Source organism: Juglans microcarpa x Juglans regia, chromosome 4D, assembly GCF_004785595.1.
Source record: "Juglans microcarpa x Juglans regia isolate MS1-56 chromosome 4D, Jm3101_v1.0, whole genome shotgun sequence".
Classification (NCBI taxonomy): Eukaryota; Viridiplantae; Streptophyta; class Magnoliopsida; order Fagales; family Juglandaceae; genus Juglans; species Juglans microcarpa x Juglans regia.
The window spans coordinates 23,347,939-23,408,886 of NC_054600.1; the positions used below are offsets into that span (position 1 = coordinate 23,347,939).

The 60,948-nt window shown below is 35.9% G+C and overlaps 6 protein-coding genes and 1 pseudogene across 11 annotated transcripts; 3 read left to right on the forward strand and 4 right to left on the reverse strand.

Moving 5' to 3' along the window:
* The first annotated feature begins 7,351 nt into the window (after positions 1–7,351).
* On the forward strand, positions 7,352–11,489 carry LOC121259863 (UDP-glucuronic acid decarboxylase 2-like). Its single transcript, XM_041161659.1, has 7 exons — positions 7,352–8,157; positions 8,268–8,415; positions 8,916–8,995; positions 9,163–9,246; positions 9,350–9,424; positions 10,697–10,789; positions 11,019–11,489. Exons 1-7 carry the CDS (start codon positions 7,534–7,536, stop codon positions 11,235–11,237), a joined length of 1,323 nt encoding a protein of 440 aa, XP_041017593.1. The 5' UTR covers positions 7,352–7,533; the 3' UTR covers positions 11,238–11,489.
* Positions 11,490–13,995: 2,506 nt separating this feature from the next.
* Positions 13,996–20,230, reverse strand: LOC121261424 (caffeoylshikimate esterase-like). Of its 2 annotated transcripts, XM_041163777.1 has the most exons (8): positions 19,833–20,230; positions 19,627–19,717; positions 19,513–19,545; positions 15,406–15,552; positions 15,151–15,281; positions 14,876–15,013; positions 14,663–14,761; positions 13,996–14,521 (listed from the first exon to the last, which is right to left on the reverse strand). In XM_041163777.1, exons 1-8 carry the CDS (start codon positions 19,866–19,868, stop codon positions 14,141–14,143), a joined length of 1,056 nt encoding a protein of 351 aa, XP_041019711.1. In that variant the 5' UTR covers positions 19,869–20,230; the 3' UTR covers positions 13,996–14,140. The 2 variants fall into 2 exon arrangements, with proteins under 2 accessions (XP_041019711.1, XP_041019712.1); XM_041163778.1 differs by lacking the exons at positions 19,513–19,545; positions 19,627–19,717; positions 19,833–20,230 and having other exon boundaries at positions 15,151–15,276; positions 15,406–15,540.
* Positions 20,231–24,463: 4,233 nt separating this feature from the next.
* Positions 24,464–27,708, reverse strand: LOC121260397 (outer envelope pore protein 16-4, chloroplastic). Its single transcript, XM_041162260.1, has 6 exons — positions 27,548–27,708; positions 27,361–27,412; positions 27,148–27,179; positions 26,968–27,001; positions 26,797–26,864; positions 24,464–24,819 (listed from the first exon to the last, which is right to left on the reverse strand). Exons 1-6 carry the CDS (start codon positions 27,617–27,619, stop codon positions 24,685–24,687), a joined length of 393 nt encoding a protein of 130 aa, XP_041018194.1. The 5' UTR covers positions 27,620–27,708; the 3' UTR covers positions 24,464–24,684.
* A 193-nt stretch (positions 27,709–27,901) lies between these two features.
* LOC121260398 (60S ribosomal protein L22-2-like) lies at positions 27,902–29,990 on the forward strand. Its single transcript, XM_041162261.1, has 2 exons — positions 27,902–28,249; positions 29,648–29,990. Exons 1-2 carry the CDS (start codon positions 28,017–28,019, stop codon positions 29,790–29,792), a joined length of 378 nt encoding a protein of 125 aa, XP_041018195.1. The 5' UTR covers positions 27,902–28,016; the 3' UTR covers positions 29,793–29,990.
* Positions 29,991–41,577: 11,587 nt separating this feature from the next.
* Positions 41,578–44,587, reverse strand: LOC121260394 (annotated as a pseudogene).
* Positions 44,577–49,711, forward strand: LOC121260395 (O-methyltransferase 1, chloroplastic). 5 transcript variants are annotated; one of them, XM_041162256.1, is made up of 8 exons: positions 44,577–44,712; positions 46,214–46,514; positions 47,167–47,318; positions 47,404–47,524; positions 47,797–47,921; positions 48,033–48,161; positions 48,250–48,414; positions 49,412–49,711. In XM_041162256.1, exons 2-8 carry the CDS (start codon positions 46,334–46,336, stop codon positions 49,481–49,483), a joined length of 945 nt encoding a protein of 314 aa, XP_041018190.1. In that variant the 5' UTR covers positions 44,577–44,712; positions 46,214–46,333; the 3' UTR covers positions 49,484–49,711. The 5 variants fall into 5 exon arrangements, with proteins under 5 accessions (XP_041018190.1, XP_041018191.1, XP_041018189.1 ...); XM_041162257.1 differs by having other exon boundaries at positions 44,584–44,716; XM_041162255.1 differs by having other exon boundaries at positions 44,609–44,745.
* Positions 49,712–51,724: 2,013 nt separating this feature from the next.
* On the reverse strand, positions 51,725–58,581 carry LOC121260399 (U3 small nucleolar RNA-associated protein 14 homolog A). The gene is given in 12 exon segments (XM_041162262.1): positions 51,725–52,095; positions 52,338–52,469; positions 52,911–53,294; positions 53,615–53,695; positions 53,823–53,903; positions 54,031–54,390; positions 54,884–55,219; positions 55,334–55,555; positions 56,221–56,696; positions 57,024–57,195; positions 58,123–58,196; positions 58,199–58,581. Coding segments are annotated over 12 exon segments (2,781 nt in total). The 5' UTR covers positions 58,479–58,581; the 3' UTR covers positions 51,725–51,912.
* Positions 58,582–60,948: the final 2,367 nt, after the last annotated feature.

A 60,948-nucleotide genomic window follows, 5' to 3' on the forward strand; every position in this document is an offset into this window, starting at 1 on the left:
TATAAACGACATCTGACTTCCACAATCAATTGCATTCTCTCTCCCTCTCTCTCAACCCTCCACGTACTTTGTCGAATGCTCACCTTGCCTTTGAACCATCATCATCACCGTTGTGTTACTGCCACCGTCAATTACCACTTCTAGTCAAAAAGTTTACAACTTAGGACCGTTTAATGGATTGATTTCGTGTTATTTTCAATACTTTTTTTTGTAGAAAATAGAAAAATTAATAGCTTTCATCGATGGACACCATAGGTGGCTAGAAAACACTAGGTCGGGGTGTCCTTATGCACATCTCTGTCTTGTATGTGTATTATTAGTGGAAGAAACGAAAGGAATCGGTGGGTTCCTTTCGTTTCAATGGCCACCCAGTCAACTCAGCCATGGCTGAGCTCGATCCATAAACTGTTTGAATGATAGTTAATTCGTTTGAACGTTATGGAAATGATTGAGAAACCATTCGACCATCTGTTAATATGGTGTTCGAACATAAATGTTTAACGTTCGAACGATGGTTAATTCGTTTGTACGTTATGGACTCAAGTCTCAGACTCTCAAACGGTTGGGAAACCATTCGAACATCTGTTAATATGGCGTTCTAATGGGTTAGTCCTTTCAATAGTGTTTGAACAGTTATGTAACCGTTTGAATTACTATTGTGACATTCGAATACCTAGCGGTTCAATCGAACAGCATAACACAAAACAATTTTAAATTATATTAATTATCAACATATAATTTCATGAAGGTTTATGTATCATATTTTATAACTAATTTTCTTAATTTTATTTTTTAAATTTCAGGTTGACAATATCTTGTAGGGGAAAGAAACGTGGCAGACTAGGGCAACCCTTCAGCGAATCATATCCAAAGAGGATGATTTTATTAGAGCATCAAGTGAAGATCTCTAACTTCACCTGGGAGGGTTGTTCCTTGACATCCGTCTTCACCGAGTGTGGTTGGACACCAATACTCGACCAGAAGGATGAAGCATGAGACCTCGTTTCCTATATTGACATCGCCTCTGAGTTTTATAGAGAGTTCGGTGGTTGCAGCCGAAATGACGATTAGGCATACACGATCTCCTTACAGGGATCTTCATATACATTTTTAGCGGATAGACTTGCTGATTTCATTGGTATTCCACGTTTGCACACTGCATATCCAAACGTGGTACCCAGAGAGTCTACAGCTAATGGGGCGATGGCTGAGGATAGGGGCTCTGATAGAGATGGACTTAATGACCTCACTGATCATGAGGTGAGGCAGTTAGTTGTTAGCCCAGATGCACCTCTTTATGATGAGATGAAGAGTATCAAATAGGTTGATTTATCTAGACTTTTCAAGATCATGAACTTAATCATTGCCAACAATATTGATCATCAGCAGCACAAGACAGAGGTTGGCATGGATCGGGCGAAATTTATGATATGCACCGCTCGTGGGATGCTTATCGACCTAGTGGGTTATATATTCAATAGAATTCGATCAGAGGCTTCCAACATTATGACGGATATATTGTCTTTTGGGATCTTGATCACATGATTTCTGCAATATGCTGGGGTCTTGCCAGATATTGCTGAGCGGGACCAGGAGTCGGTTGGACCGATCGATCAACTCATCCACCTTGTCACGAAGCATGGGACACTCGAGACCTCGTCTTCATGCTCATATGTTAGAGCCAGTCGATACTTAGGGAGATGCACACCGATAGGTCGTGGAGTATCGGTCGGTGAAACATCCACGCTGGCCGAGGCTTCACACACTGCTACTTGTGATGAGATTGTAGATATAGTGCGTGCAGAGATTCGTGCACATACATGAAAGGCGATTGATGCATTGCGTATGTAGATCCGTAGTGTCATCTCTAACTTACGTACAGAGATTAATGCTAACATATATAAGTTGTGTACAAAGATTGATGTCATATCTGTGACTTAGGTCACAATCAGTACTCGACTAACACAGCTAGAGACACGCCCATCTCTATATCTTTTATTTGTACTTTTTTGTATAAATAATATTTTGTATTTTGTAAAATTAATTTAATTATGAATGATTTTTTTTTTCTAAATTAATTATTGATTTCTATTATATATATTTTTAAATTGAAATTTTCTATAAAATTAATGTCACCGTTCGAACAGAATATATACCATTCGAACGTTTTTCCATTCTTGCCAGATATATTTCTGCAATAAATTATTGTTCAAACTCTGTATTTTACATTCGAACATCGATTAACTTATTAGTTCGAATGGTACAGTAATATGTTTGAATTGTAACTCAATTTCCCTCTGAATTTAGTGACTTAATCCACCAATTCTCCGTTCGATCAAATATAATATATGTTCGAACATTGATTAATGTTGACGTTTGAACATTGTTGTATGTTCACTAAGTTAATGTCTCCCTAAATTTTTTCATTTAAATGCGTCAAATTGTCATTCGAATATATGTAATATATGTCCGAATGTTTATTTTATTTTGTTTTAACCTTTTTTTTTTTATGATCGAACGGTTATTTTATTTTTCATCCCTACATATTGATGCAGGGGGATCTGAGTTTGAATCTGAGGCTGATGAGGCTTAGCTGACAGATGTGACATTAAAAGCACTGGACTACCTCGAGAAGAGATAAAGAATTGGGCGAGGAGCAGCAAATTTGGGTAAGGAGACTTATCCCTCGGATGAATAAAGAGAGTTATCCCTTGGTTGGGCGAGGAAACTTATATCTTGGTTGGACGAGGATAGGTATGACATCCGTATTTTAACTGTAGCTTTGGTTATAGGTGTTAGAATTGCACATATGACTCCAATCTGGAAAACTCACTGCGGTGCTCACATTGTGGTTACCATGCTCCACCTAGTGGGCCCCTTGTCAACTCCGAAATCAGTCATTTTTACCTCCGAAACGTCAACTTTAGTCAACTTTTTCATTTTTGGTTAATTTTCTTTTATGGTAATATTTATCTATAGTAACGATTTTATTTTGGATTCTTAGACTAGATCTTAGTCATAATTATCTTATTTCGTATTTTATTGTTTGGTCTTAATTATTGATTTGCCATTTTTCGTTAGCTATTTAAGCCCGGCTTGTTGGCTTCAAAAAGGAGGATTGATTTATTTAATATTAAAATCTTAATCTCAGAGTTTCTCTCTATTTGAGATTTTCTCAATCTCAATATCTAGCTTTCCTTGCTTAGCTAGTCATCAAAATAATTTTCTATTCTGATCCGATGTCACATATACCGTTCAAACATGTTTAAACGATAAACACCTTTCGTCATTTTTCTAGAACGAAATTTGAATTTCATCCCTACATCTTAGTTTTTGGGACGATTTTCATTTTGTCCCAAAAACGAATTTTTGTTGTAGTGATACAAAGAAGGCAAACAGGCATAAGTTGGCACTATAATATATATGAAATGTAATTCAGCATAAATGATCTGATGATCCATACGACATATCAAAGTTAGTTGAAATTGTAGTTAAAGTTTATATAACGAGCTTAATTTGATCTTCATCTCATTTCTTCATTGTAATATAAAACAGATGGACAGTAGAAAAGGTACATAGTTGTAACTTGCAAATGGCAAATTAAATATCCTTCCATACTGTACTCAGAGGGTTTCGAAAAGCTGGGGAAGATGAACACCAAAAAAAATTGGTATTGGTCAAAAGATATGCCTCTTAAAATAGAGCAATTATTAGGTATTCTTAAGAGTATGAATAAATGACACCATATCATCTGTAATTATGATAGGATATGCAAGTTTTATTACATTACACGTTATGATAGGATGAGAGTATAATGTCATCCGTACTTTAGAAATACCTAATAATATTTTATTAGCCTACATGGATGACACCCATGACCTGATTAATACAAAACCAACCGCCATCTAATCTAGCTAGGAGTTTTTCCGAGTGTACAAAAAGTGCCCCCACCAATATATTCGTGGGTGTGGTGCGAGGTCTTGATCATCGCCAGCTAACCCTGAAAGGAAAAATACTCCATGGGGAGGGGGGGTTTCTTTCTGCAGGCTGGACGACTTTCCCAACCAAAAGATAGAATAAACAATGCATGATAAGTGAATTTGATGATTATAATAGCATCGTGAATCATGGAGAACAAGAAGAAAAGGGTTTCCTCAGAAGTGGCCGTTTCTTTGCAAGGATTGAAATACATGTGCAACTTCTGTCGCTCTCCCAACGTGCAAAGCTGTTGTCCCTTGAGCTAGCTCGCTTTCTTTTCCCCAAGCAAGCAGCACGTACGTTAATAAAAACATCAGATGTATAAAAGGAGGGGTGACCACACACGCGGTACAGCAAACACTTTTAACTGTAAAATGGTCCCCATCCCATCCAATGATTCTTGTTCAAAACTTATAAGATGAGGAACTATCTTCGAATGGCGATTATGATTCAGCCTGCGCAGATCATAAACTGAAATGTCAGAGTGGAGACTGGCATGAGTTTGCATCCACTGCACTTCATTGTTTGAGAATGATCAATTAAGGGAAAAACATGGGACTATTTTAATATTTTTCGAAGAGGGAACTGATCAACGACGTCGACTTGGGCGGTTTGTCTTTGTGGGCTACAAGCAGATCATGGTTTTGTTGATCTTTTTGACTGGCGTGACAAATCGACACATGTTGAGGTTGTTCGGGTGCCACGTGGACGTTGTTTATGGGCGGATATATATCACCATATCTTACCTCTTTAATCAATCTGCCAAGAAAATAAAAGAAAAAATAGGAGAAAAGAGTTTTCCAGGGACCGAAAATAAGGTTATGTTTGAAATTTGGATTGAATTGAAATCAATTAAGTTTAGGTTAATTTTAATTTTAGTCTAACATTTAAAATTTTAATTCTTAAATTACTAAATTTATTTCAATTCAAAATTTTTTTACACGTGGGACCACAACTTTATTTTTAACTCAACACCTCTTTACATACGGGATTCATGACTTTTTTAACTTCTCATAAATATATTTAAATTTTTCTTAACATCCGAACACATCTTAGATAGACTCTACAAAACTTACTCAACCATCTCAATTCACTAATATTCATAAAGAATTCAGTTCATCTCAACTCAGTTCAACATCCAATCCTGAAAAATCGGTATGTACATAAACAATTAAGATAAAAGATCTGGGCAAGTTTGGCAAGTGGGATGAGATACAAAGTTTCGTCTCATCTCATCTCATCATTATAATTTTTTTAAATTTTTACATAAAATATAATAAATAATTTAACTTTTTTAAATCTTAAAATAATAATTATATTAAAAATAATATTTTTAATTTTCATCTAAAACCAAAATTTCATCTAACTATCCACTTTCCGGCAATGAGAACGGGGGTTACTTCCACTTTCCACTTTCCACTTTCCTTGTGTAAGATAAAGTGAAGAACGATAAAATATTTGTATCCATCAAAAGTAATGAACTATTATTCCCTTTACGTTACGAGGTTTTTGCTTTAAATGACTTTAATCCCTTCAAAAAAGATAGAAAGATCTAAACCAAAAATGGAAAGAGAAATCATCTTTGCACTATTTTTAAAAAAATAAATAAATTTAAAATTCACATAAAAAAATTATTTTTTAATAATAAATTTTACTATTTTTTAAAATAAATACGCGACTTACATTATAGGCTATATATCTAGCTAGCATTAACCCACAACCAACATCATAAAATAGAAAGGGAAATATGGGGAAAAAAAAAAAAATAGTGTTTAGGTGTAACCAGCAAATATTCTATTGGTGCAAGTTTGGTTACGTTAACCAATGAACTGCTTCCAAATCACTCCAAAGTTTCCACCAAATTTCCTATAAATTAATTAGGAAGGATGTAACATAGCTAGGGAGGGGCTGCGCGCTATTGACTATTGAGCCACTCAAAGTCAAGACTTGAGGGCGGTTTCTTCTGGGGCCATATTCCTCGATCGATTGGCTATCTATTAATTGATGAAGACTATAAGATCCCTTCTTGTTTGAGAATATTACACAGTTTAGTGAACATATTATATATGCATTAAATCGTATGTTTGTCAGGTGTATCATCTTTTAACCACGTTAGAAGAATTGCACTCACTTGATACGTACGTTATTAGCTGTAACGCAATTAATTTGTTGCATATTCATAAATATGTCTTTGCACGAGAAATTAATGGGTGACACGAGGGGTTTGGTTTTGATCTAGTCCTAATGGGTGGCGACTCATCCATTACTAATTAATGGCTAATGTTGGGACCAAATGGCCCAAAAAAGAGCACTTACGAGCCCTTATACATTTTTTTTAATGACCTCTTTAAGACTTATTCAATGTCAAACTATTTATTAACTTTACTATATATGACTCTAAATATATATATATATATATATATATATTTATATATTGACCTTAAATTGCTAACATTATATTAAAAAAAAAATGTTGTAGTTTCAAAAAGATTTTATAAAAGTAGACATATAAACTAATATAATTTTATATAATATATTAGATCAATTTTACAATAAAAATAATTCTATAATTTAATATATTATGTCAAATCACATCCGTTTATGAAATTACTTTTATAGAATCAATTTTTTTATGGTTAAAAAACATTTCTCCTATAATAATAGACATCAAATTACATAATCGTCAACTCCAATTAACACCAACCCCATTTAATATATATATATATATATATATATATATATTTATATAATTAAGTTATAGGTTTCCAAATGTTGCCTAAACAGTCATTTGGATTAAGAAACACTCAATTCATTTTATTTGATCTAATCTCATTATTATAATTTTTTAAAATTTTCACATAAAATATAATAAATAATTTAATTTTTTTAAATCTTAAAATAATAATAATATTAAAAAATAATATTTTATTTAATTTTTAACTTTTATCTAAAAATATCTCATCCTATCTCACTATCTAAACAGCTCCTAAATATTTTGTTACAGGTATACATGTTACATATATGTGCACTCTATTTGATTTCGTAAAATCATTTCCGAGGGGATTAGAAATACTTTGCTGGTGGTAGGTGCGCGCACGATCTTTCGTTTGAACTTTCTATACGATTCAAATGAGCTTATTAGCTTTGGCGATTGTCCTATTTTTCAGGCACGTCTACCTTGGTCTCGTCTAACCTTAGGGGCCCGACTCCCAAGTCCCAACCCCATTCACCTATTCCAAAATTTATGTTATTCCATTTTTCCAACGTTTAAAAGTCAAAATATACAACACTTTTAACCAAGACAGGGGTAGTTCCGTAATACCACCAAAATCCAGGCGTAGTTTAACATTCTCTCAAAGCATAAATACCAAACCCCGACCCCGAACCCCCAAACGCTGCACCAGAGACCCTCGAGAGGGAAAGGAAAAATCTCACACCCACCGGAGCCACTCTGTTCCCCGGTGAGTTAACTCGTTACTCACTCAGATACCGATACTTCCCTATATCGAGAGAGAGGCCCGCACACGGAATTTTGATTTGTAGAAGAGCGAGGAGATGGGCTCGGAGCTGATTTTCAGAGGCCATGAGAGCCAACCCGTGTCGGACACGTACTCGCCGAAGCGACCGAAGCCGTGGCTCTCCGTAACGCGTCCGATTCGGTACATGCTGCGGGAGCAACGGCTCGTCTTCGTCCTCGTTGGCATTGCTATAGCGACCCTCGTTTTTAGTCTCCTCCCCTCCTCCTCTCCGTCCAGCGTCTCGTACGGGCACGGATATGTCCCGATCCACGAGACCAACTTCGACTCCGACGCGAACCGGATGGTCCACGACAGGCCCGCCCTTTACGAGGACCGTTCCGCCTTCCCGATGTACAATTCGGGCGGGAAGGTACCACTGGGGCTGAAACGCAAGGGGCTCCGGATCGTGGTAACGGGTGGGGCCGGGTTCGTCGGGTCCCATCTAGTGGACCGTCTGATGGAGCGAGGAGATAGCGTGATCGTCGTCGATAACTTCTTCACGGGGAGGAAAGAGAACGTGATGCACCACTTCGGGAACCCCAGGTTCGAGCTCATCCGGCACGATGTCGTCGAGCCTCTCCTGCTCGAAGTCGACCAGATCTACCACCTCGCTTGCCCCGCCTCTCCCGTCCACTATAAGTTCAACCCCGTCAAGACCATCATATCCTTTTCAATCAATCAACGTGTTTTTCATAGACGCTCCTCTTATTTATTTTTCTTTTCTCCTCTTTTTTATCATCTGTGTTTCCTTAATTGCGAGTTTTTTCTCACAAGACCAATGTGGTGGGAACCCTGAACATGCTGGGGCTGGCAAAGAGGGTCGGTGCGCGGTTTTTGCTAACGAGCACCAGTGAGGTGTACGGAGATCCCCTGCAGCACCCCCAGGTCGAAACCTACTGGGGAAACGTCAATCCCATCGGTGAGTTCACGTTGTTTCATTGTCTATTTTCTCTTTTGCGGCATTCTATTTCGCCGGCGCCAACTTGATTTAGACATCACGCGTTTCGTTTCTGTCCGGTGGACGGCGTTTCGTTTTTGTCGAGACGGTGCACCTTAGCATGGTTTCAAGGTGCTGGTCTAATTAGCGCTGGAACAGGGAGTAAGTGTAGTAGGATTCCAGTTGTCGTTTGTTTGAAAGTCGGGCCACGTGGCCATGGTAGTGGGTCCCGCGACTTCAAAAAAGGAGTAGTCCGTGATTGACGGGTCTACTAATCGAACGGTGTAGATTGCGTCTTGAATTTGATTTTTTCTCCCTCTCCCGATCAATGGCTTAGAACAGTAAAAAGGGGGAGAGTTGGAGGGCATTGGTGTAATCTCGGATAGAAAAGAAACTAATAGTTTTCTTTTTCTGTTTTTTTTTTTTTTTTCAAAAAAGAAGTAGATCTGACAGTTTCGTTTGGGATCCTGTCTGTTCGACAGGTGTTAGAAGTTGTTACGACGAGGGAAAGCGTACGGCTGAAACGTTGACCATGGACTACCATAGAGGTGCAGAAGTTGAGGTCAGTAGCTATATAACATTTTTAATTGAGAAATAAAGTGGTCCCCACTGTTGTTCTTCTTCTTTTTTTTTTTTTTTTTTTTTTTTTTTTTGTTATGTCTGCAGTATCATGAATGGATGGATGTATGTAACTATGTATGTACATGGGCTTGTTTTGTTGCGTTGCAGGTTAGGATTGCGAGAATATTCAACACCTACGGGCCTAGAATGTGCATCGATGATGGTCGTGTCGTGAGCAACTTTGTTGCCCAGGTTGGTAGATCTTTGAGGATATTCTCGCAAAATGAGCTGTCTTTTTCTTTTTTTAAATTAATTAATTAGTTTCTTAATGATTATTAATGGTGATGTTGTGTAGGCATTAAGAAAGGAGCCTTTGACTGTTTATGGTGACGGGAAGCAGACTAGGAGCTTCCAATATGTATCTGACCTGGTACGTTAATAGTACTGGTTTCTTTGCCAAGTTCGAAATGGGTGTTTCTACTTTATTTATTCTGTTTGATGATGCCAAAATAATAATTTTAGGCCTTTTTTCTTTCTATTACAAGTTGGTTTTGATACGCTTTTTAAATCTCCAATTGCTTCTTATACCATATTACTTGAACTTTCAATGGTTAAAGATTTAAGGCCAAGATTACGATACTTTGATTGGAAGTTCCTAACCGGATGCAATTGCTTTAGGCTTGTTTGTATATGGTTACTTGATAGAAAGCTTGGCATTATGCATAGCTTAGCCTAAAATACATAATTATTTACCCCGTGTGCGTGATGATGCATATAAAATAACACAATTTGTGGAAATTTGGTGCCTAATTTGGAAGTTATATATAGTTGGTGTGCTGGTAGAGTAATTTCCATCATGAAGCATACATCATTTTTTTTTAACGAGCAGCATACATCCTTTTTGTTAAAGAAAATTATTGTATATGCCTCAGAAAGTACACTGAATTTGTTTATATGTGCATGTGTGTGTTGGGCGCCGAATCAGTTTTCAGACTACTTAAAATGGTAAATGTCTTGCCTTGTGGTATATAGGTCCAAATGGGTTTCCTTGTCTTTATGTCTATTCATAAGTTTGTTACCTCTATTTCTCATGAGGCATACATCAATTTCCGAAAAGAGCCAATTTGATAGCCTAAGGCAGGCCTGTCATTTTAATTGCCCGGCCACCTTGATATAAAACTTGGTCCAGATTGCAGAGCCAATTGGAATTCTTTCAGAACTGTAAAAGTTGAAAGCAGGATTCCTATGTTCATTTCAGCATTTAATTGATCATACTTATATGAAAATTTACATTTGATGCCAATTTTGGTAAACCATGGAAAGGGAGATGCCTTCTGGGGTAGTTGGGTATCTGTGGTAGGCTGGCATTCCATTGACTAAAATACCTATTTAATTGATTTCTTAAAATAGGTATCTGGGGTAGGCTTTTCGCTAGAACAAAATGGGTAGGTTCTATTTCATACCATGAATGGTTGCCTCCACAACGCATTATCAGAAGGTTTGTCTCATTATTGGTCCCAACTGTGAGAGGGATTGATGTGGAACAGTCGATGTTGTAAAAAAAGTCCAAAATGAAATTGGTTATATGATTTTTTCCATTTGATTAGTGTTTTTTATGGTAAACTTGCAATTACGGTTAGTAGCTACTGCTCAGGGTTATGGAGATTGTTTAGTTTGATGTGTACTATGTGTGCTACTATAGGTGGAGGGTCTGATGCGCCTTATGGAAGGAGAACATGTGGGACCTTTCAATCTTGGAAATCCGGGTGAATTCACCATGCTTGAGCTTGCTCATGTAAGTTTATTGCTCTTCCTATGGAATGCATCCCTTTTCTTTGGAGTTTCCTGTTCCATGCCATTTCTTTTAGGATAGAATTAATTTTTGTTGTCCTTTATGATTCTTAATGTTTAGATTTTCTAGTTTTAGAGAAGACAAAGTGGCCCTGCCCAACAGAGCTCTGTTGTAGCAAATATACAATTATATGATACGAATAATTTATTTTTGCGCTCTATTATTGATGCAGGTGGTCCAGGAAACAATTGACCCAGATGCAAAGATAGAGTACAAACCCAACACAGAGGATGACCCACACAAAAGGAAGCCTGATATCACCAAGGCTAAAGAGCTACTTGGTTGGGAACCAAAGGTGGAACTTCGCAAGGGCCTTCCTCTAATGGTCTCGGACTTCCGAAAACGCATCTTTGGAGACCACAAGGAAGGCGTTTCCACAACCACCATGTAATTCTAAGCCACAATATATAGTTTTTAAGAGTGACAGAGGGAAATTAAGGATCATTGTCTGGGGAAATAGGTTTACCCCCTCCCGACAATACAGCAACAACACCAGAAACAGCAGAGCAGCATGTGAGCTCGTTTATCCGTCTTTACAATAGGTACTTAAGAGGTGTACCTTGTGGCACTTTATTTTTATCTGAGGTTTGTAATTTCTGGGTTACTGCCCCTTTGCCGTTTAAATAGATTGGTGATTCCCAAAGTTCTTTTTAAGTCCTATTTGTTACGAGGCCTGCAGCAATTGCTTATATCTTCTGCATCTATCTTATTCCTGTTTAAATTGGACTAGCTTGCAGAGGAACCATGGATTTCTTGCTCAAAATATAATTTTTCCAATTAATATCTGCATTTGTATACGTGGAAACTTGATAGTTTTTCACTTTTTTCTTTCCCATAATCAATTAAAGCAGATTCTGTCTTTTAAAGTGTTTCATTTTAGATTTGAGAAATTATTAAGTTCTAATAAAAAAAATTACTATAATTTGAGATTGAATTAGGAAATGATAAAAAAAAAAAATGAAATACTTTCGAAGAGCAAGTCAAAAGACATGATATTCCGCTGAGAGTTCCATGGAGTAGATTGTCACCCTCGAGCCTTGTCATAAGAATAACGACTACCATTTCACAGGCAGGATTCAAAGGCTTTTCAGTGTTGGGTGGGGGTGTGGGTGGCTTTGTTAGGTTCACAAGTTCCCCTTTTTGACAGCTAAAAGGCTTTCAACTACCATCGTGTAAAGAGAAGTCAAGGAAAATTCTTCTGATGCCTGATGGGTCCCTCTGGCCCTTGGTGAGCAGAGTAACTCGGAATACGTGCCCTATCATCTTCGAGCAATTCTAACAGTAGTTCGATATAAACAAAATGGGAGAATGCTGGGGCTACTATCAAAAGTGTACATTAGTACAAATAATTTCTTTTATTATTATTTTTAATATGTTTTAAACATTTTTAACTATTAAAAAAATTAAAAAATATAATTTTATTAGTAATTATTTTCTTAATTATTAAAAAATAAAAATAAAAATAAAAATATATGATTAGGCATATTTAGTGAGCATATTTGGTGGGCATACTCTTATTTTCCAAACAAATAAATGACAAATCACGAACTAGTCTTATTTGGTTTGGTAGATGAAAACTCATCTAATTTTTATAATTTTTTTAAATTTTTATATAAAATATAATAAATAATTTAATTTTTTTAAATTTTTAAATAAAAATTATATTAAAAAATTAAATTTTAATAATATTTTATTCAATTTTTTTTTTTATCATCTTACCCACGTAAACAAACCAGTCCAAAACAATCCACAACAAAACTGCCAGGTGATGCAGAACTTGAACAACATGTAATCATCATAGAGCTCAATTCAAGGCTGCCTGACATCTTTTTTTTTTTTTTTTCCTTGGAGATTGCAAAAGCGACTATAATTATTATAAGACTGAAAACATTGTGTCATCAATTTCTGTCCAGTTTTAATTTTTAGAGTTTGAATACTCTACAAACCTAAACCGGTTGTCACAGCTATTTCATTGAAGACAAGCTATGAATTTTTGTAACGGTTTTATAGTGATTGATATTTAATTCTATATCCCAACATCTTCAATTCTTACGCTTTCAAATTGATATGCAACACACATGGAAATATTTGGGTGTGGTCGATGCAAGTGATTAGATGGTTGATAGATAGTGAAAGTATTTTATTTTTTTATTATAAATATTTTAAATTTTTACACAAATTATAATAAACAATTTAATTTTTTCAAATTTTAAAATAATAATAGTATTAAAAAAATAATATTTTAATAATATTTTCTTCAACTTTTAACTCTCATTTCAACTCATTATCCAAATTGCACGTAAGGCTATGTTTGGATTTCAAGATCACCTCAACTCATTTCAAACTAATAATTGATGGGATCAATTATTTTTTTAAACTTTTCATAAAAAGTTAAATCCATTTCAATCTATTTTATATATTCAAACACATATTTTAATATATTTACATTCAAACACATCTCAATAGAACTCACAAAATATTATTATTCATAAATGAACTCAGATCATTTGAAATCACCTTAACATGCAAATGCAACGACTTTGTTTGGTTGTTGAGATAGTCTCAACCTATCTCATTTCATCTCAACATCCAAATATTACTCAAGTACAAACACTTTTCAGTTTCAAACTTTTAACTTTTCACTTAATTATTATAAATTTCTTAAACTTTCAAAAAAAAAAAAAAAAAAAAAAAGATCAATTTTTTTCAAATCTTAAAATATATATAATATTAATAAATAATATTCTAACTTTATAATTTTTTTATTTAATCTTTTCTCTCATTTTTCAAAATCTTATAAAATATATCAACTCAAACTATTTCAATACTATTCACATGCTATTTAATTATTATTTTCAAATTTCTTATCTCAAGTCCAAATCTGGACAGACTCATTTAGTTACATAGATGAGATGAAAGTTTAATAAAATATTGTTAAAATGTAATTTTTTAATATTATTTTTTTTTAAATTTATAAAAGTTAAATTATTTATTATATTTTGTGTACGAGTTTTAAAAAAATTATAATAATTAGATAAGACGAGATGAGTTGAAATAGTTTCTCTAATCAAACGTGTAAATTTTTGGCATAATTATAGTTAGTGTGTAGTATATGCTCTACGTAATGCAATCACCGGAGACGTACGCAGGAGAAAACAGGCCACTTATTTCAATTCCTTTTCAAAATTCACTTCAAATTTTGGGAGGAAACGAAGACCGCTATAGATCGTACTCGTCATACCGAAAAAGATTATTTAGGAGCAGACACAAGCACTCGATCGGTTAAAGAGTGGGCTACATAGCAGAGCGATGGAACATCCGGCGCCGTCCCCTCAATCCACAAAGATAGCTGCTGCTTTGCCTTCGTCTGTTTATTGTGGCAGGTGATGCGGCGGAGGCGACGGCTATCTCAATGCCATTGTTAAATGGGTGGTGAGTTGGTCGAACGGTGACAGCGCTGTTATCGCTCGTGTGCTTGCCAAGCCAAGCTATGATGTCCGCAAACACAATCTCGACGTTCTCGTCGGGCTCTCCAGACGTTAAACCGTGCCACATTCCTGGGTACAATTTTATGGTCTTGTCTAAGCTGCTGGCTTGCTCGTACAATGCCCTGCTTACTTCTGGGTCTGTCACTGTATCTGCTTCCCCATGCAACACAAAGAATGGAAGGGTCACCTGCACAAATACCAGCCAGCCATAATTAATGCAAAAAAAAAAAAAAAAAAAAAAATGAAAGACGTCTGCTCTGATTGTCACTAATAAATTAATAATAATAATAAAAAAAAAAGAACAGTAGTTTGAAAGCAAAACGACAACCTCGTTTAAACTTTCTTCAAGGCTCATGCTTGTTCTCAGCATCTCGAGTGCAGTTTTCAGCCTAGGCTTGTCTTGGTAAATCAACTTGTTGCTCCTTATCTGTGTCCATCATGGAAAGAAAATAGATACGCAGCTTGACTTAGATCTTCAGAGAATGGCTAATGTATCCTAATGATCTTATTGATTACAATTGCAGATAAGTAATAATCTTACTTCTTCGCGCTTGATAGGGTCTTTGAAGGCCGCATCGATCACATCCTTTGTGGGAACTATCTTCCATTTTGGAATAATATCTTCAACTCGCGTCAAGATATTCACAATCACAGGGTGTGGCTTCACCTTCTCGGAGATCTACCAATGTATCACATAATCTCACGTCAACTTTTTTGGGGGATGGAGAGTACTAATTAAACAATATATAGTTATTGGCATTTAATCAAACAATTAGCTAAGTTCGATTTTATCTCATGGAAAGTATACATATATACCTTACACATGGGTGCAACAAGAACAGCACCATTCCAAAAAGAAGGGTCCTTTTTATGCAAAAGTAGGGCCACTGCCCCTCCCATCGACTCTCCATACAAGAACCTGCACTTATTCCTGTACTCTTCCTGCACTGAGAAGTTAACCATTGTGAATATATTTTAGGGGCCGGGGTACTATTGGATATTATATATTACGATCGATCGGTGGCTAATTGAGATGATGATCATGATCATGATCATAAATCAGAAGCATACCGCTAACTGACTTGAAGAAATCATAGCAATCATTAACGATGTTTTCGAACTTCTTGATGTAACAACGAGCACCCTTAGACCGTCCATGTCCTTCGTAATCAATCCCAAACACAGCATATCCCGCCCGCGCAAGCCTGATCCCACATTCTGGAACAACCAATATCTCATCATGTCAATCCACTGGGCATCTGTTAAAACACATTTTCCAAAGATCTCTTCCAATCTTTCCACGAGTTTTAGAGGACAATGATTTAATACAATACACAGTGATTAACTTTAGTATTATTCACTCTGCTTACCCAAAAGGAGACACTCCTTATTGTTCCAGTCGGAGCCTGACCCACTTACGATTCAACCACATATATATCTCATTGTCGTGTAGCAAAACAGCAACATAGATGGTATTGATTGGTCCTTTTACGATTTACCCAATTTCAGTTCGTTCATGACCATAATAAACAATTCCTATGCCTATGATCCCTTCCGCATAAAACATGAGAAAATAATGCATGATTTGGATACGAGATATTCTTAGATATTTTCAGGTATTTATTACTATTAATTATTTTATTATTACTTTTTATTATTATTCATCTATCATTATTTTTTTATTATTATTCACAGAATATCTAAAAATACCTCACTATCCAAACACAATCTTAATATTTAAGTTCTAACACTAGATAGATACAGATATAAGACATTTTACGTGAATCCTACTAATATTATTTGATGTCGTTTTTATAAGATTTTTGGACAATATGAACCCGACAAGTGCATAATATCGAGTTCATATTGTGCTTATATTTCTTTCTCTTAAAATAATTAGATCAAATAATTAAAGAGGATTGCAATTAATAGCTAGCGAGCGTAGTTCTAACACCAACACTATTTAGTTATTTTGATTATAATTTAAAGATAATTAAATAATTTAAATGAAGTTTTTTTCATGAGAGAGAATTAAAGGAGGATGTTTAAAGTGAGACAAGCACTATAAATAATGACAGCTGGTTCGATACAATTATATGTAATTAAACACGTGCGTATACCGTACCATCGATGATAATATTTTCATCATACATTAATGCAGTTCTCACCTGTCATCACTATTAATGTACGGATAATAATAGGGTTCAATTAGTATCCACCTAATACTAAGGACATTTTTTTATCATTTTTTTTAAATATTTTTTAATATTTTTAATTATTAAAAAAATATATAATTTTATTAATACTCACTTCTTTAATCATAAAATAAAATTAAAAAATTAAAAAAAAATCAAATAAATAAATAATAAATAAATAATAGTAAGATATTAACCTATCATTATTGTTAATGTACATTGATTCGAAGGTATTCTATTCTTTTAAGAGAAAGTTTATTTTGTCTCCCTAATTTGACACCTCTATTTGACACCTAGTCAAAATTTATTTTTTTATTTTATTTTATTTTTACTTAATAGTTAAGGAAGTAATTTTAAGTGTATTGGTATATTTTTTTTATTTTTTAAATATATTTAAATATGTTAAAAAAATGTAAAAAAAAAAAAAAAAAAAAATTTACGCTGGGCGGTATGCCCAGCGGTCAAAATGGGGCGGCATAGTAGCCGCCCCTTCTCTTAATATTGGAAATTTAAGTTGTAGTTGATGAGCTTTTCGTATTTCTTTCCTTCTTTTTATATATATATATATATATAATTGTGTTTTTCAAAAGATGATATAACATGGAAGAGGAAAAGAAAAAGCGAGGGTTTCAACAGTATCCTTAATGATAATCATGAGCCTCAGGCAAAAGAAAGCCTAGTGCCGACCCAAACCCCACCAGGATTTTGGTCATTTTCTTATTCCCACAAACCAAGAAGAAGATAAGATATATGATGCGGTGACCAGACACCAGTGCTCTCTGATGGGTTTGTTCAGTGAGGTCACTTAGGATTAGGAAGACATCGTTGGTGCTGAGGATATGGACAGACAACAAATGGCCGCTAAACTTTATCTTCAATAGTATTGTCTATTTTCTGCCTGGAGCGAGAGTAGAAAAAAAAATGTAGTGCAGTTTTCTTATGTGCACCCTTACACCCTGTCTGATTCTGAAAAAACAGAAACGATAACGTTGGTGCAGAGGACATGTTAATAATTTTTTACTACTCTCTTTATTACTTTTAATTTTTTTTTATTATTTTTCTCTTACTTAATAATTAAAATAGTAATTATTAATAAAATTATATATTTTTTGAGATTTTTCTTAATGATTAAAGATATTAAAAAAATACTTAAAATAAAATAAAAAATAAAAATTTCAAATACATTATGTAGTAATAAAAATATGATAGGAAATAATAAGTCTATCATTATCCATGTTAATTATCTCTACAGAGAAAGGTCATTGTGATAAGTCTATTATTAAATTTTTTTTTTTTCATATATATTATGAATTTATACATTTATTTCAAAAACAGGTGTACGAGATTTATATATCCTAAATAGCAAGTACAATTTAAAAGGCTTCGGAAAAAATTAAATGCCAATAATAGACATTTTAGTGTGCGGTCACTAGCTACTAGTTCACCCCCAAAAGAATCGATGTGGTTGGGTCAAGAGTTCAAGTACGGATGTACAAGAGACTTTTGTAATTAGCTAATAGATGTTACACCGAAAGTGAGACACTTTTTTCTTTTTTTGGCGGTGACCGTGATCATCAGAAGTGGGTATTTTCAGATCAGAATATTTTAGAATTTCATTACAAATTCTAAGCTTAGATTTGGAAAGAGAAATTTATAATATCATAGAGATGATTTAATATTTATTTACATTTACTATTTAAAATATTTGCTAATATAACAATAAATATTACAGAACTCACAGTTTTCGTGTATGTTTCTCTTTGAATTTAAAAACTAGAATTCTAACAAAAAAAATCTAACTTTCTCACAAGAAAAGTACCTTATCTATGCTAGTTCCTACATATAATGTATTAGGTGAACAAATTTCAACCAAGGTGCTTATAGATGGTTAGAATTTTGAAGCTTGCAAATAATGGGCATCTTTAAGGGATGGTGGTGGTTAGAAATGGGGTATTCCATCTCGAATTATAGATCTAGATTTAGGTTGCATTTGGGTAGTGAGATGTTACGTGAATAGTAATAAAAAAAATAATAAAAAATAATGATAAAATACTAAATAATAGTAAAATAATAAATAATAGTGAAGTACTTTCCTCAGTACCCAAAAGATTCACAGAGATGGCAATGGGTGAGTGAACTCTACACTACTTATTAACAATTCAAAGTGCTCAAAAGATCCACAGAGATAGAAATTAAAGTTATTGTAGATACATTGTATGATCCCTCCCTCTAAAACCAGGATTTGTTCTTTCATGCAGCAAAACTCATTAATAATAGCGTAAGCAGGCTTTTGGTCTTTTGGACAGGTTAGGTGAACAAATTTCTGGCTGAAATTTGAAAAGTTACTTATTGGGGTGGTTGGAACTTTGAAGCTTTGCCAATAATAGTTTCTTAAAGGGTTGGTGTTGCAACTTTTCTTTTGGTAATTTGGTAACTTTTTTCGTTTTTGGGATTCTTTAATTTGTACATGTTAAAAGATGCAAATGATCAGAGAGAAAGATGTAAATCATTAAAATCACATTGAAGTTGATACCCACAATCTATTGTCAATTGAATGCAAAGATAAAGAAAAGACAAAAAAAAGGCAAATATAAAAGAGATTAATTAACGTGACCATTCGATGTTTTAAAATATTAGATTAAGTCTCCTTTAGATATTGAAAATCTTTTATTTCATCTCATTTTATTATTATAATTTTTTTAAATTTTTATACGAAATATAATAATAAATTCAACTTTTTTAAATTTTAAAATAATATTAATATTAAAAAATAATATTTTATTTAACTTTTATCATAATTTCACCTCATCTAAATCAACTATACCAACGGTACATAAATTGGATCAATCAAAGGTACGTCTGGGAAACATAGAAAATTGTTGCAACCATTGGAGCAATGCACAGAGACAATTAGGATGCAGTGGGTAGAACTAACAAAGTGGAAAAGACAAAGAAAAATGAGTTGTTTGAGAGAATTTATTACCTCTCATGAAGCCGCTGCACTCCATGCCATAACCTGCAAACTCCATTAATCGATACGAATTTAATAATCGCACCTATGAGAACAGAGAGCTCTGAGAGAGAGAGAGAGGGGTACCATGGCAAAGGAAAACAAGAGCGTTTGGAGAAGAGAAAGGCAGCCATCTGCAAGTAAAGAGCTGCACTCCTCTTGGATTTCTTATATATTCCTGATAAATGTTTCAACATCATAACTTTTCTGTTTTTGGAAGCCATTGCAACACCCAGAAGAAAGACAATAATAAAGCTAATTAAATGAAGAAGAAAAATATGGAAGATACTTACTTCTTGATATACAAAGGCCTGCTCCATCTTCTTCATGCTAGAGCTCAGAACACAAAGATTAAGCAACCCAATAGATCTTCCATGCTTACATTCACAAGTAATAGATCTATCTATATTAGCTCTTCAAAGATAAGAACAGGACAGGAGATGGATGATGATGTTTGCTTATGTAGTCAAAGAGACGTTCTGGTTCATGAGGAGGCAGAGAGCTTTTAAGAACATACTAGCAAAGTTGGAATATATATATATATAGAGAGAGAGAGAGAGAGAGAGAGAGAGAGATGCCTCTTATTTGGGTATTTAATTATTTATTTATTTTGGTTGGGGGGTATTTGATTATTTGGGTATTGAAGGAGCCCAACCCGTTTTTGCAGTGAACAACTTCAAGACGGAAAAATGGGCGTTAGGTCTAAAAATGATTTATATATAATATTTTTTTTATTATATTTAATATAATTATATTTTAAATGAAAAATATTTTTATAAAATAATTTATAAAAATAAAATAATTTTATAAAAAATATTTATATTTTAAAATATTATTGTGAATGTATTATAAAGTATGTTGCGTGTATCACAGTTCGGTTGGCTGAGTCGACCCTCCAACATGGTCTCAGTCCTTATCATGAATGACGGCGTCACGTTATCTAGAGATTTGAAATCTAATCCTATGAGAACAAATTTCCTATTGGCTATATGATGATATATATTGCTGTTTGGACGTAATCCAATTCACATCCCAGTTACGAACATGATCTACTCCATGATGTCTACCCAAAACCTTCAACACTTTCTTTCCACTTGCAATAATATAAAAAACTTTTCCAACCCCTTTGAACTGTAGACGATGCGTAGGGCATCACATGATTAATTGTTGTCAACTCAACTTCAATATATATCACATGTTTTTGGGTTAAAGTTACGTTTACTTCTTCAATTCATTTCAACACATTATTATAATTTTTTTATATTTTAATATAAAATATAATAAATAATTTAATTTTTTTAAATTTTAAAATAATAATAATATTAAAAAATAATATTATAATAATATTTTATCATTTTAACTTAATTCAACTCAATTTAATATCTAAAAATAACCTAAATAATTCAGTTATTGTTCTCTATATTATATGTTTATATATATTTAATATTGAAACTCACATTAATTCGACCATCGCGTGTGTGAAAGCAATTCATAACTCTCAATAGCATTTATTTCGTTAGATCGTGTTCAGAAGTCATGTATTCAAATCACGTGAGCGAGCATCGTCGCGAGGGAAGGATTGTTGCGGCTCCCAATTGAGAAATACTTTTAACACGTCTTATATCATTTTATTATTATAATTTTTATAATAAATATAATAAATAATTTAATTTTTTTAAATATTAAAATAATATTAATATTAAAAAATAATATTATATTTAACTTTAAATTTTTATCTCAATCCATCTCATCTCAACTTAATATCTAAACTTGACTTAGGCTGCCCACATTACCCGGTTGTTATCGCTACTTGAAATTGTTCTAAAAACTGGCATACTGAGTGCAATAATATTTATTTTTAATATGCTTAATTTACCACGTTTTAGGTTTTCCCTTGTAATCATTTCTGAGTTTGAAGGGGATTGAATCTGTTTTAATAACCAATTAGCTTCGTTTGGAACATGAACTACTCTCAACTCATCTCAATTCATTATTATAACTTTTTCAAATCTCAACATAAAATATAATAAACAATTCAAATTTTTCAAATTTTAAAACAATAATAATATTAAAAAATAATATTCTAATAATATTTTATTATTTCAATTCAACTCAACTCACTTCAACATCCAAACTCACCCGTCTCACCCACAAAGACTTTCTCCCTGATGGTTATGCTTGACACTTGCTCATGAGATTTTAATAATTGAAAATGGACATCAGGTATCTCTCATTTTTCACATTTTGACTCCAGTTTTAAATTTGATAAATTCAAAGCGTTTTGCCTTTTGATATGTTACGTCTGAGAGGCTCCTAGTAATACTACAAATCATACTTCCATCTCACTCTCTTCCTATTATATAAAATATATTTTTATCATTTCTAAATAATATTTTATAATTTTTGTAAAATAAATATAAAGATCGATGAGTATTGTCACCTCATCATAATAGGATGAGAGTACGATAATAGTATAATTTAAAGAATTTTCTGAAAGATTTCATGATACATTTCGTTAAAGAAGTTGCAAAGAAGTGCACAAAGACAATAATTATGAAGTAACTATTCAAAATTTTAATATAGAGACAAAAGACTATTTTAATATTAAATTCATAAACCAATAATGAATTTTAACTATCAAAACAAACTAATATTGAAATTTTAAAATAAACCCGAATTGTGTTCGAGTCAAATTTTATTGATGTAACTTAGAAAGAAGTGGCAGCTCATGTAGGGAAAATGTAATGAACCCTTATCATAAGTTCTTTATAGCATGTTTTTCATTTATATGACGAAAATGACAAATCATATATTAGTGTGTAGTGTAAGGAATGAAAAGTAAAATTTTTCTTTAATTTATTTTAATAATCGCCGATACATTTAAAACTTGGGTCTTGATGTTGATGAATGAAAGAGCACGTGTGCATGATTTCTGAATTTTTCTGGTAAAAATTATAATAAAGAATAAAGTTATGGACCTAATTTATTTTAATAATAGTCGATAAATTTTTTAACAAAATAAAAAATAATTCAAAAAGACAAAAAAGTACCACATTTATAAAACCGAGATGAAAGTAAAATAATAGTGTAATATATATCATGCAACATAACTCAATAATCAATGATTATGTTTTATCTTAAGGTAAGGTATGATGATTTTTGGATATCATTTACAAGCTTCTCTTATTTAATAAGTTTTGCATGTGAAGGTACGAGGATTGCTGCAAATCCCATTCTTTACATGTGAAAATACATAGAAAATTTGAAAAAGAAAAAATGAACTTTCTTGAATCATTTAATAATAAATTGTAAAACTTTTGTTATTAATAAGTAAATCTCTCATATTTCATTATATTATATCAATTTATAAACTTATTTTTATAAGATATTTTGTATAAACCTAATACTTCTCTTAAAAAAAACTCAAAAATGAAGCATAAAGATTAAGGGCTTGTTTAGAAATAGATCTTATTCTAAAATTATCATCTCATCTCATCTCTTTCCCAAACATAATTCAACTACGAACATTTTCAAACTAATCATTACAATTTTTTCAAACTTTCTAACAAAAAATAAAAAATAATTCAACTTTTTTAAATCTTCAAATAAAAATAATATTATAAAACTATATTATAACAATATTATAACTTTATCATATTTTTTATTCAACTTTTTCTCTCTCCTCTCTTAAAATCTAAAAAATACTCAATTCAAACTATCTCACTACTATTTATAAAATTTTCATTTTATCTCACTCTCTAGACCAGCCCTGGATCTAGGCACCTGCACCCTCAGTGAAAGATCAATAAATATCGAACCAATAATTCACATGAATGGTGGCGGATTGCTGAACAACCAACCCTCTTAAATTTAGGGGGAAAGAAAAATCAATAGTTCACCTAAATCTATTAACTATATGTACGAAAAGGAATTGGAAAACATAACTCAAAAAATAAAAGATACCATTGAAACATAAATCTGACGAAAGTCCGGTGTCAAAATCACCAGGATGTGTCATCTGGGTGGATCCACTCGGTTTAATCATGAATTATGAAAGCAAGCAATGGATCCCCGAGTCAGAACTTTCAAAACAATCACTTTCTATTTCTTTGAAAGAAAGACCTTTTCCTTGTAGGTTACGCTTTGCCGATAAATTAATATAAACACACTAACGACCATCCAAACGTGCAAATGTGGTAAGAGGGACAAAGAACAAACAGATAAATAAACAAACTAATAAAGACATGACCCCTAAAAAAGAAAGGAGTAAAGTGTATGATACATGTTACATGGCACAAACAGTTCCATAATACAATTCGCATACAAGTTTTGTATGTTTTTTGGAAGGTGGGTTGGAGATATAAATCTGACAGAAACTCATATAATATTTGACATATCAGGCATGGGCTTTTCAGGTTCTAAACAGTTTAATCCATAAAATCTCTAATCGAAGCAGACACAGACAATGACACAGAGGCAGGCAAGCAGTTCCATGGCGATTGGAATGGAAGGAGGCCGTGGTTGACATGGCAGCAGTAGGAGGTCATGTAAAACGAAATGCCACATTTTTTGGGTAAATAGGAACACAAGAGTTCAAGAAATGACCAAGCCAATGATAGGTGGCCTACCATTGCCGTGACTTGGTATATTATACCTTCTCAAACAAACTTGCATCATTGATGTTGATTGTTACTTTAAAAAAAAAAAAAAAGTTGATTGGTTGACCAGGTCAACCAATCAACCTTTGCAGGAGCAAATTCTAACTAGAAAACCAGCCTTCCGGACAATGAAAGGAAAATGACATAGAGCTTTGAATTTCAGTGAGGTCACGTATCAATGAGTCAATACAAAAGTAAAACAAAATTGGACAAGTCACAATTCAAGAAAATAACCTGAGAGATTTAAAGGATTACAGACATTGGGGTAAAAGGATGAACCAGTCAACAAGCTTGAACATCTGGTAAATTGAGTAGCACAAACAAAGCTCATTTCATGTTGACAAAAGACGGAAACCAAATTAAACCTTTAATTCACCTCAACATTGGAATAGTTGACAAATTGATCTTCGCATAGTCACCAAGGAAAATATATTTGATGGGTCATACTACCTTGTTCCTCAGCTTCAGGCTTCCACCGAGAGATGCTTCAAGATGTTCTAGAATAGTCTGCAGCAGCACTGAGGGCAGAAACCATACCAGCCACCCCAACTACCTGTGTCCAGCTACGTGTCCTAGCAGCAACAGCTGCCCCTGCTACAGCACCCGCAACCAAACCATTCACCTGTGAATGGCAAAAAAGAAAAGAAGAAACTAAGCATGGTTTGGATAGAGTTGAGATGAGATGGTTTGTGAATAGTAGTGAGATATTTGAGTTGAGATAAGATGAGTTAGAAATTGTTTGAGTTAAAATGTTTTATGGGGTTTTGGGAAAGAAAAGAAAAAGTTGAAAATATTATCAAGTTAAAATATTGTTAAAATATTATTTTTTAATATTATTTTTGTTTTGAGTTTTGAAAAAATTGAATTGTTTTTTGTGTTTTGTTTGGAAGATTGGGAAAGTTGTAATAATTAGGTAATGATTAGATGAAAAAGTTGAAAATTTGAAATTGAGAAGTGTTTGTGTTTTTGGTGTTTGGATATTAAGATGAGATGGAAGCATCTCTCTATCCAAACTAGGCCTTGTATTACCCTACATCTGTTCATCAAACTTTATCCATATTCTACAACTCCTCTAATGATCATCACTGTCCTACGTAGGCAATCGTGTCAATTATTTTTTTAAAAGTAATCTCTACTCACACAAATGCTGATAACAAACAGTAAAATCTTGATTAAAAAGAAGGAATTCTGGAGGATTTCGTATGAGCTCCCTGAATTTAGTTCTTTTCTCAGCTCATGTTGTAACACCTTGAAGAAGGTGCTAGACTATATCGGCTTTTATGTTCCAAAAGAGCAAGTCAAGAATAGTTAAATCCTTGGAATTTTGTAAAATCTGGTTCTACTTAGTAAAGAACCAATGAGGAACTTAATACTCATGCATCCTTACCATACTCATGCACCGCTACAATGGTTCATCCATTTAACAAATTTGAGGTGTTACAATCTCTCCTACTCAATCCCTAACATCCTCGCCATACCTATGTAATACTATTGTACCCTAGTGCAACATGGTGTCACTAGTTGGCTTTGATACCATTTATAATGACCCAAGTAAAGCGCTAACTGCATATGTGCATCTATTCCTAAAAGATCAGTCAAGTTTATAATTGAAATTCATTGGGATTGTTATAAAGCTCAGTTGACCTAGTAAATAAATAATCTGGGACTTTACACTAGGCATTTTTTTATAGTTAAAATAAATTTTATTGAAAGGAAAAATAGGTGTGGCCCAAGACTCATGCATCTTTGTCATAGTTATGCATCTCTATCATAATTCACTCATGGGACTTCAACCAGTCTGAGGCGTTACAATTTCCCTCACTCAAATCCATGATGTGCTCACCAAAGCCCATGTCACACCACAGTGCCATAATACAGCATTTACTAAGTCGGCTCTCACATCATTTCTAACATCTCACCTACCTATCAAAAATCATTTCTAACATCTCAAGAAATGCTCTAGCTGCATCAGCACTTGTAATCTAAAAGGATTAGTTAAGGTTGCAATTTGAGCTCTTTTGAATCACTATAAAACCCTTTTCCACCAGGTACATCTTCTTGATTACCTATCAAACAAAAAAAAACTAACGCAGGACTTAGCACTCACTTATCTTTATATATTCACCCAATGGGACTTGATCAATCCAGGATGTTATACATATAATTAACGTCTTTGAAAGATTTCAGATTATCTATGAATGAGACAGCAAAAGGATGCCTGATTTCTAAGCCCTATCAGACTACCTAAAGAAAAGGAATATAGAGGTGAGATGGGGAAAAAAAAAAGTCGAGAATATTCCTCATACTCAACCTCTTTAAGGTTGCGTGAAGCAGTTCAAAATTTGTAATGAAATGGAAAAACTAATGTTCCTATCACATGGCTATGGTCTTTTGTGCACCATGATTTGCTTCCTTAAGGATTGCATCCTTCCATAGAAGGAGGCTCGTGTAGAAAGTAATCTAATTCAGTGAACAAAGTGAGGAAATTCATAAGGATCCCGACATTGACATCATGAGATGTTCATGACTTCATGTACCAAAACATTTTGGACAGTTTCTGGCAGTAAATGTGTGAAAAATGTAATTGTATACAACTAACCCAATCATTCCGCCTCCGATATCTTTGAATTCCACAACGTGTCATGGTATAAATTCCAGCAACAAGTCCTAAAAGCCGAGTTTAAAATGTTATGCGGCAAACATGGCTGGAAAGCTCAAAGACTATAAAACAAAATGATAACAAAGAATCAGAGACCGTGAATTCTATTACCACATTGAAAGCCGAATTTGCCAACCGACTTGGCCTGCACATAATTGTCAACCAAGAATCAAACTTGAAGAACACACATGTGCTCCTTAATGCGGAAATCAACAAAAGAAACACCGTTAACAATATTGTGGAAGTGTAATTGAAAAAAAAAAAATAAGAAAGAAAATACGTAGTACGTACTACAAAAGAAGCACGAGCAACTCCGGTAAGTCCTACAAACAAAATAGACAGAGATATTTTATATTAAAATACCCCAAAATCTGAGAGCTAGGCTATATAGCAATACAGCAAACTATCTTGGCCCTAAAAAATGACAAAGGAAAAACTTGGCAAAAAAATGAGAACGAAAAGAGTGATAAGATTTTGATTCATTTTAAGGTGTCATGAGAATACCTTTCTGACGAGCATCGTACGGACCCATACACAAGCCCCATATTGCGCCGGCCTGGATATATATATATATATATATATATATATATATATATATATATGAATAGGTTTCATTCAGTGATTTTGTGTAGGAAAGTAGGGTCTATTGACAAAAAATCTAAACAAAGTTAAAAATATCGAGTGGTGATACCGTTCCGACGCGGAGGATGGAGTCAACAGCGAGGGAGGAGCACGGAACGACGCCATAGAGCTCGTCTTCCATCTCTCATTTCCGATTCTCTCGAAAGAGGGCGATTCCCAGTCCAATTTTGCGATGGTACCAGATTCGGTCTCCGAAACGACGCTGTTTTCAGACGCGGACAATACTGCCACGATTTGGGCTAAAATTGGGCCATAGCCCAACCCACATACGGCTTTTTGTATAAAGTCAAGTTAAGTTTGGGCTAGGTTTGTAGCCTTTTCTACACGAACTGCGAGTAGTTTCGAGGACGAGACGTCCGACGACATCGTTTTATGTTCAATTCTTCAGTCCAAAAGGCAAAAACCCTAGACAGGCAGGCAACCCAGCAGTTTTAAAGGATTATAGAAGTATCAATCATTTCACGGCGAGGCTTCCCTCTTTATCTCTCGTGTCTGTGGAGTGAAGAATCACAGCGAAAATGAGCCGCGGGGCAGCAGCGGTGGGACCGAAGGGGAAGAAGAAGGGAGCCACGTTCGTGATTGACTGCGCGAAGCCGGTTGAGGATAAGATCATGGACATCGCCTCACTTGAGAAGTTCCTCCAGGAGAGGATCAAGGTCGGAGGCAAGGCCGGCGCTCTCGGTGAATCCATCACCGTCGTCCGCGAAAAGAGCAAAATCTCCGTCACCTCTGACAGCAACTTCTCTAAAAGGTAAATACGCTCTACTTAACTGTCGGACCTAGCTTTCCGTGATTATAGAATCCTTCGTTACTGTGCAGATAGTAGTAGTAGTGCAATAGCATAAATAACATTATTGTTTGATTGGCGACGCTTCCTTTTATTGAATCAAGCTATGGATTTCTATTGTCGTTGCTTCATTTTTCTGCTCAAATGGCTGCAGGGGTTAATTATTTTTTGTGCTTGTTTGGGACGATGCAAATTTCTTAACTCCATAGTCGAGTTCTTAAAATTTTAGCCATTCTTTTTTTATGTTCAAAATTCCATAGATGCAATGAGTCGGGGAAAAATTGAGGATCTAGAGTTGGTAAACGTTGACACAATCGTGTAGTTAGTGTAGATTTTGTCTTTGGAATTCTATGATACTTCCTAACGCTGTTTCACTCGTTTGGATTGAGAGATGATATGAGATAAGTTGAGATGATTTGTTAATAATAGTGAGATTTGGAGGTCTCGTGTGCCTTCTAAAGTAGCATTTTTTGTATGGAACGTTGCTCTTGGGAAGATTTTGACTACGGACAATCTGCGGAAGAGAGGATGTGTAGTGATGGATTGGTGTTGTATGTGTAAAAAGAATGGAGAATCTATGGACCATCTCTTACTACACTGTGAAGCAACAAGGGTGTTGTGGGATGAGATCTTCCAAAGGGTTGATGTTGCTTGGGTTATGCCTTTGAGGGTGGTGGATTTGTTGGGTCGTTGGAGGAAGATGCAAGGTTGTCAACAAGTGGCAGTAGGGTGGAAGATGATCCTGTTGTGCATCATGTGGTGTATTTGGACAGAAAGGAATGCATGCTACTTTGAAGATAAGGAATGCACAATAATTGAGCTGAAGAATTTCTTTCTCGACACCTTAATGCTTTGGTTTTCCGCTATTGTACTAAATGAGGACAATGTCCATGATTTCTTGTCTTTAATTTATCGTCCTTAGAATTTTTTAGGTGTTCTTCTGTGTACTTCCTGTGTACATGGGCTATGCCTATTTCATTCATATCAATAATATTATTTCTTACTTATAAAAAAAAAACATAATAGTGAGATTTGTGGGTTAAAATTTGTGAATGGTGAATAGTAGTGAGACATCTCAACTCACCTCTTAATCCAAACTGGCTCTAAACTCTTATTTCACTTTTATTGTAGTTTGTTACACAACATTATCCATCAATCATTAGATTATCTCGTCTTTTAAAATTACAAATTAAAGTGAGATGGGGTGTAGCATACAATATTTTCCTTGCACAAAGAGTTATTTGACTCATGAAACTTCATCTTCCTATTTTGTCTATATCATGCATATTTCTCTCTTCTTTTTTTCTTTTTTTTTTTTAACTTTCTACACTGGGTATGACCTTTAATCTGTATGTTTCTCAGGTATCTCAAGTACTTGACTAAGAAGTACTTGAAGAAGCACAATGTGAGGGACTGGCTTCGGGTGATTGCTTCCAACAAGGACAGGAATGTTTATGAATTGAGATACTTCAACATTGCCGAGAATGAGGGCGAGGAGGAAGACTGAATATCTAGTATTCTTATGTCAAGGCAACATTTTCTAGTCGCTTGGTTGTTCCAGTGGATGGGATTGTTTTTTTATGTTTCAAGTTCTGTTTTGCTAGCTGTGGCTATCACATTATTAGATCCGCTCAACGCATTTCATGTTTGATGTTTCTTTCTGGAGTTTGATTATGATAGAGTAATGATTATTATGTGCTTCGTAGTTATGGTGCTGCATATCTGCCTCATTTGCCTCCAAGTTCCTTCCAGTTATTTGTCACCGTTACGTGATTATGCAGCCATTTCAGTCATGTAATTTAGCTCCTTTGTTGAATGTTGTCTGCTTCTTCTGGATGTCTTGTATGAATAAGCATTGCTTGTTTATTGAAATGGTATCTGCCGCCTGTCTGCCGCGATGACATTTGGGGAGTATTCAAATTGATTGTAGATTTTGACAGAGTGGCTGGTGAAAAAAAAAAAATTAGGAGTTAGATGTGTTTGGTTTTCAAATGTTTTGGTATCTTTCTGATTAGAGAGTCTTTTTAAGTTCGGATGGAGTCAGCTTCCCATCAGTTTTTTCGAAAATCTCATATGCCATTAGATTCTACCCTAAAACTACTTCCGGGTGAAAGAATCCACTTCTTTCTTCACCTCCGCCCCTCTCACTCTAGCATAGCCATCACCATGCTCTCTTGCTACTGTCCGACTCTCCCCTCTAAGCCACCACACAGCATGTAATAGAGTTAGCAGCCTGCAGGTTGTAACAACTGACTATCTTTACAACTTACTTATTTTATGTGTGGATTATTTATATTCTCAATGCGAAATTAGGGTGTTACAAACTCTTACTTAAATTCCTGAGGTCTTTGTTAGTGGCTCTGATACCATATATAACAACTCAGTACGGAATTTGTCAGCCACTCAAATTGCTTCTTTCCTTTCCTTTCCTTTCCTTTCTTCTTTCTGCTGTAAAATAGAGGAATGTTATAGGCGTCTAACGTTGGGGGGGGGGGGGGGTGGGGGGAAGGCTTTGGGCCAGGGTTACCTGTGTCTGTGTATACTTCAAGTCGCTTTGAATTTATTTCTCGTTGTCAAAGTTTCCGGCATCCTTTGACAATTGACAATATGTTTTTTTGTCTTTAAATTTCCGCATAACATTTTGTTTATTTCTCTCCCCAGCTGTTAATATGAATTATCAAAATAGTATCTTCATTTTCCGGATGGTCCCTTTTCCAAAATTTCTGGGACAACTTGGGAACTTGGTTGGTATGCAATAAGCATGGATACCACAGTTGAAATGGGTGTGCTACCATCCATATGTTTTTTCTTTTTACCAGAAGTTAGTGGACTTTATCATGTAAAATTGGCTTGCAATTTTTCCTCCCCGATTTGGTCAGCAAGAAAAACAGATATTTGACTCCAAGAATATAGTTCTAACGAGCTCATTAACCCATCGTATGGATTCCAATTTGGTAAAACTAGCCTGTAGGAGGGATGGCATGACATGTTTCGTGAATCCGAGTCAAAAAAAATGAGTTTCAGTTAGGATTTGGATCAAAAGAGGTTGAAACGATAAGACACGATTAATAAACAGATTAATAAACAGATCAATTGCGAGTAGACCCACAATTAAATCGATATAACATAAATAAATCTTATTTTCAAATTCTATAAATGTTTAGTTTTATATCCCTTTATTGTTGTTGAAATATAATATTAATATTAATATTTGGTTACTTAATATATCGAACTATTAAACTTTTTTTGCTACTATGATACTTATTTTATGAAAATATTAATTTTCTTATGTATTATTGGTTTGGGAATTGATCATAAAATATTTTATCATAAATCTAGTTGTAATAGTGAATGATTTATATAGTTATCCTTGTATTATACATAAAATTATATTAATTAGATTAAAAAATAAATATACAGGCCAACTCAACCTATTTATATGAAATGAGTTTAAACGGATTATGCAGGTTAACCTAATAAAAACTAATTATTAAATAGGTTGTGCAAGTCGTGTCATGTCACTCAATAATTATATGGGTCATGTTAGTGTTTTAGGATCTAACCTATCTAATTAAACGGGTCATGTTCGGGTTGACCCATGTTTAAAATAAAAAAAATAAGACCGGAACCAAAACCGGTAAAACTGAAAATACAGTTCAGAAGAGTAACCGGTGCAGTATCGGTTCTAGTATATAATTAAGTTAGAAATAAGTTAGAAACTAATATAATAATATGTAATTAAACACTATAGTACAAGTCTATAATAGGAACAAGTTAGACATTAGTATAAAATATTATAATGAGTTAATAACATGTAATACTATAGCATAATAACATGTAACATGCAATTAGACACTATAAATAATATATAATACTTTAGTATTTTAATATGTAATTAGACACTAGAAATAATATATAATATTATAGTATAATAACATATAATTAGATACTATAGTATAAGTCTAGTATAAAAATAAGTTAAATATTAGTATAGAAATAAGTTTAGAATAATAAGTTAATAACACGTAAATTGTAATACTATAAAATAATGACATTTAATTAGACACTAGTGAATTAGTATTTATTAATAATCAATACTAAAAATTAAATTTAGTGTACTTGCTATAGTAATAGGTAAGATTTATATCATGATATAATTATAATTATAATTTTTACAAAAAAGATTTGTTCGTTAATATGCTTTCAGTAAGTATAGTCATTAATTTGTAATTTATAAATCTAATTCATTAATAATCTATGAGTATATCCAATAAATATGCTTACTTATCTTAACATATTAGCTACGGACCATACTGGTCTGTATGATGTAATTTAATTTTTGAGTTATAACTCATGAGCATATGGCCCTAAAAGTCCAGAACATGTTATATACATATTAATTATAATATACTTACAACTTCTTTAATGTATTGTCTACGCTTTAAACCCTTATTTAGTTTGTTCTACAAGCCCAGCCCCTATATAATTTGTTCTATAAGCCCAGCCTTTATATAGTTAGGGTAATTCTACATCCCCCCCAGTTGCGGTCCTGCTGCCCCTGTCCCGCTTGCGGTCTTGCTGCCCCTGTCCCGCTTGACATGGATGCCCACGTGGCATCCATTTTAATATTAAGAAAAAAAAATACAAATGCATAAAACACTAATTGTCCCGCGTTTCGTTTCCGAAGATTCTGGAATCAAAACACAAATCAAAAACTCTCCCTCTCAAAACGCTCAATTTCCTCCTGTCGCCTCCTCCGGCACCGGCATCGGCATCGAGTCCGCGCAGCGAGGTAGCCCCTCATCCCCGTCGACAGCCACTTACATACATTTCGGTCGCAGTGTAGAGGGACGGAAACGCAAACGCAGCACCTCAACTGTTGCCCCTCCTTCTCTTCTGTCACCTCCTTCGACACCGGCATCGAGTCCACGCTGGAAGGTAGCCCCTCATCCCCCTCGACAGCCCCTCCCCTCCCCTCATTTCCGTCGCAACCCCCGATGAAGAAATTGAGTCCCAACCGAAGCACCTTGCTGCCCTTCTTTTTCCAGAAAAGCTTCCTCCGTTGCCTCCTCCGGTACCTGCATTGAGTCCGCGCAGCAAAGGAAACCCTCATCCCCCTCGAAAGCCCTCATTTCCGTCGCAGCCCCTCCTTTCCGTGTGGCATCATGTTGGATTTTTTCTGAATTTATTTTGTTGTTTAGATGGCATCATGTTGGATTTTTCTGAATTTGTTTTGTTGTTATTTAGATGGCATCATGTTGGGTTTTTCTCTAGATTTGTTTTGTTGTTTAGATGGCTTATTCTGGATTTGTTTTGTTGTTGTTTAGATGGCTTCATGTTGGATTTTTTTGATGAGCTATTAGCTGAATCTTGATTGTAACAGGTCCGATATTTGATAGCTTGTTTAATTTTCTAAAATTTAAAATGAGATTGTATCTCTGTTCGCTATATCGTAAACTATAGTTGGCTTGAGTTGTGATGCTAATTTTTTGGATGAGTTGCTATTAGCTGAATCTTGATTGTTATATGCTAATTTTTTATATAACTAGCTTATATGATATTTTGAGATGGTTAAGTTGACTTGAGTTGTGTTGTACATGTTTTTTATTTCCATTGTAAATTTCACATATGCATAGAAATGAAGAGAGTAGTTGTGTCTGTATTAATTGTTTGCTTCCAAATGGAGCTGCTAACAGTCCTATGTTAAAGGCATAGTAACATAGAGAATTCTGCATATTAATAGTCCTAAGTATTGTGTGGCATATTAACAAAGAGAAAGTTGTTTGTTTTATTAAAAATTATGCTCAATTTATCTATTGGTTCTATTTAAGTAGAGAATTTCCCTTGTATTCAAACATGTTGTATCTTTGTAGACAATTTCAATGTTGGATGGAGACAATGGTTGGCGACATGCTTCATTCAGATAATGAGTATGATGAGGTTGAAATTGATAAGGAGATTGAATATGATGAAAGTATTGAAGAACCTACGGTTGGAATGAAATTTTCATCTGTAGAAAAAGTGAGGTCATACTATTTGAAGTATGGTTAGCTGAAGGGGTTTGGGGTGTGTAAAATAAATTCTAGACAAGATGACGATGGGAATATCATATGGTTATGCTTGGCATGTGTGGCGCCCTCAACCCCCACGTGTTATTTATGCGGAGTTCGTGACACCGGGATGATGACCACACAGATCACGCACCCCAATGACCAGTGCTCAGAGTGTGTACAACATGCAATAAGTGTACAAAAAATAACATTCGCAGCGGAGAAATAAAAATGGTCTTTCTTTATTAAGTACCAGAATTGTTCAAAAACAGTAAAATAACTTTACAAGAATTATACAGTCATCCGACAGATAAAATAAAGACAGGAAATAACATAAGGGAAACAAATCTCATAACGCTGAACAATATCTCAACAACTCAGACCTCCGGCGGAGCTGATCCCTCGGGTTCATACTCGGGCTCTACGTCAAACTCTACGGCACCATAAGACGGAACCGTAGGGTAAAACACCATAATGAGATTATGACATCTCAGCAAGTAATTAACCAAAACAACATCCAAGAGATTTAAAACACATTAATATAATCACACGTCCCCTTACAGACAAATATTACAGAAAACGAAACCACATTTCCTTTCCCAAAAATACATTTTTAATACTCACGCCAAAAGTCACATTTTTGGCTCCGATCATAATTATTACAAATTTACGCATGCACCACGGTCTCCCCTATGGACCGTCTGCACAACCTGGCTCTCATCGTCACATCACGGGTAACGTCCGTACATGAGACTTCGTAACGAGCGATGCCCAGTTCCGCGCCCAGCTCATACATGGTCAAGTATCGTCTAACCTCTCCAGCCAAAAGGTCACGAAATCGGTACGAGAGCGTTACCATCTCATCCGTTCCTGTCGTCGGCCTGCGACAACTCAGGGGACGTCACGTCAGTCTGTTACGCTCCCGAGTGACCAGATGAGCTCTACCAAGATAATGCCCCATCTCGGCTTGGGGTCGTGATATACACGCACCCATATATTCAGTCATTATTCCAAACAGACAGTGTGACATCACAGCTCAATTTATTAAAGACGATAAATATGCATTACAACAATTTATTGGGTGAAATATTTAAACAACTCATTTACATAAAATAACCCTCCATTTACAATTATACAGTTTCACAATTACACGCGTAATCCCAACCTCCAATCCGGCCCAAGGCCCAACACCAAAACCAACTACAATCACAACCCAACACTTCAACAGCCCAAGGCCCAATTTCCATCAAACCAACAAATCAACAGTTTTACAATTGACAATTACAACAATATTATTATAAAACTGGAAAATTACATACACACGAAGATGAAAATTTCTGAAAGATCGCTCGAAAGGGTTGTTGCTCAAGGCGGCGGCACAACGGCGGCAACAGTGAATTTTCAAGAATCAAATAGTGGCCTTTCTAATGGGTTCTCTTTTAAAAGAAATTCGATCTATAAAATAAAACTTGAAAAACTCAACACACAACAATTTCCAACAATTTACCAAAACAAACCGATTGAATTTTCACAAATTTTAGAACAAAACCAAGCACAGCCAAAGACTCAAGCTTTCGGATTCACCAACAAAATCACAGATTAAACTCAAATCAACAAGAAATGAAGATGTTTTAGACAAGAGAGGAAGGAAGAGGAACTCGGAAGGATTAAATTGCAGAAGCCGTGGCCTATTTATAGGCCAAGTGTGGCGGTTTGAAACGCCGTGTGTCGCACGGGTAGAAGAAGGGTAAAACGACAGCACAAGCCGTGGAGGAGAGGGAAGCTAAGGTGTGGACGTAAGGCACGGCAGCTGAACAGTAACACACGGAGTCCATTCCCAATGCCACAGAGATGCTCGCGGGAGAAGGAGGTGGTGGCCGTGAGGAGTGACGGCTTGCCAGCAAGATTTCGGTGCTCATGCCGAAAGACACGAAGTAAAAGTATGGAAGGAGGAGGTAGAGGCTTGCGGCAGCTGCTGGAACAAGAAGGAACCAGAAGAAGATAGAAGGAAGAAGAAGAAAGAAGAAGAATAGCAGTGCACGGCGCAAAGGAGAAAGTGATGGAACCCTAAGTTCCATCCAAAACGACGCCGTTGCATTAAAAGGGAGGGGCTGGGTTTCTAATCCGCACTGGCTGGGCCCTTAATGCACACGGGTTGGACCTTGAAGCCACATGGGTTGGATCAGCACTCAAGGGTTGGGTTTAATCTAAAACACACGGCCCAATAAATAAATAAAAAACACACACACAACTCACACACAGCCCAAAAGAAAGCACTACAATAAACAAGCCCAAAAAAATAAAACACTAAAAATAAAATAACACAAATAAATAATCAAGAATAAATAAATACTAGGAAAATAAAACACATGAAAATTAGGGATCTCACAACATGTGCTCGAGGAGGCAGTTCACTCAATAAGGCTGCTAATGTTATGAAACCAAGATAGACAGATAAGATGTGGTGTATGGCTAGGATTAACGCGATATTGAATAATGAAGGTGGATATACCTTATCTAAAGTGATCTTGGATCATACACATATTTGTAGTCCAGGAAAGTCTAGACATTTCAGATGTTTTAAGAAGATTGATGCTCGTGTGGCTAAGAGGCTTGAAATAAATGACGAGACAGGAATAAAGTAGTCCAAAAATTTCAAGGCTGTGGTTGTTGAGGCAATGGGTTACGAGAATGTGCCATTTGGAGAGAATGAGTGTTGAAACTACATTGACAAAGTACGACAACTTCGCCTTGGGGTTGGAGGTGTTGCATCTCTATGTAACTATTTCTAAGATATGCAAAAAAGAAATCCAAATTTTTATTATAAGATAGACGTTGACCATGAAATGCGGTTAAAGAATGTGTTTTGGTCAGACGTATGAAGTAGAGCTGCGTATGAATCTTTTGGGGATGTGATTACTTTTGACACAACATATCTAACTAATGCATATAAGATGCCTTTTGCACCATTTGTGTGTGTGAACCACCATGGGCAGTCAATCCTATTCGGGTGCGGATTGATATCCAATGAGGACGTAAATACATTCGAATGGTTGTTTGAGTCATGGTTGAAGTGTATGAATGATCAACCGCCAAATGCAATCATCACAGACCAAGATAAGGCCATGAAAATTACAATTTCAATAGTGTTTCCAACGTCTAGGCATCGCTTCTGCCTGTGGCATATAATGAAAAAGTTTCCTGAGAAGTTTGGATCACATTATCGATATGAGAAAATCAAGAGTACTCTACATAGATGCGTTTATGACTCTTTTAGTCAGCATGAATTCGAGGAGCATTGGCGCGATGTGCTCGATACGTATGATCTACATGAGAATGTATGGTTGGTATCACCATATAGTGATCGACATTTTTGGGTACCGGCCTACGTTAGAGACACATTTTGGGCAGAAATGTCAACTACACAGCGAAGTGAAGGCATTAATGCATTTTTCGATGACTACGTTAATTCTAGAACAACTTTGAAACAATTTGTTAACCAGTACGATTCAGCTCTTAGGAGAAAGGTAGAGAATGAAACAATTGCAAACTTTAATTCATTTAACACGAAAATTCCTTGCATCAATCGCTATCATCTTTAAAAGCAATTACAAAAAGCATATACAATTGCTAAATTCAAATAAGTACAAGAGGAATTGCAAGGTTTCCTATATTTGACTACCTCATTATTGGGATGTGAGGGTGGTAGAACTACATTTGTAGTTGTCGATGAAGTTCAAGTTGGTGATGACTTGTTAAAATGTGTGAACTTCACTGTCATAGTTGATCAAGAACCCCTTGATGTCAAATGCAGTTGCAAGTTGTTTGAGTTTAAGGGCATATTATGCAGGCATGCTTTTTGTATCTTGACTCAACTAGGCAAGCATACAATACCATCAAAATACATTTTAGATCGGTGGAGAAAGGATGTGAAGCGAAAATACACATTTGTGAAAAGTAGTTATGACACTAGTAGTATCGATGATGCCCGAAGGTATAATAAGATCCGGAATTGCTTCTATGAACTGTGTTCCAATGCATCAAAGGCTGAGAGCAGTTGTGTGAAATTGATTAGCCATATAGAACGTTTAAAATGATGAGGCCAACTCCTTTTCCTATGAATAAAATTTTGGTATCACCTATAAAAAAATTTGATAAGATCAACTGCTTGATAGACTGGTTCCCATGGAAATCTACTATATCACAATTAGGTGCTAGTGTGGTGAAATGTATTTTAATTGTTTGAGTTGGTAATACTGCAATAAGGTACTTGCAATAAAGTAATTCACATAGTAATACTGCAGTAAGGTGCAATTGCATCTTGCACCTTTATTTCGCATACGTCTCCTTTAATTCAAAACCATCTTAGCCTATACAATTGTATCTTGTTCCAAAATTCATATGTTAACATAGACTATACATCTTTTACTTTCTACTATTACAAAAAGTAACCAACCAAATTTATTCATCATTTAACCAGACAAGCATCTGCTCCAACAAGTTTATACATCCTTCATCACTTTTTACTATTACAAAAAGTAACTAACCAACCAACCAATCAACTATATATTACATATACCAAGCAACCGACATCTTCTTCTTTTCAAAATTTCCCAAAAAGCATGCCTAAGCAAGAATGCCCAACCTGCAAAACAACCAACACATATTAATAAACAAAGATTACTCATATGATTTTCTAACCATATTTCAATATGAATAAGCATCATATTGCTTTTGAAAAAATGGTTAAGTCCAAAGCAACAAGAAAAGCTAAAGAAAACCAACTTTTTTTCTTTCCCATAGATTATTCAAAATTGCAGAAAAATATACCCAACAATGTCATCTTGCCTTTCTCTCTCTGCAACTTCTTGATCTGTTATAAGATCTACAAACTATATAACCCGAGTTCAAAAGACATTAAGCTACAAGCATCTCATTTCTTGGGCAACAACACTATGAGGTTCATTGGATCCTCATAAAATCTAGATTTCTAATAACAACAAATGGAGACTGTTGGCTAGTAACCGCATTGCAGAAATAGTTTGAACAAATATGGGCTATCAATAATTTGAAACTTACAAAGCTATACAAATGCAAACACATATACACAAAATAAAAAAAATTACATATACACACAAAATAAATTGCATATATACACAAAATATAGAATATGTGCCAATAAAATATTGGACCTGTTACAATCAAGATTCAGCTAATAGCTCATCAGAAAAATCCAACATAAAGTCGTCTAAACAACAACAAAACAAATCTAGAATAAGCCATCTAAACAACAAAACAAATCCAGAAAAAATCCCAACATGATGCCATCTAAACAACAACAAAATAAATTAAAAAAAAAATCCAACATGATGTCATCTAAACAACAAAATAAATTCAGAAAAAACCCAACATGATGCCACGCGGAAAGGAGGGGTTGCGACGAAAATTAGGGCTTTCGAGGGGGATGAGGGTTTCCTTTGCAGCACAGACTCGATGCAGGTACCAGAGAAGGTGACGAAGGAAGCTTTTCTGGAAAAGGAGGGGCAGCAGAGTGCTTCGGTTGGGACTCGATTTCTTCATCAGGGGCTGCAACGGAAATGAGGGGAGGGGTTGTCGAGGGGGATGAGGGGCTACCTCCCAATGCAGACTCGATGCTGGTGCCGGAGGAGGCGACGTAAGAGAAGGAGGGGCAGCGGTTGAGGTGCTACGTTTGGGTTTCTGTCCCTCTGCGCTGCGATCGAAATGTATGTATGTGGCTGTCGACGAGGATGAAGGGCTACCTCGCAGCACGGACTCGATGTCGGTGCCGGTGCCGGAAGAGGCGACGGGAGGAAATGGAGCGTTCTGAGAGGGAGAGTTTTTTATTTGTGTTTTGATTCCAGAGTCTTCGGAAACGAAACGCGGGACATTTGCAGGTTTAGGGGGTGAGATGAGAATTTTATGTTTTGTTTGAGAGTTTAAAATATTGTGTTTTAATATTATTATTGTTTTGGGATTTGAAAAAGTTGAATTGTTTATTATATTTTGTATGGGGATTTAAAAAAATGTGTAATGATGATATGAGAATTTTGTGTCTCATACCACCCCCCAAACCTACCTGTACGTTTGTCTTTTTTTTTTATATATTAAAATGGATGCCACGTGGGCATCCATGCCAAGTGGGACAAGGGCAACGAGACCGGCAGCGAGGGATGTAGAATTACCCATATAGTTATAGACTATGTGGTTCCTACTGCCTTTATATACCCTACGGTGCCGTTTTGCATCTTTGTTCTAAATAGACCCTAAAAAATCGTACTCTCACTTTCTCAATCTCAAGCCATCGTTCCTTGCTCTTTAATCTCTTGTTGCTGCCCTACTTGCCACTGAAAGCCCCTAAAATTATCTAAAGCATCTCCTTGTCGCCGTTTCCTCATTTGTTGAAGACAATAATCTCTAGACTCCTCAAGCCCGTTGTATCTCAATTTCTTTATGTTATTCTCGGCACTTCCTTTGATTTCTTGGCACTTCATTCTCAAATGTACCTGAAGAACAAGGATCGATTTCGAAGGAGCTTCAAGCTTGAGCATAATGTTTAATGTAAACATTATATCTTCTATTTCATTTATATTGCAGATATGTTCTCTATTTGCGACGAAATGCAAGTTTTTCCCGATCTATTGCTACTTGTAATTTTGTTTGGATCCTGATTTGGTTCTGATTTTTTTTTTTCATCATCAAAAGCGAGTACTATGTGTAAATCCGACTCTATTCTAACTTCGCTCCGATAAATTGGAGTCGGAGTCAAATCGGAACCTATGAAAGTTAGAGCCAGAGTCAAATTTAGGGGATAATGACTTCGATTTAGTCAATGCTCACCCCTAGCGATGGATTTTTTTTTTTTTAGGGGGGGGACAAACCAGGGGTTCGCCCCCGCATTTGGGCACACAGACGAGGGCCCCGCCCTCGGGATACGGTAGCGGATTCCAAGGGCAAAGACTCCCCCATGTGGGGGCGGGGTGCGGGAAGGGGGCAAACCCTAGAAAGAACTTCCAATTCAATTTGGACACAAAACTACGTTTACCATGAGAAGTGAAAATTACCAGTTACACGTAATCTCATTTATTGACAATCACACCACCTATTCTACGAATCCAAAGATGAAAACAAAGAATGAGAAGCAGAACCAAAGGGATCTGTTATTCACATGAAAGCACATGAAGATAGAAAATTTTTAGAAAGGGCAAAACTATCCGACTCTTGAACAAGGCAAAGTTCCCATATTCGATCATTTATTTAACAGCCAGAAAATGTTCAACAATCACAAGCCTACTCCCCACATCTATAGCTACAACTTAGAAAATTATAAATAAGCGCAAGCAAATGACATCGCAGACCAAATTTCCTCCTAATTTGCAGTACAATTTGTTGTTTAAGCAAGGGCACCCGTAGAAGCTGTGGCTGGAGCAGCTTCAAGCTGTTTTGAACTGTATTTCTTGGTAACAAATCTGCAATCAACCGAAGATACAAAACATCACTATGTTTCAGAGAAATTAAACAAACATGATTCTACTTTCAATGAATCCCGCTAGCTTTATAGGGCAACAGAAAGGAAACCACTAATGTTGGTGCAAACCAAGCTTTATGATCAGTCAAGTTACCTGAAGAAATCCCTCCACATCAACTCCAACATCAACCAGTTATTTCCAGTATCAGGTGAGCCACCATCATTCCGGTTTGTGGAAGCAGAAATAGTTCTGGGAATCATATATCTTTGGCAGTGAGTACAATAACCACTTGACTAATTAAGAAATTACAATTCATATAAAAATAAACCTAGACTGAAGCACACCTGGTAGCCGTTTTCCTTAGCTCATCAAACATAGAGCGGGGAGAGAGGCATCCCATGGCCAGCCAGGGAGAAATTTTGCAGGAGAAGTTTGCACCATATATGTCGTTGCCATCCTTGGTCTCCTTGTGTGGCTGTGCTTGACACTCAGCAGCAATTCTTTTAATCCTCTGAAGTGCTCCAGTCTCACCTCCCACCATGGAAGCATTGGCTGCCAATTTTCCATCCTACAGGAAATAGATGGAAACAATGTATATGAATTAGCTTTTTCTGTAGAAATAATCATTATTGAAAATTAGTGGCACTGTGTCATACATGACGATAACATCTGCCATTAAATACTCTAGCAAAAAGAAATTGATAAATGCTAGTGAAGAATTATGTGAAGGGAAGAAAAAAGGCAATGTTTTTGAGTTTGATACAAACTCGCCCAAACCAAGCACATCCCCATACAGAGAGGATATAAAGCCTTGGTACATCTCTCAATACTATATGTATAGAGAGACACAAGCTTTATACGTTGGTGAATGGTTACGTGGCAATTCTTCATTAAAAAAAAAGAATGGTTATGTGGCAATTCAAAATTGATCTTTCTGAATTATTTAGCTTAGAAAAATTATATTCATAATTTCTACACATCACATAATATACTTTTTTTATTTTTATTTTTTATAAAATGTGTGGTATATAGATGATGAGTAGAAGAATTCAATAAATTTTAAAAGAATAAAATAAAAAAATATAATGTATAGTCTGTAGAGATTATGAATAATAAAACTTCTAATTTATACCCAAGTGTCCCTAATTTTCTGACGAATTGTCCTGCAAACGGCCAAAGTCGGACTCCAATTACTCGTGACTATGTAATTGTTCACCTACAATTAAAGCCTGCTAAAAAACTTAAGAAAATGATAGGGTTTATTATCTTTTATTATTTTATTATTTTATTTTATTTTATTTTTTATTTTATTTAATAATTAAGAAAGTGATTATTAATAAATTTTATTTTTTTAATAAATAAAAATACTTAAAAAAATACCTTCATTATAAATAATAAATAAATAAATAAAAAATAGTAACCTATCACTATCTAAAAACTTATCCACTCTCCCTCCTTTCACAGAACCAACACCCAAAAACAAACAAACAAACAGGGACACAGACAAAATTGACATCAAAACAACAGAGCCGAAGAAACTCTCCATAGCATACATACAGCAATAGCACTGCAAATAAAAACATATAATAGGGAAAAACGAAACCGAAGTTCAAACCTGAGCCATTGTCGCCGATGGGTTAAGCCCCAAATCCACCAATGAGGGAATATCCCCAGGCTCCACATCACCCCGAGCCGGCAACCCCTTCACTTGATCCAATGCCTCAATTGTTTTCCTGACTTCCAATCCCTGCACCTTCTCTCTAAACCCACTGTAATTCGCTGGCATCTCCTCCAACTTAAACGGCAAGTCGTCAAGATGGTACAAAGTACTCCCCAGAAGTACTTAACCTCCACACTTTCTTCCTTCATCGCTGCCTCAATCCTCCCCTCAGCCTTAACCTCGTCGTGCGAGACCTCTCTGTGCGCATACACCGCGTCAGCACCTACCGCCTTGGCCAACTCGGCCAAAACCGTCTCGGGTTTCCCAATCCTCACCACCAGATCCGACCCTTTTGCCTGGAGATTCTTCCTGAGATCAGAGACTGATTCAATCAAGAATGAGGCGCGGTACGACCCGGTCTTATCGAACCCAGAAGAGGATTTTCCGTAATCTCTAGGGTCGAAGCAGTAGACGGGCAAGACCGACATGGCTTCGTTGCTCGCGGTGTTGAGGCACTCGTTGTCGTGGACGCGAAGATCGTTGCGGAACCAAACGACGGCAGCTCGACGAATTCCAGCCCCATTGGAAGGGTCAGAGGGGCGGCGAGGACCGAGAGAAAGTGGGTTTTGGAGAGGATTGGCCGAGACTGTGGACTTAAATGAGAGTTTGGAGGGAGAGGGGGAAGTGGCGGTGAGAGAGAGGTGGGCAAGAGAGGAAGCTTGGGTGGGGACCTTGACCCTGCTTGGCTGGTGAGAAAATAAAGAGTAAATCTTGGGTTGGAGAGAGAACGGTGTGGGGAGAATTGTATTGAGAGAAAGAGAGAGTGAAGCAGTGGCAAATGGGGGCGAGGTGATTTGTTCCTTTGATGGAACAATGGCAAGTGGGTTCTTTTCTTCTAATGATTTCGCTTCTGGGTTTTCAAGGATTTGGGTGTTGGGATCCATTTGATACTGGTTATGGAGGAGAAGAAGAACTGGAGCTAGGTTGCAGCGAAAGAAATGGCAAGTCTCCTCTTCAGGTCCGGTTTGCTCTTATTTGTTTTCGTCGATGTGGCTGCGTGGGAGGTTGTTTCAGTCAGCCATGCGAGCAGGGTTTTAAAGCAAATTACTTGCAAGCATGTGTCTTGGTTCAATTGTTTGTCCAACTCGTGGCTGCACCTAACCTTTCTCCACTAACTTTCAAGTTTCAACCGCCCTGTGGTCATGGGTCATCTTGAAGATACAGCTTGGGGTCGGTACGATGCAACTAGATATTCCTATTTAGGTAGGGAGGATATAAAATTTCTACACATTTTTTTTTTTAATTTTAAATTGCAGTAAATTAAATGCATAATGAATTTGCAACTGAGAAAATGACACTGCAATATGATATTTTGAGAATTGGAGATGGGGATGGAAGGAAAAATATAGGAAGACAAATGCATCATAGTTAGGATCAAACAGTGGTTTGATCAGCAAATAACCAAATGGAACTGGGTAACTATTTCTTGTTTACATCTTTACCATATAATTGCTGGAATGTGCACACCTAAAATTCTTCACCATAACAAAATTCCATCCTACATTTTCATTTCCTGGTCATCAGTGGACATTTAGATATGATGATTTGGTGCAACATCACCATTAGTTGTAACTTGTGACAGACAACAGTGATGTGGTTATCTTTCTATTGATCGCAGAAACGTGGCCTCAAGGACAACGTTGCTTTCAATTATAGAACTATGGTCTTTAATATGTCGGACCCATTGACAACCCATAAGAAAAATAAAAACATAAACACATAAACATAACTGGACAACTAGTGCAATTGAGGGGTTCTTTTGAAAATCCTATCAAGTTTTTATTTAAATTTGAGATTTTAAATATTTGAGGATTTTTAAATGAAAACATATGAAATGAGTTTCATAGAATTTTTTGAGCGATAAAAAAACAACAATCGTGTATTTATTTCGCTCTCACTTGCAGATATATAATTCGGATAAAATAATTTTATTTTTCATTCTTAAAAGCCTATCATTTTATGTGGCTTCTTCTATCTATTACTTAAATGATATCTATTTAAAAAATGTCACACGGCAAGTGAAAATGGGAGTGACAAAATTTAAGACAAATAAAAAAAAAAAAAAAAAAAGATCATTACTCATTTAGATAAGAATTAGGTAGAAATTCTTTCAAATTCTCAGTGATGGAATAAATTAATATATTCTTACTACTAGTCACAAATGGACAACTTTTAGCAAAACTCATTTAACATTTAAATAATGTTATCTTTCATTCTTATAATTCGGTTTCTTACCGCCGGTTGTACGTAGTAAAATTGTTTCGACATATATGTCCTAAAATTATAGACTACGATTACATATTAAAAAATTAAGAATATTTTGCAGACACAAACGACCTATTGCTTAAGTGACATGAGACGCACTCTAGAAAACTTTATGCATGATAAGTTGTTTTAATTCCGATCGAATCAGGACTCCTGTGCTGATAGTCTTTGTGTTCGAAAACATTGGAGATTGACAATTCATAATCTTCATAGATCTTGATTATCTTAGCTAGCTTGCAGACTTCCGATATTCGAAATCGAGGTTTTCTTAAAAGAAATATAGCAATTCGAGAAAGAATAATAAGAAGAAATGTAGAAATTCGAGAAAAAAAAATAAAATTTGAGATTTTTATTTTTTATTTATTTAAGTTTAGTTGTTTAGATTAATCTTTTGGTTTTTGGTCAGGCTGAAGACTCGTGGCTTGGCGTAGGAGACCGTGCTTTGGTTTTGTTGAGGGATACCATTGAGCGGACGATGAATATCCCGTTTCTCGCAGCCATCGTCGGTGAATTCATCCTCCAATAAATGGAAAGTTTAGTGGGTTCCGCGCGTGCGCCGGCAGTGGCTATCTTGCACCCGCCATTAACATGGGCCTCCAAGAAAAAAGTCAACGGGTTGAGGGCAAAACTCGGAGATGACAATGACCCATTATTTTTAACCGCCATTAATTCAGCTTCTCTTCGTTTCCAGGAGACCAATAGACCAGGCGAGCTCATAACCTTCTATCTATCTCTGAATCATTTTATCAAACGGTAAACGAGTATCTCAACCATGGCGTTCCTGTTGTCATTTCTCCTTGCCTACCTTAATCTTTGTTTGTCGTTTCTGCATTTTGTGGGGGCCTTGTCTATTGTTTTGTTAGATTATAGGCCGTCATGTCTATTTTCGCCACTAACTTGAACCGTGTATATGGGTACCGCTGCTTTCTAGAGCAGCATTTGGCATTATTTTAAGCTGAGCAAGTTATTTTAGTAGCTGTTGGAAAGTCCCTCGTTGTTCGGTGGGTTTATGTACTAGTTTAGTCTCTTCTCTTAATAGCTTAAGCTTTGGAATTAGGTTCCGCATTTATGGGTGCTCACTACAATTACCTTTGTATGCAAGCTTTCACACTTGCTATACAACCCTTCTTTTCTCGGCCTCCCTATCGCACACGAGATGATAGTATATAGTACGCGTACTTTCAGCCTAAAGAGCAAAGCTTGTATTCCCCACCAAGAAATTTTCAATGAATACCAAATTATTTCTTTTTTCTCTGTGGCATATCTTTTATTTCTTTTCCCAGGGACAACGTTGTTCTTTGACATTTGACGCGTTATGAAGAATTTCGATGTCAATGTGATTAGTGCTTTCATTTGCAGAGCCTCTATTTGTAGATCCATATGCTGGTTGCTTTGTTTCTCCAAATGTTAAGATGGATATGAGACAATGCTCGCACCACTATTGCCTCGCAACTAAGTTCATCGATGATAAGTTGCTTCGTACAGTGAACCTTATTGATGGAGTCAAGCAGGTATTTGGGTTATCAAAGTAGTGGGACTTGGGCTGATTTTACGTGTGTGAAGTTTGACAGATTATATTTTCGTACGTATGGGCAGGTTGTTCTGTTAACGGATGGCATGGACACTCGGCCATATAGGCTTAGTTGGCCGACTTCAACCGTTATTTATGATTTATCACCAGAAAGGGTATTCAGAAGTGCAGCAGAGAAGCTTGCCGGTTTGTGTTGCTTAACCAATTGTAGTGGTTTATGATCTTTAACTTTTCAGTTGCATGCACTTGAATAGATATTTGCTTTCAGTTCAGAAAATTGTTATCGGCACATCAAACTGTGTGGACATCATCTGGATTACCCTTGCTGTTGTTTGTCTTGGAAAAGTAGTGTGCAGCAAGAGCATCACAATTTCTCACTCATGTCTTCCTGTCATTCTTGCGGAGGGGGATAAAAGAAAACATTTCAACATGTTCTGACTTTTCTTAAAAATCATCAGGTGTCGGGGCAAAAATTCCCAGAAACTGCATATTCCTTCACGTTCCAATGGAGTCCTCTAGCATACAGCAGAGTCTCTGTGCAAAGGGTTTCAATGGGAATCAACCAAGTATATGGGTCATCCAGGTAATTAAGACTTTAGTGTCGCCTTCAACAAAAGTTACAAAACCCTGCCAAGAAACAAAATATTTGGGGTGCTTAAGTAGGTAAGACAGTCATCTTTCTATGTTATTATAGGGGCCGCCTGTGATGACTTTGGCAAGTTTTGAAGAGGTTTTATATAGTGTGAGTAATATGGCCACGAACGGAAGTTTTTTCTTGGGAGAGTTGCCAGCCTGGTTGGCAGAAACTGAAATTGGAATCAAGGTCAAATTGCTTTTAGTTTGAATAAAATTTATTATGGATCTGTTTCTTCCCTTCCCTAAAGGACCAACTTTTTCTGGTGTTTATGCAGTCAAGTACAAGGCAATGGATGGAAAAATTATTCATGAGCAATGGCTTCCGTGTGGATATGATTGGCTACGAGGACATTGCACGGAACTTAGGCAAGCAATTAGCTCCAGGAGATTACAAGAATATACTGTTTGTTGCAGAACAATTGCAGTTTTCTGATGATCAGGTGAGGCAGCTTGTTCCCTACTAAACCAACTTTAGGAGTGGTTTGGATTCAGAAATGAATTGAGATGGATTGAGATGATTTGTGAATAGTAGAATAAAAGTTGAATTGTTTATTATATTTTGTGTGGGAATTTGAAAAAATTGTAATGATGAGATGAAATGAGTTGAGGTGGGTTTTAAATGCAAACGAGGATTGTAATTGTGGTTTTGTGGTAATCAAATGAATGAAACAAAGCAATTTTCTTCCCAACTGTTTCATGGGACGTATTATTTTTCAAATAGCATTGCATCCTGCTGTGGTGACATGACGCCCATAGGAATAATATCTATCATTATTATATTTTAAAATGAAACGAGGTATGGGCGTTGACTCTGTGCACCACATCAGTACAATAGAATGCTGGTTGGATACTAACGTGGTTCATAGCATTAGTCTTTTTTTAGTTAATCTTCTTTCTTCATTTATATTTCTATCGAATTTGCTCATTAAATTATTCACATATTTTTTGCCCTAATATGTTCTTGCCTTTAGTTGTCTGAACTTTTTATTATCCTTCTTAATTATGTGAAAAAGTATTCGCAATGAGTCAATGACTTCAGCTTTGTATCATTGAATTACTAATTCTCACAGATAACTGTGTATAACACTGAATTCGGTCATTTAAGCTTAGGCAAACTGGACTGCCTAACCTGGGATAAGTCCAGTCACTTGGTTTCTAGGAATATCCCAAAAATTAATTTATGATAAATAGGACATACCAACATTAATTGGAACAAAAAAAACTAGAAAACTTTCTTTTGTGCCTGAAATCATTAGCCCTCATTGAAGTGTTGCTATGATAAGGGTTTTCTTGAATTTGTTTGTTTCTGCTTCTCAAGAAAAGCAAGTTTGCCATCTGAATTCGATTCGGTAACTGATATCTATACGCCCAGGTTATTTTTGAATAGTATTATGGAATCAGATTATCTCTCATGAATCTAAATTTTCTGCTTTTCAGATGGAAACTTGGAGGAGGGAATTTCAAAGGGTAGAGGAGCAAGGGGACGAGGAAGGGTTCGAAGAGCTCTAATGTAGAAGAGACTGCAATAAAATTCTACCGTGGATTTGCTTTTTATGCTATGCCACCACACTGTAAACATATGCAATAAATGGTTTCAAATTGCATTTCATGAATTTACCTTCTTGCCTCCTGTGCAGATTAAAGGCTTGAGTTACCTTGTTGCCTTGCATTTATTTATTTATTTATTTTAATAATTTTATTGCATTGCATTTATTGGAAACATATGTATTTGTTACATTGTTTTTTGTTGCCTTTTGTTCTCTTAATACAATTGCCTTAATTTTTCTCTCTCTCTTCCAAGTCTTCTTCAGTTGTTTTGTTTTGTTTCTCTTTCTTATCTGGCTGCTATTATTATCGTATATATATAGCTGATTACTTCTCGTCCATCTCATTTAAGTAAGAAGCTATTTTGTCTGCTATTGCACCCATTTCTGTCGGCAACCCCATCTGGTCTTTAATAACACAGCCTTTTTATATTTTTATTTTTGAACTAGGAGACAAGAAAAAACTGTTGGGCTGTGGCCCACCTCCTGATTACATTCAACTGTAGCTTTTGAGATTATTTTTATATAATTTTTTTATAGATATAACAGTACTTTTATTTAATTTTTTTTTCTACTATATTTTTTTTAAAGAGGAGTGCACTATACTTTAATAATTCATAATTATATTTAATATTTTTTTCCTACATTTGGACCTGTCCCTGATTAGGTTTACTAGATTTTCTTAATGCTGCACTAGCTAAGAGATGGTGTTTGTCGAGATCTCCTTACCCATTATTTCATATATTTCTATATTCTTTAATTATAATATATTGAACTTGCTTAGAAATTAAAAATAAATGGTGTTCATGAACAAGTTAGATACCCAATTCCAATGAAAGGTGACCGAGAGGTTTGAAATAATCTGTCGCTTTTATGTTACTCTATGATTTCAAATGTTCAAGAATTAATTAAATTAATATATAATAGTTTAAAAGCCTTGAACTTCCATGCACCATAACAGAACAGATGATGTTGTTTTTACCGTAAAACCAAGTACAGAATCTAAAACACAAATGCGCCCAAAACTCTACCTGAATGCCCACTTTAGAGTAATCAAAGAGTCAAATCTTTTGATGTAAACAAGAGCCAACTACCACAAACGCGACCTTAGGACAAAGGAATACGGGTGAGACCATAAATTCAACGAGCCCACTGCACCCACCAATGACCTTAAAAGCCGCTACCAGAATTCATTCCTTAAACTTCAATTCAAGCCTCAACCCAACCTAACCATGTAAGAACAGAATGCAGAGTTGATTCATTAAAGTAACTGAAGCCACCTAACTGAAGCCCCCCGCCACCTAATTAGCACGGATACATACAGGACAATCCTCAAGCTGACACATTTCCTTGGGCTGATGGGTAGAAAGAAGAACCACCTAAATGTCATATGAATTGACCACCTCACGATCTGATCTTATCTTATCTTCACCCTAGCTTTGAATAATAACTGCTACTCGTTCTTCAAAATACAACCCACAAACAGATTCACTGTTGCTCACATGGCAGTAATCTTGAATTTAGAGCAGAAACTTAATTAGTCAATGAATGAATGCTACTGTTGAGTTAGAGCAGGAAGTGCTGGACGTGGTCTAGCAATATTCAGCACACCTCTTACAGTTGCCTGTGAATAGATAATCAGTATTGTCAGGAAAATTATAGGCGTAATGTTCGATTATCTAAACAAAACATTGGTAAGGGAATGCCTCAAAAAAGGAATTGAAGTTGAGGCTCAAAAAATGTCTCAGAAATGGAGCTCGTTGACTCCTCAGCAAGCCCGCTACCGGGTAATAGTGTAAAAGGGAGTTAGACTCTCTGTTAATAAAGATTTCAATAGGTGAATTATGGATTGGTACTGAGAAGTTTTGAAGGTCTCGGCCTTTCTTCAATCACAAATTGACATGTACTGCAGTCTGTCAACTCTCAGTAAAACAGGTAACAACTTTTAATGCAGACTGGATTTTATGTGATTTTGCTTTAAAAAAGGAAAATTTATATTTGCAAACCACAGCTGCTGAAATATTAGATTAAAAAAAACATAAAATGTAATTTTTTACATCTCTCTTTCAAAATTAACTACTAGTATTATAGAGTATGTGTCTACACACCGACTTGCATGTAGGACGTTTGAAAAATGGGATGATTAGAAACACAAGCCTTCCATAATATGTAATGGTCACATCTCTAATGTTCACAGCTGCAAGGATTGAAATAAAATAAATAGCTCATACTCAACAAAACCTTTCAAAAATACATCTATCCAATTCTATATAGCTAAGTTTCTTCCTTTCACTTTGTTGTATTACTCTGTTTATCTTCCCAAACATGAAAAACTGGGAAATGCCTTTTAGATATTAGGAAGAAAGGAATTACAAAAAGATAATTTCCGCATTCTCATTTGACTTTCATGGTTTTGCCCCCGGCCATCTTCGCCTTTTTTGTCATTTTGGTACCATTGCTTTTACTCTTCTTCATCTTCTGTTTCTGTCCACTCAATTTGTGCCCCTCTGTATTTTCATGAGGATTCACTTCCTTGAACTCAATTGGTCTTATAATCACCCCGGGTTTCTTCACCACCTGCACATAATCATTCAAGCTGAGAAACAAGAAATACAAACGAATAAAGTACATCCACCAGCCAATTTCATGGAAGAGGGGACTAGCACAAATGTTCTTCATTGGAAATTCTCTTTCTAAAGTGGTAGTTCATTTTATTGATTATCTAATAATATTTTTTTTATATAAGTAAGAAAAATAATCTAATAATATCTTCACCAAAGACAAACCAATCTGCAGTGGAATTTCAGAGAGACACTTACTTCAGGCCGATTAAGAGCTCCTACGGTTGTTGCTGGGTTGAATTCAGGTCCAATGGGCATGCGGATGCTCTGCTCAAAAACTTCTTTGGACGTGAAAGGATAGGGCAATGTTTTTGTAAGGAGTTTCTGAGCCTGCCAAATTCAAACAAAATGAACATCATTTAGCCAGTAGAAAGGGCACAAAAAAGCAGACTCTCGTATGTAAAGTGCAGAATGACTGAATACCAGGACTTACTAGAGGGGCACTAGACCATGCATCTACCTCAATATGATAATGAGAACTCACTCGTTGATGTTCAACATTTGGCCTTATAAAATTTTCAGAAGTGTGTAACACAGATACTATCATTCTCACTGACCGCTCTAAAGTAATGATTCTCAATGACCGTTGACTGCTTAATTTTAGATGTCAGCTCGATTTCTTGCTCGGAGAGGTATAAACCATTTATATGACAATCTTTTATTAGTCCATTTATATGATAATTTTTTTACAACAAAAAAAATGAATTACAAATCCATGAATTCATATCTTTTTCCATCACAGCTAGTTGAGAAGCATTCAAAACCACAAACCTTTACATCTAACTTCTCGGAGATAATAACATGTTTGAGACGTGCATCCTTCCTCTTCTTAAGAGCTTCTTCTCTCTTCCTCTGGGCATTTTCATGGTCTTCTAGCATCCAAGAAGGTAAGCCTTTCTTTTTCTGTACATGAGTCCATTGGCCCCAGCCAGGAAGTAAAACGGGCTTTTCAGGTTCAGGATCTTCCTTGTTCAGAACCTCCTGTTTAGCATTCTCGAAATCTTCCTCCACGTCATCCCCAGCAAAAGCTTGGCGAATAAGCTCTGCTTGAGAAGGGAGTTCATAAGATGGTTTTGGACCCAAAGCAAGAACCCCATCCACCATCTGTCCTTCACTCTCTGAATCACTATGGTCACCCACTTCCTTCACAGGTTCCTAGAACAAAAACAGTAAAAAAAAATGATAAAAAATTAAGAGGCACGTGCTAAAATAAAAGAACAGTGCAAATTTAGGCCTTGTCTGTTTTCACAAAACTTTTCATCTCATCTCATCTTATCTAACCATCACAACTCTTCCAAATTCTCACACAAAATAAAATAAATAATTCAACTTTTTCAAATCCTAAAACAAAAATAATATTAAAAAAATATATTCTAATAATATTTTATTCAACTTTTAACTTTAATCTCAACTCATCTTATTTGCGAAAACAAACGAAACCTTAGATCAATAAATAAAAAACCAAGAGCTGATACCTCTGAGTCTTGATTATGTTCTGGTCCAACAGATTTCAAGGACCTTTTGCTTTTGGCATCCATTTTATCTCTGCTCTCCATCTGCGTACACACTGATCAATAAAAACTCCAAGATAGAAGACCCTTAATTCTTTTTTTTTTTTTTTTTTTTATAATTAACAAGAGAGAAGACCCTTAATTCTTCAAACACATTGAAGGCAAAACTAACCTTTCTCCATCTGTCTGATGCAAAAATAGCAACTTCATATGTTGTCTTGGGGCCTGGGTCTCTAACAATATCATCAAAGCTCTGTAAAGAGTTAAAACATAAGATTTTTTCCCATATGAATAAAAAGACATAAGACTTTCTGAGAAAGAAGGAAGATTGCCCAAAGTTGTTCTTTTTTTTTTATAAGTACCCAAAGAAGTCCTATTACCTTAAAAACAGAATCTTGAACAATTTCAGTATTTTCATGTGGTAAAACAGAATCCAGGTGAACATCCTTCTGAGAATCATTGCTTTTGTTGTTCCCAACATCAGCAGTATTCTCTTTGGCCTCCATGTCATCTTCGCTATCACTATTAGCATAAAAGGTATCTGATTTAACCATATTTCTTGATTCTGGAGCATGTGTTTTAGCTGCTGCACCAAATACCCTTCTTCCACTCGAAGTGCTTGCTTTTGGATTTTCTACCCCACTTGAATCCTCCATCTGCTTCAAAGATGATTCATACTCTTGAAGAGCAAGTTTAGCTTCTTCATCAGCTGCCTCCTTTCTTTTCTTCAGACCACGTTCCTACCAAAAAAGCAAATCAAAGATTTTAAGTGTATATGTTGAAATATGGCACACATCAATGGCTTACACTACTGGGTCCAAAGCAAGCTCTTAATCTGTTGTGAATTTGGTGGATGGTTTTTTTTTTTTTTTACAAGTAAATGATTTTATATACATATATATATATATAATATATATATATATGTATGTGTGTGTAAAAAAGGTGAGGGAAATGATAAGGGCAGAATTAGCATACATATAATGCTTAGACAAAAAAAAAAGCATAAATATAAATTATTCATTCATGAATTTGGTGCTTTTCATTTGCCCCAGCATTTTTAAACAAAATAGCAAAATGTCGATACTATATTATGCCAATTTTTAAATCTTTTAGGGTATCAAGGGATAGGATTTAAACCCACAGTTTTTGTTCCATGGAAGCTGTAATTTACCACCACCAAAAGAATACAGCACAACTTCCCAAGGAAACTAACATGGGAATACCAAAGATTACCATGAAAGGTAAAGAAAGCAATCCTGATTTAGGCACTTCATCCTCTACTTCCAATATTTTGAGGGTCTTCTCTTTTGCTTTTTCTAGCAACTTGGATGCCCTGCCCTGGTCTGAAACAGCTGGATTTTTATGAACATTATCATCATCACTACTGTCATCACTGCCGCTGCTGCTGCTATTGTCTTTCATAGAGTTCATTTTTCTGGACAAAAGAGCATGCTGGTGAAGCTGTTCAGATATAGCAGCTCGAGTGCCTTCATCTTGAACTTGCAAACCACGACGTAGAATACGTGTTGCCCATTTAGAGGTATTTTTGTGTTTAAGTGTCATTCGTTCCTGTATCAAGTTAGTAATGGAATAGAATTAGTACTTCGATCTAATTTTTCAGAATCACAAAAACTTGTGTGTTATAAATTGCCTATCTACAAAATCATTAAGAACAATAGTCACCTCAGCCCGTTTGAACTCTTGCTTCAATGCCTGCTCTTTGGCAGCTTCTGGATCCATTTCAATCTCCATGGCTGATGTCTTCAGTCTATTCTTCTTCAACAAACGATGGTAAGTTTTCGATTTGATCTTTTTAATGTGTTTTGCCTTCATTTCGTGACAGAAAAGAAGGCTGCGCATTTTAGCAATACGATTCTGGCGCTCCTTTTCATCTTCTACAGAGACCTGCAAGCATGATTGAAATTGAGATACAAGAAAAAACTGACATGAAGATCAGATTGGGCTATCACAATCTCATTCCAATCATATGATAGCATTTAGTACTCAAGTCAGCTCTTTTTTAATTTAGGGGCATTACCGCCACTCAGGTGCAAATTTTAAGAGATGTTAGAATATGGAAGCAGTAGGTACTGCCAAATTGATGACCTTTAGAATCTCTTCCTGAATGTTATAAACAAAACTTCAATCAATCCTCTTTCTAGATGCTTTTTTTGTCAATTTTGTTTTGAAATGCATCTGCGTTAAAGACATATTGTTTACACCCTCAATAAAGCCACCCACAAAGCAGGCATCTGTTCATTGGAGTCATTATTTGAATGATATTTTGTTGGGGGCAATCAGCAAATTTACGAGAAGTGAATTTGTGGATATGCTCTATCAATAATTCATTCAGCATATGATGACAAAATCCAACAGTTCACTAGAGTGCATAAAAAATTATTTCAAAGTTTCCATCTTATTAAAAACTCATGCATGACCGTAATCCTCCACATGCCCATTCACACAACTGTGCCATAAAAGCAGGAACACCTTTAACTAGAGAAATGGTTGCAGATCATTGATAGCATAGATGATAGGCATTAGAGCAAGGATTGTACACGACTTCATACCTTGTTTAACTCAAGAAGCCTGGAGCCATCTTTTTGGTGTGCTTCCATAACATTGTCATCATAGACTAATGATGCCATTTGCTTCTCAAATTCAGTTCTTGGTTCAAATTCGGAGGCTATTGCTCCCACAGTTGAAAACCCAAGGTCTGTATTTTCATCAAAATATATGGTAGGTGCCTCCCTGTTCTTCTTGACTATGGGCTCCCACTTGGTAATGTCAGTCTTCGATAATTTATATGCTGTCCCCCTCTCCACCTTCTCCCGAATCGCTTGTGGAAGCGGAGCTTCAATAACCTCAGATTTCTTCATCTGATCCATTCTCTTTCTAAGTTTTCCAAAACCAGGTTTATCCTGAAGAGGGCCAAGAAGGTCTTCCATGCTAATGCGGCCATCACCATCCAAAATTTCACGACTAGGATTATACTCTGACTCTGGATATACTTCAGATATGACAACATTATTTTTCTTCTTCTTCCCTGTACAATAAGGTGAAGGGAAATCATGTCACAATATCTGAAATAATAGATGGTTGACTTGGCCACAAAAAAGTTTCTAAATACCCCATTAGGGGTGCATTTAAATTTGATGTCACCTTGTTCAACAGCCAGGCAAAACACAGGATATACACATGCACAACATAAATCAGGAACACCCTACAATGTTACACCACTCAATAAATTTTTTCAATTAATCAATATATTACCTTGCCTGAGCCCAAAGGCAAGTGCCAGTTCATCATGACTAGACTATGCAAAACAGACCTCAAACTTAACTAATTAAGATATCTTAAAGTGCAACCTTACCTTCAAAAGCCTCACTTGGCATTCCAGTGATTCCTTGCAACATTCTCACGTGTCTTCCATCATCCTCCTCTTCAATCTCATCACCATTGGCATCTACAGTCTTACTTCCTCCATTGTCCTCATCATCCTCATCCTCATCCTCATCCTCATCATCTGATAGCACATGCTCATCCTGCAAAATAAATAAAATGATAAAATCACAAATATATACACATGTTGACAAATAAATCTACTTGACAAATAAAACTGAAAAGATATACTTGACATGAGAAATCAAAACCAAGATTTGCAGATTAGGGAGTAGGGAGTAGGGAACACGAGATTGTTAAGAACACAACACCCTTCCTATAGTTCATGCAAAACAGATGAGGATTAAGAGGTGGCAATGTGGAAATCAAGTAGACGCAATGCCACATGGATGGTAAAGGACCCGTGCGTGAAGAAGTGGGGTGTGTGTGTCGTGCAAATCGGGTGTGGAAATAAAATTGTTAAAGAACAACTTTTTTCTTCTGCAAATACAACCTTCCCCTCGATGTTTGATTAGAGTCACATTTGGACAGACCACCAATCAAGTAAGCTGGCCATATACAGAAATATTTTACTAGAATTTCCCAATTGCTAGTTCAATTGGAATAAACAGTTACAGAAAATAAAGATAAAATAGAATAAATAGCCAGAGGAATGAAATCTCAAATACTTGTCCTATATTTCACCAAACTCTTAATTCTCCGACACGAAATCTGCTAATTATTACTTCAGATTTCTTGTTAAAATTCAACTCCTTGAGTAGACTTAACTACAAAATTTGAAGGCCATATGTCGGCCATGTTTCTATACTGCAGCATCCCAAAACAGTTAAGATTTACAAAAGAACACAACTTACCATGCTAAAAATTCATAAAGATGGATAAAAAACTTTCAAGCCAGTTCCCAAATTTTTTTAATAAAAGACTAATATTCCACAGGCCAAAAAACACAAAATTTCCACAATTATTAATAATTCGACAAAATAAATACTTCAAACAGTTCAAACTTCACTGTGCAAAGCACCACATAACAGTGTCACAGAGAGAGAGAGAGAGAGAGAGAGAGAGAGAACCTTGAAATTCTGGGGAAGCTCATACTCAAAGTTCTCGACCGGGTCGAACCGCCGGTTCTTCTTGGACTCCTCTTGGGGACCTCCTCCTGGTACTCGTACAAATCCTCGGCGTACAACTCTCCATCATCGGACTCAATCTCTTCGTCGTCCTCGCTGTTCGAAGTGCTATTACGGTTCAAGCTGTCGATCACTTTTCGAAGGGAATTAGGCAACCGAGGACCAGTCCTCTTCCTAGCATCGCTTTTCTTGTCCTTCTTAGCAGGGGTTTTAGAATCCGAATGCTTTTTCTGCTGCTTCTTCGATTTCTTCGCCATGTGCTTGGGCTCGTCTCTAGCTTTTCTCTTCGTCTCCGCCATGGCTCGCACAGAGACTGGTTCGGCTTCGGACGGCGGGATGAGGTGGGTTGGGCGCTTTGTCGAAACTCACGAGGGCAAACCACAATAGCCTCGTGTTTCCACCCAAGAGGTTGATGGATAATTCATATATCCTACGGCCCGACCCGATGCGCTGCTCCGTTTAATCTTTAATATACCGACTTATCCACCTCCACTAGTCCCCAAAATTAATGATTTATTACTTCCAATTTTCTTATCACCTTATATTAAATGAAGTTTAATTTTAAAAAAATTAATATTTATTTTAACTAAATGAAAAGTTCGCATTGGTTAATTTTGAAATATATTTCTTTTCTCCAAGTGGTTATTCTTCGCTTGTCTCTTGGTCAATCAAAATCGTTTGATCATGATTAGATCATTAACATATTTTTCTTATTTTAAGAAATATTTTAATAATAATGGTATTTTTTATATATTCCATTATTATTAAAGTCCCAAATTCTATTACAGTTTTTCTATAAAAAGCTGTTAGTTAAGTAGTCTCTGTTATGAGGTGGCTTGAATTCTGATTGAACAGTGCAAGTGTCGTAGGTTCGCTCGAGCGGAGGTTCACTCAGCTCGAGCGAAGTCAGACAGAGAGCTTCGCTCGACATTCGCTCTACACTCAGCTCGAGCGAATTCAGACAAAGAGCTTCGCTCAAGTATCGCTCAACATTCAGCTCGAGCAATATCCAAGTCAGAGAGCTTCGCTCGACCCTCGCTCGACACCCAGCTCGAGCGAGTTCAGGCAGAGAGCTTCGCTCGACTCTCGCACAACTGTTGGCTTGAGCGAAGTGCAGAATATCTACGTTCGCTCGACACTCGCTCGACGTTCGCTCGAGCCAATGTTCACAAAAGTGAATTCTCACTTTTCCTATAAATATCAAACGGCGCCCACTTCTCCTTTAGGACTTCAGAATTCATTTTTGCTCTTGTTTTAGTGTTTTCTTGAGAGAGAAGTCTAGAGAGAGTTTGAGAGATAACTTCCTTGTGAAGTTTTGTTGTATTGATCTGTACTCCATCTCTGTTGATAGTGAAATCTTCGATACCGACCCCACCAGTGGACGTAGGCTCATTTTGAGTCGAACCACTTAATTCTTGGTGTTCTTTCTGTGTGATTGTCATCAATTTCTTTCGTTTAGTTCCGCTACTATACTTCGAGTTAGTCTTAGCTATACTTATTCCCAACAGTCTCTACAAAAAGGAATCTCTTTAGGAGGAAACAACTTGTCACGCTTTGTGGAGTTATGCAGCTGCTCAAGATGTCTGGACAGATTCTTTCAATAGTTTACGGAAGTGAAAATGTGCAGATACTAGCTTTTATAATGTATGGGAAGATATAGTAACATGGTTACAAAAAAGTGAACTTGAGGAATCAAGAAACTGCTTGTGTTCTAAGAAGAATTTGGCCAAGGAGAAACATTTATGTGTTTGATAGAAAAATTTGACAATCCCTATCAGTTTGACAAGGTGCTAAAGAAGAGGTTGAGAGCTTTTAGCAGGCACAAGTGAAGATTAGAGATCCAATAACAGCATAAGTTTCAATGAACAGGACTATTAGGTGGGAAAAGCCAGTTATTAACTAGGGCTGTGCATAATGGGCAGTAAGCCCGATACGTCCAAAAGACCCGACTTCCCCAACTCGTGAAAGACAGATTCATCGGGTCAAACGTATGCTACCGGGTTTTAGAAAAAACAACCCATCGAAATCGAAAACACTACCCTTGAGACATAAATGCTCTGAACTGAAGACGAAAACCCTCTCTTCTTTCCACTACGGAAACCCTAGTCATTGTCGCCATTCGCCGTCGTCAATCGCAGAGGTCATCGACGTCGCTGATCGCATAGGTGCGTTCTCTCTCGCTAGTTTTCCATGAATAACCCTACTTAGTTTCCAGATTTTGGCCTTTAAAAGTCTTTTAACTTCGTCGACTCTCTCTCTCTCGCTCTTTTGTCTTGGAGGCCATCTCTTTCCTTCCACCCAATACCTCACGCCCTCTTCTTGTCCACCATAAATTAAATTCCTTAGCAGTTGTCTTGGAGCCCCCGAGCCGAGAGAGAAGCAAAAAAGGATAATTTTTTTGAGCTTGCTATGTAGAGAAGAGAATAGTCTAGAAGACGCCGTTAGACACCGCTGTTTACAAATCTGCTTCTCTACCTTCAGTGTTGCTCGAGCTAGACGCCGCCGTTTACAGATCTGCTGCTACAGCCACTGCTGCTGGTGTTGGGCAAGTCGAGGCGTGGGGATGCCTCACCTTTTGAGTGAGATCTTCTCCTTCGATCCCAAGACGACTTCTCCTTCCATGCCTCAACCTGAATCAGTTTTCGTTTCTCTTATTTTTTTACAAAACATAAGTTTTCATTTCTGGAAGTATGGAGAAAGAGAACAACTTGTTTTTAAAGGTCGGGTCATTCGGGTTCAACCCTGTTTTATTTTGTTTGAGTCGAGTCG

What these genes read in the sequence shown, in the direction of transcription:
- LOC121261424 (XM_041163777.1), bottom strand. Translation starts at nt 19,868, where the DNA reads ATGAAGAAGATGGAGCAGGCCTTTGTATATCAAGAA. An exon ending in TTTCTTCAAGTCAGTTAGCG is followed by an intron (nt 15,282 to 15,405) that starts GTATGCTTCTGA and finishes TTAACTTCTCAG; the next exon opens with TGCAGGAAGAGTACAGGAAT. An exon ending in TTGTTGCACCCATGTGTAAG is followed by an intron (nt 15,014 to 15,150) that starts GTATATATGTAT and finishes ATACATTGGTAG; the next exon opens with ATCTCCGAGAAGGTGAAGCC.
- LOC121260398 (XM_041162261.1), top strand. Translation starts at nt 28,017, where the DNA reads ATGAGCCGCGGGGCAGCAGCGGTGGGACCGAAGGGGAAGAAGAAGGGA. An exon ending in GACAGCAACTTCTCTAAAAG is followed by an intron (nt 28,250 to 29,647) that starts GTAAATACGCTC and finishes TATGTTTCTCAG; the next exon opens with GTATCTCAAGTACTTGACTA.
- LOC121259863 (XM_041161659.1), top strand. Translation starts at nt 7,534, where the DNA reads ATGGGCTCGGAGCTGATTTTCAGAGGCCATGAGAGCCAACCCGTGTCG. An exon ending in TCAACCCCGTCAAGACCATC is followed by an intron (nt 8,158 to 8,267) that starts ATATCCTTTTCA and finishes GTTTTTTCTCAC; the next exon opens with AAGACCAATGTGGTGGGAAC. An exon ending in GGGAAACGTCAATCCCATCG is followed by an intron (nt 8,416 to 8,915) that starts GTGAGTTCACGT and finishes TCTGTTCGACAG; the next exon opens with GTGTTAGAAGTTGTTACGAC.
- LOC121260397 (XM_041162260.1), bottom strand. Translation starts at nt 27,619, where the DNA reads ATGGAAGACGAGCTCTATGGCGTCGTTCCGTGCTCCTCCCTCGCTGTT. An exon ending in TTGCTCGTGCTTCTTTTGTA is followed by an intron (nt 27,002 to 27,147) that starts GTACGTACTACG and finishes AATTATGTGCAG; the next exon opens with GCCAAGTCGGTTGGCAAATT. An exon ending in ATCGGAGGCGGAATGATTGG is followed by an intron (nt 24,820 to 26,796) that starts GTTAGTTGTATA and finishes TGCCATTCACAG; the next exon opens with GTGAATGGTTTGGTTGCGGG.
- LOC121260395 (XM_041162256.1), top strand. Translation starts at nt 46,334, where the DNA reads ATGGAAAGTTTAGTGGGTTCCGCGCGTGCGCCGGCAGTGGCTATCTTG. An exon ending in AAACTGAAATTGGAATCAAG is followed by an intron (nt 48,162 to 48,249) that starts GTCAAATTGCTT and finishes GTGTTTATGCAG; the next exon opens with TCAAGTACAAGGCAATGGAT. An exon ending in TGCAGTTTTCTGATGATCAG is followed by an intron (nt 48,415 to 49,411) that starts GTGAGGCAGCTT and finishes TCTGCTTTTCAG; the next exon opens with ATGGAAACTTGGAGGAGGGA.